Source organism: Notamacropus eugenii, chromosome 1 (genome assembly GCF_028372415.1).
Source record: "Notamacropus eugenii isolate mMacEug1 chromosome 1, mMacEug1.pri_v2, whole genome shotgun sequence".
In the NCBI taxonomy this organism is placed as follows: Eukaryota; Metazoa; Chordata; class Mammalia; order Diprotodontia; family Macropodidae; genus Notamacropus; species Notamacropus eugenii.
The window spans coordinates 701,111,321-701,183,409 of record NC_092872.1 but is presented as its reverse complement, the minus strand read 5'-3'; the positions used below and the strand labels follow the sequence as shown (position 1 = coordinate 701,183,409).

The 72,089-nt window shown below is 39.5% G+C and overlaps 1 long non-coding RNA gene across 2 annotated transcripts; it reads right to left on the bottom strand.

Annotated features, from left to right (window-relative positions):
• Window positions 1-29,273: 29,273 nt before the first annotated feature.
• On the bottom strand, window positions 29,274-70,770 carry LOC140521324 (uncharacterized). 2 transcript variants are annotated; one of them, XR_011972882.1, is made up of 3 exons: window positions 70,614-70,770; window positions 46,497-46,582; window positions 29,274-30,510 (listed from the first exon to the last, which is right to left on the bottom strand). It is a non-coding gene; the product is annotated as an uncharacterized lncRNA (long non-coding RNA). The 2 variants fall into 2 exon arrangements; XR_011972881.1 differs by lacking the exon at window positions 29,274-30,510 and adding an exon at window positions 43,203-45,842.
• Window positions 70,771-72,089: the final 1,319 nt, after the last annotated feature.

The window sequence follows — 72,089 nt, the reverse complement described above, 5'->3', positions numbered from 1 at the left end:
CCTCCATCTCTCCCCTCCCTCTCCCCTGCTCCTTTCCTCCTCTGTCTATCTCTGCTCTGTCTCTGTCTTTGTCTCTGTCTTTCTTTGTCTGTCTCTTTCTGTTTCTCTCTGTGTGTCTCTCTATCTCCCTTCCTACCCTCCCTCCTCTCTGCTTCCATCTCTCTTCTCCCTCCCCCTCTCTCTTTCCCTCTTCTCCCTCTGTCTCTGTCTCTCTGTTTCTGTCTCTCTTTTTGTCTCTGTCTCTGTCTCTCTACCTACCTCTTTCCTTCCCTCCTCTCTCTCTCCCTCCCTCCCTCCCCCTTCCTCCTCCCTCCTTTCACTCTCTCCCCCTCATCCTACTTCCCTTCTCTCTCTCTTTCTCTCTTTCTTTATCTCTCTGTCTCTGTCTCTCTCTTTATCTCTCTCCTGCCCCTCCACTCTCTCCGTCTCTAAGATATACATCTCCAAGACCTAGCTCAGTGCCTAGCATATGGTAGGTGCTTAATAATTGTTTATTGCTTAGTCACCTGCTTGTCAGACTGTAAGCACAACTGGTCATAGCCTTTGCTATTTGGGGAAGCATATACCACCCTGCCCTTCCACTCTGGTCCTCTTATCATAATTATTTTGCCCCAAAGATGATCTTTCACTCTCAAATCTTCCGCCATTGGAGAAATAGCTCTGGAAGGATCTGCCTGGCTCAAAGAGCTTTGATTGGGCACACAGTGTAGGGCTATGTCTATGTGGCCTGACAACTTTTCTACTTAGTGTGGAAAAGTTCAACACTAAACAGTTGGTCATAGGGTGATGGTTCTTAAGTCACAGAAATTCATGAATGAATGAAAAAATCATTTATTAAGCTCTTACTATATGCCAACACTATACTGCATTACAAAGGTGAAGTCTCTGGCCATAAAGCCCTTACATTCTAATAGGAGGAAAAATATTGATAAAAGATTGTGGTCAAATTGGGAAGCAACCCAAGGAGCTTGTAGAGTCTCTCAGAAGTCCAGTTGTAGATTAAGATAATTAACCTAGACAAGGAAGCTTTGTAGAACTGAATCAACTGGAAGTGTTCTCAACACAGAGCCTTATTGAATATCCTTCTCCTGCTAACACTGAATTAATCTCCTTTTGCAAACTATGGAATGACCTAGGAGGATCTCACCCAACCTGAAGTAGCAGGAGACTGGCTTGAATCCCACTTAGCCTAGAATATGATGATAGAGTACTCATCTGGTGGTAAGATGGAGGTTGAGAAGAGGGTCAGAGAGTAAGATGAAGCATGGCAGAAGCTGTTCTAGACTCAGTGGACCATAAGGGGAACTCTGTAAGGTCTTAGTGAGGGAGTTCCATACCTGAAAAGGTTAAGTCCTCTAGTCCTAAGCTGAGGGTTAGGATCTATGTTGGTGGAGAGTGTCACCAGACTCATGAAATCACAGATCCTTAAAGTTTTAAAGAAAGAAAACTATATACAGTAACAGCAGTAGTGTTCAAAGAACAACAGTGAATCACTAAGCTATTCTGAGTATTATAAATATTCAAATCAACTACACAGGACTTATGAAGGAAGATACTATCTACCTCCAGAGAAAGAACTGATAAAAAGAAGTATACACAGTGCAGTTTTACATATATATGTATATGTATGTATATATGTATGTGTGTACAGAGACATACTTATGTATGTATGGGTAGAAATATATAGAAATAAGATATAGATGTAGAAATAAAAATAGATATGTGTGTGTCAAGTGGTGGCCTTCTCTAGTATGAGTTGGGGAGGGTGGGAGACAGAAACTTAAAATGTAAAAAAATAAATTTAATTTAATTTAAAAAGAAAGGAAGGAAGAAAGGAAGGAAGAAAAGAAGGAAGAAAGGAAGGAAGAAGGAAGGATGAAAAAGAAAAGGAAAGAAAGAGAGAAAGAAAAAGAAGGAAAGAAAAAAGAAAGAAAGAAAAAGAAAGAAGGAAAGAAAGAAAGGAAGAAAGAAAGAAAGAAAGAAAGAAAGAAAGAAAGAAAGGAAGGAAGAAAGAAAGAAAAAGAAAGGAAGAAAAAGAAAGGAAGAAAGAATAGAATGTTGGGTTTGAAGTCAGGAAGATCTAAGTTCAAATTTAGCCTCGGTCACTTACTAACTAGATGACTCTTGGCCAGTCACTTAACCTCAGTTTCTCGATCCATAAAATGAATAGTACCCACCTCCCAAAGTTGTTGTGAAGACAAAATGAGACAACATTTGTAAAGCACTTTGCAAATATTAAAACATTTTATGAATGTCAGTTTTGATGGTGAGGATGATGATGATTAGATGACAAATGTACAAACAGAAAAGATTGAATGGAGTTTTGTTTTTTTTTTCTTTTTAACCTCGGTGAACTGAATGGGAGGGTGCAAAAACTTCTGGCTTGACTCCATGCACCAGATTGGTAAAAAGCCAAGAATTCTTCCTGTTGGATGGAAAAGGAAAAAGGTCATGGTCTCAAGTAAAGTCTCAACATTTCTTTTTTAAAAAAGTATGACTCCAATGACTATTCCTAATAATAACTACAACTACGACCCACATCACTGTGATGCTTTAAGGCTTATGAGTATCATTATCTCCATTTTACAGATAAGGAAACCAAGAACAAAAATAACAACTTGCTTGTGTGTAGAACAAATGTCCTGAAATAGCTGAGAATTCCTAGGATCTAGGACAGGGAGGGAGGGGAAGTCCAACCCCCTTGTTTTACAGATGAGGAAACTGAGACTCAGAGAAGTGGAGTCAGGCTCCAAGTTTCAAAGCCAGCAAATAGACACTCTGGAATTGGAATCTTGGTCTGCTAATCTCCAAACCAATGCTTTTTATACTAGACACTGTTTATGTTAGACAATGCCAATTTTAAAGCATTTTTACATATGCTATTTGAACTCATAAAAGCCACAGGAAGCAGGTAGAACACATCTTAGTATCCCCATTTTCCCAAGAAGAAAATTGAGCCTCATAGAAATGAATTGACTTTTCTGACACTGATAGATAGCGGTCAAGCCAGGGCTAGAACCTAGGTTATTCTGGCAGGAAGGTGGTGAAGTGTGTAGAGTCTGGAGGATCTGTCCTTCAGACATTTATTAGCTTTGTGATGCTGAGGAAATCATTAATTTCTCATCTGTGTTTACTTATGTGTAAAATGAAATAGTATTATCCCCTATGTCTCAAGGTTGCTATGAAGATTAAATAAGATAATTTATGTAAAGCCCTTTGCAAACCCCCAAGTGATAAATTTATATCTATTTATCTAAGTATGTATTGTGGCTACTTTTTCTGGCTCTCAGCAGAATAATATTCTTTTCATTAGATTTTTGTTTTTCTTTATCCTCTTGAGAGGAAGTGAACTGGTCTCTTAAGATATGATAGTGGAAAGAAAGTTGTTTTTGTTTTTTTAAAGTACACTGAAGCGTATTTAATGAATGTCTTTAGGATTCAAAGAAGAAAATAAAAACATCCCCCAATAATTGTGTTCTTTATTTCAGGTATTTGCTAAAGAAACTACTGTGTAGCTTCATCCTTGGTCTGCTACTAGCTGCCTTCTATATTAACTGTGTATATTTTTATGTGTACAGTTTAGGAAGCCATCCCCAGTTGCCAAACCAGTCCTAGAGCATCAGCTGGAATGGGTAAAGATTCAGTCAGTAACTCAAGTTCTGCACATACGATCCAGCAGAGCCATATCTAGGACTTTTTATGCCTACAATAAACAGCACTGAAATCACCACTTTGAGGGGAGGGAGAAAATGTGACTTTAACTCTTGGGAAAGAGACCGAGACCAGTATAACTGTAGGAGGCCACTAAGTGAGAAGGAAAAGGATGAAGAAGGGAAGGAGTTCACCCTTGCTAACTGGTACTTCCAATTTTATTTAATTATTCTTTTAATTGTAATTTATTCTTCTCAAACTGGATACCTAGTAGAAGTCTTCAGCTCAACATGTCCAAAACTGATTTTCCCCTTGACCCTAGACCATTCCTACCTTCCCTATTACTGAGCAGGGTAACATTATTCTCCCAATCCCTCAGGCTTGACATTTTAGGTATCCTCCTTGTCTTCTCACTCTCTCACCCCATATCCAAACTGTTGCCAAGGCCTGTCAGTCTCACCTTTGAAACATCTCTAGAATATGCCTCCTTTGGTTCTCTCACCCCCCCCCGCCACTCCCCCCTGGACCATGGCAGTAGTTGCTGGTGAGTAGCTGCATGGTAATTCTCCTATTCATCCCTTCTATTAAAGTCCCACTATAATTTCCTTTAGGAAGTTAGGTGGTGCCGTGGATAGTCTGCCATGCATGGAGTCAGGAAGACTCATTTCCCTTTGTGACCTTGGACAAGTCACTTAACTGTTTGCCTCAGTTTCCTCCTCTGTCATATGAGCTGGAGAAGGAAATGACAAACTACTCCAGTATCTTTGCCAAGAAAACCCCAAAGGGGCCACAGAGAGTTGGGCAATACTGAAAAATGACTAAATGATAATTTCCTTTATGTAGCCTTTGACATTGTTGGCTACCCCCTCTATCCTGGATTCTCTTTTCTCTCTTTGTTTATGGGATATTGCTCTATCTTGGTGCTCCTTCTTCTATCTATGTGACCCTTTATCAGTTTACTTTTTTAGTTCATCGTGCATCTCTTGCTCTCTAAATGTAGACATCCCTTAAGACTCTGTCCTAGGTCCCATTCCTGCAAGCGATCTACTCTGCTCCCATATGTTCAATTACTAGCTTGACACTGAGGACTCCAGTTTGTGAAGGACAATAAGGTGAAATAAGACTGGAAAAGTAAGTTCGAACCAGATTATGAAGGGTCTTAAATGTCAGCTCTCATCGATCTTACAAACTCTAATTCTTCTTCAATAACCTACCTGCTGGACATCTCTACCTGAACACGGGTGTCTAAGATGGTACAATTGATAGAACACCGGGTCTGTATTCAAGAAGACCTCAATCTAAATCCATCTTCTGACACCTACTAGCTATATGACCCTTAGTAAGTCACAAACTCTGTCTCAGTTTCCCCAACTGGAAAATAGGGATAATTATTGTCTCTACCTCCCAGGGTTGTTGTGAGGATCTAATGGGACAATATTTTCTATATTCTTCACTTATCACAGTGTTGGCTACATAATAGGGGCTTAATAAATCCTTCCTTTCTTCTTCCCTTCCTTCTTTCCTTTCTTCTACCTCTCTTTTCTCCGTTCCTCCCTCACTCCCTCCCTTTCCTTCTCTCCTTCCCTTCCTGTCTTCCTCTTCTTCCTTCCTTCTATGTCTACTCAACACCACATGCTCAAAAAATCCAAAATTTGAATTCATCACCCATGCCTCCTCTGAACTTCCTTATTTCCATTCATGATACCCCATTACTTTCCTTATCATCAGGATCCAAAAGATGAGAAACATTGGAATCATCTTTATTCTTCTATCAAATGAAAGAGTTGGACTATATGGCATCTGAGCCTTGTTCTAGCTCCAGATCTTTGATCCTATGATCATTCCTTTCACACCCCCAAATTCAATCAAATCCTATTGGTTTCTTCTCCCTTATATGGATGTGAGCATCCGTCTTATTATCTCTACTCACAAACCATCACCCAGTTGACCCTAACACTGTAAGTCACCTTGACTATTGCCATGTTCTCCTTGACTTCCATCTTTCCCTTTTTCAATCCATCCTTCATTCATCTGCAAAAATAATCTTTAGAAGACTATTCTCAGCAGACCATTTCCATATCCCAAGCCTTCATTGATGGCTCTCGTCTGCCTTGCAGAACAAAATACAATTCTGGTATTTAAGGCATTATACAATTTGATCATGGCCCTGTTACTCTCCTTCACACAATCAGCCAAACTAGATCACTATGACTACTAATAGCTATCCTTCACACAGTGCTTTAAGGTGTACAAGGCACTTTACATATATTCATTATTTCCCAGACTCAGCATTTCATTTTTCATATTTACTGAGGATATCTCCTATGACTGGGATGCAGTTATCAGCATCCTTCCCTTCAAGGCTCAGGAAGATCCCTCTGTGGAGCCTTCCCCAATTCCCATACCTCCTCAAATATTCCTCGACTTTTTTGTCTGGAATCTCTCCTTTGCCTCTCTCATTCCCTGCCTCATAACACCTTTATCAGTGCCTAAGCTGTATCCTCTGCTACTCATCTCCACCTCATTTCCCTCATCAGAATGTGAATTCCCTGGGGATAGAGATGATTTTGTTCTCGGGACTCTACTGCCTAGCATGGGTCCTTGGATATAGTGAGTTCTAGTTTATAGAGTGAAAATAGTGGACTCAATAATTTTTTTAAAAAGGGAAATGACTGCTTTTAGTGCTTGCCCAAGGTTGGAAATAGAGGAGCTAAATGTCAAAGTCAAGTCTTCTGATCAGTGCTCCATCCTCTTCACTTAGCTGGAAATTCCAAAGAATAAGATCTGACATAATATAAGTGCTGGTCCGTATTGAACACATGCTCAGGAAGAACCAGCTGAATGGGATGGCACTTTAGGAGCAGACATATGTATCCACTATTAAACCTGTCCCCACTAAGGGGATTGAGAAGCCAAGAAGTTAAATGATTTTCCTAAGGTCACGTAGGTGGTAAGCCTAGAGTCAAGGGTGAATCTTTCTTGGCAGACTTTTCTACCCTAGGGATTGTATCAGCTGAATGCCAAAAATCAAATTCAAGTCCAGGAAATATTGATTCCCTCTAGACTCTCCCCACCCTCCACCAAAAAAAATCATCCTATGGAAAGTTAACACTGGTGGCAAATTCTGCCTCTGAAGTAGGGGTTTGGGCTGGGTGCCCAAGTCATCCCAGTTTTGAAGGCAATGGGAGGGATTGGATACCCAACCAATAGAGTGACCCCAGGTTCTGTTGACCGTTTCCATCTGAGTCAGAGTCAGCTTTTCCATTTATCAACTCTTTCCCAGGTTCATTGGTTAATTGGGATTTCTCTGCTGTAAGTTGATGAGCCCCTTTGGGGGGAAATCCCCCAAAACTTCCGCTTTCTTCAGCTGATTCCTCTAACTTTAGAACTGCACAGGTTCATTCTTATCCATGGTAAACAAATAATTACTAATTAATAATAATAATAATAGCATTTGCATATCACTTAAAGTTTTGTAGAATTCTTTATAAATATTATCTCATTTAATCCTCCCCACAATCCTAGAAGGCAAGCGCTACTACAATCCCCATTTTACAGATGAGGGAACTGAAGCTGAGAGAAGTTAAGTGGTTTGTCCAGAGTTACATAGCATCTGAGGCCAGATTTGAACTGAAGTCTTCCCAATTTCAGGTCCATCATTTGACCCATACTCAGACTCCTAATTAGAGGGTATGTGTAGTGATTTGGGGTAAGGTATCCAAAATATCTGTACCTGTCTGTCAATGGATCAGTTCTGTGTGTTAAGATGGGAGGCTTTCTCCCTATTTTGGAAAGCAACAATTTCTCCAAATTCTGGTGTCAGAACACGTAGAGCCCAAAGAAGGCATGGAAGTGCAACGGCAAGCAGCTGAATTGGAAATTAGGGGGTCAGGGCTTGGATTTCATCTCTCCCACCTACTACCTGAGAAGCCTTGGCCAAATTATCTAACCCCTCTGGGTCTCAATGTCTTTATATGAAAAAGAAAGGGTTCCAATTAGCTGGAGTCAAAATTCCCTCCCTGCTTTTAATCTACGATTGATCTTAATCTAAGATATCACTGTCCAAAACATCCTGGGGATTTCAGAGAATTTGATAACAGGTTGCTGGCCTGAGATGAAGTTCTAAGCCTCCTTATCTCATCTCAGAGCTCCAACCTCTGATAAAAGATTAGGGGAGGACCCTTCCCCTTGATCCTGCACTCTACAGGGGCTGCCGGAGGGGCAGTTGTGCTCACACTCCTAGAAATGCTGGAAAACTGATTTGAAAGAGAACAGAATCTCAGTGAAAATGGACTGATTCCTATGGTTTCCCATTGCTGTTCCTGAAAGTGTTCATCCTTTCTTAACTCCCAAGGGAAGCTAGGGCATGCTTGAAGAAAGGAAAACACCCTAATGGGTGGGAGAAAAATATTATTTTTCCACTTACCAGTGTGAATCCAGAGCTAAGCACTAGGTTTGTGACTTTGAGCAAGTTTCTGGATTTGGTTCCTTATGCTAAAATATAATAGATATATGATAAATATAAATATATATAAAAATAATATAAATATATAAATATAATGTATAATATAGAAATATATTAATATTAATAAATAAATTTTATATATTTATATATATAAAAATAAACATAGATATAAAATAAAATCTAATAGACTTGCTCCCTTTAAGCTCAGGAAGAATTCTGCAGAGATAAGCAGGACACCTGGGTTCCCAATCCACCTCTGTCATTAACTAGCTGTATTACTTTTGGAAAGTCACTTCTATGGACTACAGCTCCTTCATTCGTTTATTCCTCCTTTATAAAGGGAGGCAAATGGACTGGATGCTCTCTGAAGTCTCTTGCAGCTCTAAGATCCTGCACACTAACCGTCTATATATGAAGGACTCTTCCAACTCAGGAAGAAGTATCCTAAAAATTAGTGTGGTAAGGGGAAAGGGGCAAAGAGCACTAGACTTGGGATCAGGAGAGGGCCAAAGGTCTAGATCTAGCTCTGCCCCTTTCAAGAGCCATGTGAATTTGGAAAAGGCCCCTCCCTGGTCTCAGTTTCCTCATTCATTCATTCACTCACCCACTCATTCATTCATTCATTCCTCATTTATAAAATCCAAAGGGTTGGACAAGATTATTTCTAAAGGTTCTTCTCTCTCTAGCAATCTTTTACTCTGGAGCTAGAGGTAGAGAGGCCACAGCTCTTTCCTTCTTGTCCTCAGTGAGTCAATAAGCATTTAAGGGCTCACTTAATGCCAGGCTCTATATTAAAAAGCTCCCTATAAAAAAAACAAAACAAAACCACAGATCCTGTTCTTAAGGCATATATATTCTAATAAAATTGCTATGAACATATTAAGTGTAAATAAAAAGTGATCTCTGAAGGAAGGCAAAATAAGCCTTAATTTCATATGGCTTCATAAAGCTCTCCTTCCCATACTAAGGCTCCCCAACCTTCCATGAACTCAGTACAGGAAAAAGGCAGACCCCAGAGCCAGGAGCCAGTGGGGGTAGGAAAGGGGGCTGAGTTAGTGGTCTGGCTTAGTCCAGTGTGAGCTTGAGGCCTCAAGCAGAGCCGCTCTTCACCTCCTCCCCTGGGCCTGAGTTCCTGCCCTGACTCTAGCCTTAGCCAAGCTATCCCCATCCCCCCCTTTCCCTGTGGGGGATGACTTACTGCTGCTTAAAAACAATTATAATAAAATAAAAATGAAAGGGAATACCACACAAAGATCCCCCAGCTTCCTTCCCCATGCTAAGCAATGCAGCTCTATGTCAATCTGGGCCTTTTTTTTTTTCTGAGCCCCTATGTTGACTTGAAATCTAGTTTAAATTTGCTGTTGTCTTTTCCACTGAGGAGGAACAGTGGTGAAGAGTTGCCTACTGGGATGGAGACTTCCAGCAAGACTTCCTTTGTGGGATAAAATTAGTTAAGCTCATGTGAGATGGCGGCTGAAAACCCAGTCTTCCCTTGGATGACCTCAATGGAATGGTTTGTTGCTCAAATGACAGACAAATGCAATAATTAGGTCTATTTAGCAGAGGGGAGGTGAAAGGTCAGGCTCCTGGGCAAACTGTCTCCAGTTACTGATTTTATGCCTAAATCAGAGATTTGCAAAAGTTAATGTTTTTACAATAAACTGACACTGGCCACTGCTGACCCATCAGGGCCCCCAAGCCTCCCCCCACTACCACTGCCCCATGCCTAGACATCTCCCCAAGGACTATTTGGATCCTGCCTTGAAAAGCATTAAAAAAAAAAAAAACAATCCTAGGTTTCTCTGGTCGCCCACGCCAAGGCGTGCATGGCCAGCTTCCAGCCCTCCCCATTAGAGATTATCCCTTGATAAGGAACTCAGAGCAAAAAAAAAAAAAAGCCTTTTTCATCCCCCAGCTTTGTTCTCATGCGATCACAGGTAGTCATGTTAACTAAGATGAGTGAGAAGTGAGACTGAGGTATCTCAAGCAAATGGACTGAGTTAATCCATTAGACAATGGGTTAGGCCTCATTGAAATTCCCTCCCTCTTACTCCTAGGCTTATTTTTTCTTTTTAGAAAAAAATCTAATTCTACTTTATTTAACCTAAAGCAGATGATAACATGCCCTGCTGACCCCCCCTCTCCCCAATCACCCTTTCTTGCAAAGATGAAGATATTAAGGTCTTCCTCTCTCTCATCACTTGGTTAGAGGACAGAGGGACCAAGGAACCACAAGCTCACACCATGGCCTTGTGGTTAGACTACTGATACCAGGAGCAGCCCTTCAATCAGCCAGGCTGTAGACTGGGGCCACAAGAACATACATGCCTGCACTCTTGTTCTGTGAGAACATGACAAGTACATTGGTTCAGTGGCTTTCCTCAGAGCAGTGATGAAGAAGGCTGGATGGATTCCCTCCCCAGAGAGGGAACAGGAAAGCAATGTCCCTTGAGAACCACTTTGACATGTGGTGCAGTCATAGTTGAGGGAATCTGGCCTTGAGTCCTGATTCAATCACTTACTAAGTGACCTTGAGCAAATAATTTCACCTGACCAAGCCTCAGTTTACCCATTTGCAAACCATGACTCCTCTAACTACCCACCATGTACTTAGTGTGAGGAAAACACTCTGAAACTTAAAGAATTGTAGAAATGTTACTTGCTTTTTTTTTGTCCATACTCATGATTTTATCCATACAGGGAACTCTTGGTAAGGAAACTCCTTCCACTGATGAACATAGGCAGAACTTGGAGTCACAGGGAGATCCCTGGGACACTGGGCAGTCATATAGGTAGTATAAGAGGCAAGATTTGAACCATGGGTCTTCCTGACTTACTAACCCCAATAACCCGCCATCTCTGAGGGGGGTAGACTAGATAACCTGTGTGTTTTTGATATGAGTTATTATTCCTCATCTTCCTCTTCCCCTTCTTCCTTCTCCTTGGTGACCAACATGGACTCTGTGGACCAAAGGGGCCTCAGGAAGCTAAGCTGACAAACCAAGACCCTTTAATTCTTTGCTCTGAAGTCCTTAATCTTGGACCTACTTTTTCTGAGTCACTTACTGTGGGGAAAATCCCAATAAACCTGTTTGTGCTACAAGGTGGAAAAGGATTCTTAAAAAACTGAAATCAGAAAATGACAGCATTAGCCCAACCCAACTGAGAGGAAGTCAACTCCTCAGGCAATGAAAAGGCTGGAAGGATGGAAAGCCTTGGCATAATTAGCAAAGTCTGCTAGCAAATTAGCTTCTGTCTGTCTGCTTCCCACTCTGTGGAGCTCTCTCTCCCTATGTTTATACAAGTAGAGTATTGTGACCCTCGAACAGGGGAGGGAGGGAAAGAAATAGACTCCATTTTCATCAAGTTCTGAGTCCCTTACCCAAAGGATGGCCACACATATCTCACAACCAGTGAGTACTTTGGGTTGTACAAAAAATTCAAGAGGAATTTTTCAGGTGATTTTCTTTACCAGCGGATTTTTAATTGAATGCAACGAGGGAAAATATCTGACTGCTAAGTTTTAAAAATTGTCTTCTTTTCCATTTATATTACCTTGTTTCTGAATGTCTCTCTCCCCCTTATCTATCCAATAAGCTGCTTCTTAAAGAAAAAAAGAGGAAGAAAAGGGGAAGGAAAAAAAAATTTAAGAAAATTAACCAACAAATCATCTGAGTCTGACAGGATAGTCAATGTTCCCCACCCCACATCCCTCATGTTTCCGATGAAAGGAGGGAGACCTATTTTCTAGTCTGTTCCTCAGAGGCAAGCTCTAACCCTGAAGCTTTTAAAAACAGAACATAGTTGGTGGGCTTCATAAACCTTTTCCCTCATGTGGTAACACACCTAAAATTGTATTGGGAGTTAATTACTGAAGTAAACATCGCGTGACAAAACTTTCTTGCCCTACATTAAACTTAACAACGTTATTTATCTGTTTGTTTGTTTATTTATTTTTGTGGCAGCTCCTTCCCTTAATTATCAAACCAGTAGTGCTGAACTGACATGAAGTAGAATAAAAATACACTGAATTTGGAAATAGGTCAGGATGGTACAGTAAAAAGCATACTGAATTTGGAGTTGAAAGCTCTGGTTTCAAATCTTGTCTCTGAAACTGCCATGTAGTCCAAGGTAATTTATTTCTCCTGTTTGGACCTTGGTCGACTTATCTGTAAAATGAGGGAAATGGACTATATTGCCCCTAAGGAAACTTCTAGCTCCTACGACCTGGCTTTAAATCATTGTTCTCTTACTTAGAAGTATATTTGTTGTTGTTCAATCATGTCTGACTCTTTATGACCCCATTTTGGGTTTTCTCAGCAAAGATACTGGAGTGGTTTGCCATTTCTTTCTCCAACTCATTTTACTGAGACAAACAGGGTTAAATGACTTGCCCAAGGCCACACAGCTATAAGTGTCTGAGGCCAGATTTGAACTCAGGTCTTCCTAAGTCCAGGCATGGTGTTCTATGAACTATGGTGCCACCTCGGTGCCCCATATAGAACTCATATGACCCTGAGTAAATCACTGCCTTAGTCTTTGGGCTTCAGTTTCCCCATCAATTGGACCTATAATCCCTATCATCCCTTTCAGCTAAGACCTCAGATCTTCAGACAGAAACCCAAATGGGTTTACGTGGAGAGGCCTTTAATTTCTAGCTTTGGAAGGAGTTAGGAGCCCCAGTGGTAGGGGATTTAGGGAGAAGCCCAAGACATCAGTCGGCTCAGTTTGGCTCTACAACCACATGTTTCCCTTAACATCATTAAGGAAGATGATCTGGCAATCATCCAGCAAATGTTGATTAAGTGCCTACTATGTGCTAGGCTTTAAACACAAAGACAAAATTGAAACTGTCCCTGCTCTTAAGGAACTAACATTCCATCTACCAGAGCTACTCAGACCTCTTATATTGTACCCCTGTAATTACACTACAGGCTATGAAAACCTTTATGGCTCCTCCTCCTCCTCCTCCTCCTCCTCCTCCTCCTCCTCCTCCTCCTCCTCCTCCTTCTTCTTCTTCTTCTTCTTCTTCTTCTTCTTCTTCTTCTTCTTCTTCTTCTTCTTCTTCTTCTTCTTATCCTTCTTCTCCTTCTTCCTCTTCCTCCTCCTCCTCTTCCTCCTCCTCCTGCTTAAACCCTTCTTTACTCTTAAAATTGTCCTAACGTACTTGTCTTCCTCTCCTTTTAAATGCTCACACCACACCTCCAATGATACTACCTTCCTTAGCTCCCCAGTACAGTAACTATAAACTCCCAGAGGGCAAAACCTTTCCTTTGTCATGTCCATCACTTGTCATACCCATCATTATTGTCCTCAGGGCCTAGCATAGGGCCTTGCACACACTTACTATTTGATAAATGTTTGCTAAATTGAATTGAATTCAAATTAATTTGCCTGAAGCCAAAAATTACTTCCTGGTTTGCAAGAAAGAATTATTATTATTTTTTTTTTTAGTTTAAAAATCCTTCCTGGACGTCAAATCACTCCTTGCAAAGCAGAGCTTGGGGTGAATTAAGTGTAAATGAATCGGAAATGAATGAACTCATTTTCCTTTCAAATGCCTATGGGGGTTGCCAGGGGAGAGGAAAAGCACTCAGGGAACGTCCTGTCTTGGATTTTGTTGAACCCAAAGTTCTGGAAAAATAGTGGAAGTACAAGTTGAAATGTCTTTCCTGGCCCTTGGTCTCCCCAGGTGTCCCCCTACCCTACACCAAGTTATGTTCACTCACTCTAAGTGTGGGTAAGAAAGTAAAGTTTGTGAGCATCCAAGAGATGGCCTCTAAACCAGAGGGAGCAGAGCTCTGGCCAGAGTGGAGGCTGAGGGGTGGGGTGGATTTATGTCCCTTTGTTTGAACAGGGGCAGGAAGGGGCGCCCCGTTGTTTGTTTGTTTGTCCAATGCTTTCACTGTGGAGTGGTCAAATACCAGATTAACTGGGCAGTCCTAAATCCACAGAGAGAAGTATGGTCCCTGGGTAGGATGGGGGATGGGGAGATCGTTTGTTTTATTGTACAAATTAGAACCCAAGTGTTAAACCCACCAAAATATATAGTCCTTAAGAATGAAAACATTGGAGATAAATGTGTTAAGGGAAAAGGGGTGGGGTGGGGGTGACTTTAATAAAATACTGTTAAATGTAAGAAGGGTTTATTTTGTATCTCCCTCCCTCTCCCACCCCATCCCCTTATTCCCACCCACCCCATCCCCTCAAATCCCTAAACATATCAGGGAAGACATTGACCTCCCCATAGACATCAAACTTTCTTGAGTAAATATTTCTGTCGTGTAAAGATACAAGATTATTTTTATGACTGGTAAGAAAATTAGCTTCTTGTTTCCAATGTCTCACCTTCTGATCCTTGGGTAAAACACAAGACTTAAATCATTTCTGGATGTACAAGAGAACAAAAACTATCTACTTTCACGAATCCAAAGTGCCTGAAAGAAACAGAGGGAGAAATTTTCTTTTGCTTTCCCGTTTCTTTGTTTTGTTTTATTCTTTGGCTAAACTGGTGTGGTTGGACCTCATAAATAGAACTTGATGCTCTGCTGATCAGAGGGTGTCTCTGGCATGGTATTGCCTGAAAGCAGAGAAGAGAGAGAGAGAGAGAGAGAGAGAGAGAGAGAGAGAGAGAGAGAGAGAGAGAGAGAGAGAGACACAGAGAGAAAGAGAGAGACAGAGACACAGAGAGAAAGAGAGGCAGAGACAGAGAGACAAAGAGAGAGAGAGAAGGAAGAAGCAGAAGCAGAAGCAGAAGCAGAAGCAGAAGAAGAAGAAGAAGAAGAAGAAGAAGAAGAAGAAGAAGAAGAAGATGATGATGATGATGATGATGAAGAAGAAGGAGGATGAGGAAGGAAAGGAGAGAGAGAAAAGATGGAAGGGAGATGGAAGGAGGGTGTAGGAAATGAAAGGGAAAGAGGAGAGGGGGAGAGAGTAAGGGAGAGAGAACCACTTTAGCTGGTAAATGGCATGCATTGTTGAAATGTGCACAAATAGCTCTAATAACCAAGGAATTGAGGTTGGTGATTTAGAAAAACACAGTTACACACACACGCACAAAAGTCTATCACATGTAGAAAAAATAAATTCAAGAAGAGGGAGAATTAAAAGCTTCTCCCTCCCCCTTTTCAGTTGAAAATTGAAAACAACAGCTCTAGATTTTGAAAATCTAAACATTCATAAATGCCGGGCTTAGAAAAAAACCAGATTATGCTCAAGAGGTTAGTAAATATTATTGCTGAGTCCTAGCTATTAGTGGTATCATTCATTGCTTCCCAAGATTTGACCTGAACATCTCAGGTGGAAAGGGCGCATTTTAAAGATTGTCTTTTATGACATAGTACTATAGTGAAAAGAGCTCTGGGAAGAATCGGGAGGACCTGGGTTTGCCACTGCTTGGCTCTGTGGTTTTGAAGAGATCATTACTCCTCCATGAGTCTCTGTTTCTTATTTGCAAAAGAAGAGCATTGAGAGAAGCTGAGCTTTCAGCTCTCACAATAGTGCCATGGAAAGTGTCAGATCTTGAATAAGAGGATCTGGGTTTTCTTATCTTTTAAATAAGGACCAGAACAGCTCTAAGATCCCTTACAGTTTTAACATCCACTTATGGTATTTCTGCTTGCAAACAACCATACAGATAAATTGAAAGGACTGTGCAGGCAGAAAGAGGGACATACTCTCTTCCTATCTGTAGGGATGTGTCAGCACCCTTCCAAAGACATAGTAATAAATAAGGTGCCATGTTTGCTACCACTCAGTGGTGAGGAGGGGAGGCCACTAAATATGGTATGACTCCTTTTTCTTCACTTGAATATGGTGACCAGGATGCTCTGCTCTGAATAGATACTCTGATTCTAGTTTTCATACAGAATTCCTATGCAGCTGACAATCTTCCACCTCATGTAGATTAAGCCAAATTGTTTAATGAAGGTTTTCCATCAAGGAGCACAAGACCAACAGTTGAAATATTGGTGATAATTCTTTTCATGTGTCCTTTATTATTCGGGAATTATATTTTCATCCAAAGAGTTTGTGGGTAGATTTTTCCACTGTCATTGTCAACGTAATTGTGGTTGCTGTCTTAGCAAATCATTGGGCAATGGCTAATATGAACAATACAAAGACGTATGATGAGACTTACGTGAAGTGATTCAGAGCAAAGAAAGCAGACAGACCATAAGAAAGTAACAGTAACAAGATATGATTTTATATGTGTGTATACACACACACACACACACACACACATATGGGAAAGAGATGGGAACAAGTTACAAGATTAAGTAAGGTGTTGTGTTGGCATTTTAGGAAAGTCTCTATTACACATTAATTTTGTTAACTACAAGGAGTGTGCACCTGTGGTTTCCGGCAGGAATTCTCAACTGATTTTGCATCCTAGACCCCTTTGGCAGTCTGGTGAAGCCTGTGAACCCCTTCTCAAAAACATGATTTTAAATGTATAAAATAAAATACATAGTATTATCAAGGAAACATTCTTTTGAACTTTGATTATCAAAATTTTTTTAAAGAAACCTCATTGATCCCAGCTTAACAATTTCTTTGTCTGTGGTTTGATTTTAGTTTTTGAATTTTATTTGCATATATGTTTTGGTTCACAATAAGTTTTTAATATTGTAAATTATTATCCTTATTTTAAAGATGAGGAAAGTGACACAGAACAAAGCAAGGATACATACCCCAAACCATAACCCAAGATAATAACCGGCCTAGAAATCACTCATCTCTCGGTTCTCTGTCCACATTCTAATCACTAGACCAGCTTCCTTCTCTGCTCCTCATGCCCTTTTTGTGTGGCTTTTCCCCCCTATAATGTTGTATGGTTTTAGCCCAAGGTCATTGAAACCTATTAAGACACTTAAGCTGATACCCCTCTCTTAACCTATTGCAAATCAGATTTCGTAATAATCAGATTTCCAATCTGCCATAGCTGGGTAAAAAAGAAAAATCTCTTTACTGTGAGATTTTGGTTTCAGTGCTTAATTAGGTTGGTTCCACTATTATTGGGTTTTAAAAGTAAAACATGATTTCATAATGAAGAGTGAAACCACAGACGAGATGGTGTTGTAATTGGAATCACTCAGATAAGCAAGAAAGCAATACCAGATGCTTAAGAAAAATCTTGTCTTAAATCAAATGGAACAGACATTCTGATGTCTGAATTGTCCCAAACATTCTGTATTTAAAATGATTGGTATAAGGAAGTTTGAACCCTGCCTATTTAAAGAAAACATTAAAAATGAAAACTTGGAGATAAAGCAAACTAATCAGAAGAGTTTCTAGAACCAAACCGTGATTTTCCTCTTTTCCCATCTTTCTCCCTGCCTCATGGCTTTCTTGCTTCACCTGAGCTCATCCCTACATTCCTACGACCGCTACTACCATTGCTACTGCTGGGCTACTGTGACATCAGAAGCTCTCTATCATTCATGAACTGACTGATCAAAATCCCCATACTACAAATATTTGTTGTTGTTCAGTTATGTCTGACTCTTCATGACCCCATTTGGGGTTCTCCTGTCAAATATACTGGAGTAGTTTACCATTTCCTTCTCTTTCTCATTTTACAGATGAAGAAACCAAGGCAAACAGGGCTAAAATTTGCCAAGGTTCACACAGTTTTAAGTGTCATGCTGGAGTTGAACTCAAGTCTTCCTGATCCAGGCTCTGTGTTCTAACCACTGTGCCACCTTGCTGCTTGCTACAAGTATAGACCTCAAAATACCCTGAAGAATTCAACAAGTAAATGATACTGTTGCTGGACCATTCTCACATCCAGGATTGTTACACACTCAGACTTAATATTAAGTCAGAAAAACTTGAGAATATTATTAACATATGCAGCCATACTAAATAGTTTTTATCTCCATGCTACATGGAACAAAAAACTCTCAAAACATAGAGATCTAGAAAAGGACATCAAAATCTCATGAAAATAAAATCATCCCTGTTGTCCTGTCTACTAGAGTTGGAAAGAAGATGATTTTAGCCTTTTTGTTCAACTATTAAAAGTTATTTTTCCATCTGTGCAATAGTCAACAGAGAATTAAACATGAAGGAATAATAATAGCAAAACGACAATTTCTCTCAGGTCAATTTCTATCTGAATTTCATTGAAAACTGTCAGAGAGATGAGATAATACTGGTAGTTCACATTTCTATAGCACTTTCAGGATTACAAGACACTTTCCTCACAGCCTTGCAAGTTGGATAATGACAGTATTGTCACCTCAATTTTATATATGAAAAGTTTGAGACTGAGATACAGGACATGATTTAGGATTATAGATGGGACCTACTACAACCTACTGTCTTTAAAGGAGAGAAAACAGAAGCCCGGAGGGTTAAGTGACCTATTCAAGGGCTTACATACAGTAACAGCTCCTAGGTTTAAACCCTTGTAGGTACTCTTAACTGCAAATCCAGAACTCATTCCTCTATATCATAGCCTCACAAATAAGGGAAGGAGAAGAACTGTCTTTGTAGTATATTGATGCCAGATGAAATTTTCACCCTCAAAGGCTGGCATGAAATGATGCTCTGGTGTGCTTCCCAGCCTGGATTTCAGATGGAGCAGCCTTTCTCAAGTCCTGGATTCCTGTCTGTCTGGAATTTCCGAAACTTGGGAGGCTCACCCATCACAAATATACATACCTTAAGTGCACATTTTACTTTGAAAGGAAAGAGCAGAATTTGACATCAGACTGTAATTATGGCTGAAATGTGGCAGCTTATAAGTGAATACCGTTTGTAAGCAAATGCTAGTCAAAGCAACAGGGAAGGAAAAGAGGGCAATTTGGGTGGAAAGACTGACATTTGGCTGACATACATAAATATTCACTTAAAAATACTTAGCATGTCAGCCAACCCCCCCATCCTACTTTTTTCTTACATCTGAAGACAGAACTTTATAATCTAAATGTAAAACTTTAAGAAGGATTTTGGTGCCAACTTTGAAAAATTGGGCATTTTTTAAGCTTTGTAAAATGTACCACATGTAATAAATTGAAGATATTTGTCAAATTTTCATTTTTTTTCTTTGAATTATATCTTTGTAACACATGGTATCCTTGTCATTAAAGAAGCATCTGAATGAAAAAGGAAATAGGCTGGGCCCACAGAAGAGCAAGGAATAAGTAGTAGACAACCTGTGACCTCCATTGCCATCCTAGCAATATCAAAAGGTGAGAAAGGTCCCCAAAATCTTGAGAATGTCCTGTGTGGAGAGGCCATAGACCAGAGAAGGATGAGCAGACACTGATGGGTTATGATATGCTTCACTGGAGGGAATATGTACATGAAGGGGACTGCAGATTCATCAGACTGTTTGAGTCTTTATCAGAAGTTCTAATGGTTATGTCAGTGGACAAAGACTGGAAAAACTTTGTTGCATGGGCCCAGTAACCATTAAGTCAGTCATCCAAAGACCATCATAGCCAAGGTTGAAAGTCTCATCCTAATGTGAGGTGATACATTTTTCCACTATGATGATTTATAAAGATTTACAACAAGGTTATGGGGGGCAGCTAGGTGATACAGTGGATAGAGCACCAAGCCTGAAATCAGGCTGATCTGAATTTCAATTAGGCTACAGCTGCTTAGTTGTGTGACCTAGGCAAGTCACTTAAACCCTATTTGCCTCAGGTCCTCACCTGGTAAAATGGGGATAAACTGGAGAATGAAATGGCAAACCAAGATAGTATCTTTGCCAAGAAAACCCCAAGGGGTTACCTAGAGTCAGACATGATTGAATAAACAATAAGGTTATGTGATGGAAGAGTATCCTGGAGCAAAAAAATCACTGCCTATGGAGTCAGAGGACCTGAATTCAGTCCTGATTCTACCATTTATTGTCTATTATCAGTAGAGAAAAGACAGTACAAATGACATCACAGATCCTTAAAGTTTTCTCCTAGTAATTCTCTCAGGGAATTAGGGCAGATTCACAAATGGTGAAACTGAGACCCAGAGAAATGAAGTGACTTCCAAGCCCCATAGCAGGGTGGCATCAGAAATTAGTGTCTGACTCCTGAGTTTTCTGACTCTGAGTCAATCTCTCTTTGCAGTAAAACATATTGTATCCATTAGAATCCTCTAATATATAAGGCTAAGTTTAAGCTCTGTGCCAAGAACTTTAAAAAGTGACAACGAGGGGCCCTCTTAAGTGATTATATCTGAAAAACTCCAGAATTAGCAGGAATTTACACAGGAGGCCATAAAGCTGATAAAGTGCAGATTTGGGTAGAGATTGGAAAACAAGAGAAGGGGATTTATCGCAGTAAAATGTTTTGATTGTCATTAACTGCAACCTCTACAGACCTCCATTCCTCCAGCTGTAGCCCTCGATTTGGACATCAGATACTTGAAGCTTATAGGAGCCTGAATATAGAAGATGAAAGTTGAATTAAAGATATGGAGGGGAGTTAATGACTTGGTCAGTCTGTTGTCACAAGAGCCATCAGAGAGTTGTGACCATGAAGCAGCTTCACATTTCATCAGAGAGAAGCAGTGCCCAAGAAACTGATGGGACAGAAAAGGATATACAGTCCACTGTTGTCCAAAGTGGTCTTTATGCAACTGCACAGCCTATTCGAGGTCTCAAGTGCCCTAGGAGATAGCAAGGACAGTATGAATAAAACACAGCAAGGATGTTCTGACTTGGCTGGATGACTGGCATGGTAACAACCAATGCCTTGGGAATACAGCATTTATATGTCTTCTCACTGTTTTAAATTAATCATCAGCATCACCTTTATAAAGAAGAATCTGTCTTCTTTCTGAACTTTTCCATCTTATGCTCCAATACTTTAAGAATCTGTGATTTTATTTTTTAATATTCATTTTATTTATTTTAGTTTTCAACATTAATTTCCACAAGATTTTCAGTTCCAAATTTTCTCCTCATCTCTCTCCTCCCCCCAGCCAAGATACCCCCCATTCTGATTACCCTTCCCCCAATATGCCCTCCCTTCTATTACACCCCCTCAATTTCCTTATGCCCATCTTCACTCTTTTCTTGTAGGGCAAGATAGATTTCTATACCCCATTACCTGTATTTCTTATTTCCCAGTTGCATGCAAAAACAATTCTCAACATTTGTTCCTAAAACTTTGAGTTCAAAAGTCTCTCCCTTCCTCCCTCCCCACCCATCCCCACTGAGAAGGCAAGCAATTCATTATATATGTGTAGTTATGCAAAAGACTTCCATAATAGTCATGCTGTGAAAGACTAACTATGTTCCCTCCTATCCTGACCCCCATTTACTATATTCTCTTTTTTGACCTTGACCTTTCCCAAAAGTGTTTACTTCTAATTACTCCTTCCTCCCATTTGTCCTCCCTTCTATCATCCCCCCACCCCACTTATCCCCTTCTCCCCTACTATCCTGTAGTGTAAGACAGATTTTCATATCAAATTGAGTGTGCATGCTATTCCCTCCTTAAGTCAAATGTGATGAGAGTAAGCTTCACTTTTTCCCTCTCACCTCCCTCCTTTTTCCCCTCCATTGAAAAAATCTTGCCTCTTTTATGAAAGATAATTTGACCCATTCAATTTCTCCCTTTCTCCTCCCAATGTATTACTCTCTCATCCCTTAATTTTATATGTGTGTGTGTGTGTGTGTGTGTGTGTGTGTATAATACCTCCAACTACCCAAATACTGAGAATGGTCCCAAGAGTTACAAGTATTATCTTTCCACGTAGGAATGTAAACAGTTCAACTTTAGTAAGTTCCTTATGATTTTTCTTTCTTGTTTACCTTTTCATGTTTCTCTTGATTCTTGTGTTTGAAAGTCAAATTTTCTATTCAACTCTGGTCTTTTGGTCAAAAATGCTTGAAAGTCCTCTATTTCATTCAATGATTGTTTTTTTTTCCCCCTGAAGTATTATACTCAGTTTTACTGGGTAGGTGATTCTTGGTTTTAATCCTAGTTCTTTTGACTTCTGGAATATCATATTCCAAGCCCTTCAATCCCTTAATGTAGAAGCTGCCAGATCTTGTGTTACCCTGATTGTATTTCCACAATACTGGAATTGTTTCTTTCTGGCTGCTTATAATATTTTCTCCTTGATCTGGGAACTCTGGAATTTGGCTACCATATTTCTAAGAGTTTTTCTTTTCAGATCTCTTCCAAAGAGGTGATCAATGGATTCTTTCAATATTTATTTTAACCTCTGGTTCTAGAATATCAGGACAGTGTTCCTTGATAATTCCGTGAAAGATGATGTCTAGGCTCTTTTTTCGATCATGGCTTTCAGGTATTCCCTTAATTTTTAAATTGTCTCTCTTGAATCAATTTTCCAGTTGAGTTGTTTTTCCAATAAGATATTTCACATTGTCTTCCAGTTTTTCATTCTTTTGGTTTTGTTTTGTAATTTCTTGGTTTCTCACAGAGTCATTAGTTTCCATCTACTCCATTCTAATTTTTTTTAAATTTTACTTTTAATTTTTAACACAGTTTATAACAGATAAGACAATTCAAACTTTTGGTCAGGTGATACTTCTTTTTAAAGCATTTACAATATGGACCACAAAAGATTTTTTTTAAACATTAACCAATTGAGACACAAATAATATTTATGTTGCTAACTTCACAAGCTGTTGACCTAATTGTCTCCACAGTATTACTAAGAATTAAAGGACCTTAACTTGTTGTTTGTCTAAAGTCCTATGCCTAATAGCTTAATTTTAGACTTAACCTCGGATGTTCCCCTACCAATAATCTATAATTTAATAGATCTGGTATTAAGCTTACAAACCTTTTGACTATAGGAAATTGCTGCCAGGAATAGGGACATTGCAGGGAAACAATATCTCCTCAACTTCATGTCACTTCCAGGCAGGAGTAGATTGTCAACTTGCATTCAGTCAGGCTTAAAGTCTGCCAGGTGTCAGTGGGGAAATTGAGTTAGGAGAATCCTACCTCAGCCCAGGCTGAACAGCCACTCTCCCACCCTTCCCATGAGATCATCTTTTACAATTCATACCAGTATCTCACTGGCTTACTAGCATCATGGATTGGAGGCTCAGATCACCTTTCTTGCTATCCATATCTGGAGTTAGATTCAGAAAAACAGTCACTTAATAGTCCCATAGCATCTAAAAATGGCAAGTTCCAATAACCGTGTTTCAAATTCTTCAGTGATCTTTTGAACCTCCTTTTCCATTTGGCTAATTCTGCTTTTTAAAGCGTTCATCTCCACATTGGCTTTTTGGACCTCTTTTGCCATTTGGGTTAGTCTATTTTTAAAGTTTTTATTTTCTTCAGCATTTTTTTGGATCTCCTCTAGCAAGCTGTTGACTCGCTTTTCATGATTTTCTTGCATCTCTCTCATTTCTCTTCCCAATTTTTCCTCCACCTCTCTTACTTGATTTTCAAAATCCTTTTTGAGCTCTTCCATGGCCTGAGACCATTTCATATTTATTTTGGAGGTTTTGGATGTAGAAGCCTTGACTTTTATGTCTTCCTCTGGTGGTGTGCCTTGTTCTTCCTCATCTGAAAGGATGGAGGAAAATACCTGTTCACCAAGAAAGTAACCCTCTATAGTCTTATTTTTTTCCCTTTTGGGGGGGTGGTATTTTCCCAGCCAGTTACTTGACTTTTAAGTGCTTTGTCAAGTGGAAGTTATACTCTAGGGACCTGTAAGTTCTCAGTTCCTCCAAAGTGGCACAATCAAGGAGAGGAATTTACTCCTCTCCTGTCCTGTACTCTTGTCTGGGAGCAACCACAAGCACTCCTCTGTCCAGGATCTTTGAGTAGGATTTGCTCTCCGAGCTTTCATAATCTCCACCACACCATCGCTCTTCCTCACCCCAGGGCCATCACTCAGGCCTGAGACCCAAATCAGCTGTGTGATTTCTGGAGACTGTGCTGCAGTGACTTCTGCCCCTGGGGGCTGGGGCTAGGGCCTGACCCTGCTCCCTTCTCACCAAGGTGAAAGAGTTTTCTCACTGACCTTTGAAGCTGTCTTTGGCATTTGTGGGGTGAGAAATCTTAGAACCACAGCTGCTGCCTGGGGCTCTGCCTGCTCCATGTCTGTCCCTGCTGCTCCACATGGCTGAGCCTAGGTTGAGTTCTGCTCTGAGCCCAGTGAGATAGACCTTTCCTGTCGGCCTTTCATGCTGTCTTGGGCTGGAAGCCTCTTTCACTTTGTTGTTTTGTGGCTTCTGCTGCTCTAGAATTTGTTTAGAGTCATTTTTTACAGGTATTTTATGGGCTTTGGAGGTAGAGCTAGAGCAGATCCATTCTTCTACTCCATCATCTTGGCTCCACCCCTCAAACTCTCCATAATCTGTGATATTAAAGAGAGCTGTCCCTCCTCAATTTTTGAAGCTAGTCCTTGGATGATAGCCACCCAACCCATTTGGGGATCCATATTCAAAACTTCATTATCAATAAGTTAACTAATAAACATTTATGAAGCACTTATTATCTGTCAAGCATCCTAGCTGGTACTGGGGAGACAGAGATAAAAATGGAAACAGTCCCTGTCCTCCAGGAGCTTACATATGTGTGTATGTGTATGTGTATATGTGTACATGTATAGGTATGTATGTATGTGTATATATGTATTGTGTATATATACATACATGTATATGTAAATATATAAACAGAGATATGTGCATATGCATATATGTGTAACTATACACATATGCATACGACACACATGTATATACACATATACATACACATTATATGTACATATATGTGAATTTTGAAGGTAACATGTAACATAGATACAAGGTAAGCTCAGAATGGAAGGTACTAGCAACTGAAGGCAGTGGGACAAGCCTCCTGTTGAAGGTGGTGCTTCAGAGATGAGGAGGGAGAGGAGTTCAGGGATGGGGGACAGCCAGGGCAAAGACATAGAGTTGGGAAATGGAACTTTGCATGTTAGAAACTATGAGGGGGGAAGTCTACATGGATTGTATAGTACACGAGGAAGGGTGATTTGTAAGAAGATGGAAAGGTAGGCTGGGGCCCAGTTGTGAAAAGCTTTAAATGCTGAACAGAGATGTCTCTACTTAATACCACAGGAGGACCTAGAATCAGTTCCGCACCACAGAGAGGCATCAGAGGAGGATGCTAGTCAGTCAATAAGCATTTATTAAGCACCTACTATATGCTACACACTGTTCTAAATGATACCAAAAAAAAAAAAAAGGTCCTGCCAGTCCTAACCAAATGTGTAAATATAAGATAATAATGCTACTCAAAACTCTCAGAATGGTCAACCTGATAGCCCTGGGTGGATAAATGTCAATGATTCTAACTTCCCATGTGTTTATTACAAAGGCAAGTGAAAAAGGTCCTTAAATTCTATTTTATCTCCTGGACTTTACAATTCTGTTTTGTAAAAAAAAAAACAAAAACAAAAAACAAAGGAGAAATGAGAAGAAAGCACTAAAGCACAGCTTCCATCCTTTGGAAGAAAATATGCCAACCAAGCCATGATTCCTAGAGCTCCTTAAGGTTTTGACTAAGAGTTTCCCTCAAAATATGTCTGCAAAAGTGTTATGATGGCTACGTTACAGATGAGGAAAACTGAGGCTCAGAGCAATTAAAAAACAACTCAGTTATCCAGCTACTAAAGGTCAGAGCTACATTTTGAGCCCTGCTTTTAGTGATTCCAAATATAGCACTCTCCTCATATATCAGGCAACACTAGAAAGCTTCAAATTTAATTTAAAAAGGGGAAATTGCCCCTCATATATATATATATGTGTGTGTATATATATATATATATCCTCATATATTTTACTCCTCTAATAGATAAGGAAAAGCTTCTGCTCTATATTAAATTTTTTTAAAAATGACAATGAGGGACTTTCTCAAGTGATTACACCTGAAAAAATAATCCAGAATTATTTCTGAAAACCAGCCCGCTCCCCTCACTGCTCTCCTTCCCCTTCCCATTCATCCCCAGTAATTTGTTTCATTTTTTTTTGTTTTTTTTATTTGTTTCATTTTTATAGAAGCACAATATAAGACTTCTATTGGCTTTGGATAATGTGATTGGGAGTACCTCGTCTGATCTAGGTTTAAAGCTTGTAGAAACGGAGGAGCCAAGTCTGATGATGGTCTCCAGCAGTTCCTACTCTTGGGGAGGGGAAGGCTGGTAGATGGCTGGAGATCAGGAGTTCTGGGCAGTAGTAGGGTTAAAACTGACCCAGCAAACAACACCGAGTCTAGAGCCACAATGAGGAGTGCTTCACCAGGTGCTCTGGACAGAAAAACAATAGGTTAAAGCTTCTATGCTTATCACTCTTGGGATCAGGCCCATTAGTGGACACTGTCCTTTAGTCTGGATAAAATAGGGAGAGCCAGTTTTGAAAAAGAAAAAAAAACCAAGCCCCAGAGAGGTTAGGTAATTCCCATTATAAGATTACAGTGTTACAGAGAGGCAAGTATGACTTTGACTACACTTCTTATGCAGCCTAAGATGGGGTCATGCAGCCCAATCCCTTAGACTCACTCTTATTCTAATAGCATTGGGGCAGCAGTGGATAAAGCCCTGGATCTGGAGTCACAAAGAGCTGGGTTCAAATCTGGCCACAGATATTTACTAGCTGGGTAACCCTGGGCATGTCACTTAACTTCTATCTGCTTCAGATTTTTATCTGTAAAATAGAGATAATAATAGCATTTACCACCCAGGTTGTAACAAGGATCAAATGAGCTAATGACTGCAAAGTATTTAGAACGGTGCCTGATCAATAGTGTGTTCATCCTTTGTTGCCGAAGACCACGCCATCAGAGAAATAATGACACGACTTGCACTTGACTTTTGTTTTTGAATGAGAAGGCTGTGCAGGTCACCAGCCTCACTTCTCCTCCAGAGCCATCTCAATCCAGTGACCAGATATTCATCAGGATGACTGAAGGTGACCCAGGATGAGGCAATTGGGGTTAAGTGACTTGCCCAAGATCACACAGCTAGTGAGTGTCAAGTGTCTGAGGTGAGATTTGAACTTACGTCCTCCTGACTCCTCCACTGGTGCTCTATCCACTGCACCACCTAGCTGCCCCAGCTGATCTATAGTAGGTGCTATAAAAATGTTAGCTATTATTGCTATTACTAATATTTAAATATTAGCTAGTAGTAGTAGAAGAAGTGGTTACAAAAGTAGTGGTAGTAGTAGAAGTAGTGGTAGTATTAGTGGTGTTGGTGGGGTGGTGGTAGTAGTAGTAGTAATAGTAGTAGCAGTAGTAATAGTAGTAGTGGCAATAGTAGTAGTAGTAGTAGTACTAGTAGTACTAGTAGTAGGAGTAGGAGTAGGAGTAGTATTAAGTAGTGGTATTCTAGAATGTGAGAGCTGAAAGGAACCTTAGAGACAACCTAGTCCAAACCCCTCATTTAAGGAAGAAACTGAAGTGGAAGAGAGGGGAGGGAATAAGTATTTATATAACACCTACTATGCATCATGACTGTGCTACATGCTTCACAAATATTATCTCCTTTGATCTAATCAAGAGAAAAGATTTATCCAAGGACCCAAGGATAGTAAAAAGCAGAACTGGTATTGGAATCCAAGTTTTTTTTATTCGAAATCTAGCATTCTTTCCGCTAGAAAATTATCTGGCAAAAATGAATTCCTTGGCTCAGAGCCTCTTTGACCAACTACAGCAATCCCCAAACTGCTCCTCAGCAAGGTTCTTGGTGGCCGGGAGCTCCCCCAGTTTTAATGACACAAATGCCATGTTCCTACCACTTCCCAGGAGACACTATTTCATAGTGTGCATAGTGGTTTGAACAAGCGTTCCCTTGCTGTGCCGTTTCTAATTATCTTTAGTCTGTTCCATTTCATTCCTCTTCATTCTCCCCTACGGCAGCACCCCCAAGCAATCCTGTTGTTTGGTATTTAGACCCTTCACATACTTGTAGACAGTTGTCATTAAGCCAAGCTCTCCATGTTTAACTCTCTTAAATCCTTCCCTATAAATCAGCCCAACTAGCTCCTTAATCATTTTTGTTATGATTCTCTAAACAACCTCCCATTTGTTGACATCTCTCAGTACTGAGAAGCCAAGGACTGTACACAGAACTCCAGGTGCCATTTCAACAGCCCTGATAGAGGAGAGCTGATGAAACCAAACCCTCTCTGGTCTGCATATGAGGTCTCAGCCGTATCTCCATAGATAAAGTGAAGTGGACAACTCGGCAAAGATCTGCTACATGACCTCTGGGAACTGACTAGGTCTGGATCACTGAGGCACTGCCTTTTCCTCCCTAGTAGCAACATTTTGAGTTTTTCATAGGATCTGAACCAACCTGAACCGTTTCCCTCCTAAAATATTATTTAGTTGATTTCACCGATATCTTCTGCTTTTGCTTCACCTTCATTTCCAAATATATCCCTCTCCCCTTCCCTGTACAGAGACTGGCTTGTGATAAAGAGTAAAAAAAATGAAAAATGAGAGAGAGGGGAAGGGAAGCATTTCAGTAAAACCAACACAGAATCTGGATCTGGCGGCACATGCGGTTTTCCAAACCTATAGTCACCCAAGTCTACAAAGACGGGAGATTTTATTTTTATATACACACACATACACACACACATATGTTTGTGTATATATCACACATATAAATATATATACACAGACACACATACATACATATACATACATTTATAAATACACACACACATATATATTTTTTTTCTTCAGGTAGACTCTTGGTTATTATAAATAAATCCACTATATCTGATTTCATTTTGTAGCTTCTGCTCATTCTGTTTAACTTGTTGAGTCACTGCATAATTCAGCAAGTCAAGAAACACTTATTAAATGCCTACTATGTGTCAGGCACTATGCTAAGCCCTGAGGATACAAATAAAGACAAATACAGTCTCTTGTCCCAAAGGGCTTGCAGTCTAATGGAGGGGGAGGGGGACAGCAATATGCAAATAAATACGTATACACGGGATATAAACAAGATAAATTGGAGATTGTCTCAGGAGGAAGGTACTGGTACAGAGCGGGGTTGTAAGAAATTCCTTGATTATTTCATTTTGTATCAGTTCATGTAAGTCTTTCCATGCTTCTTCTATTCATCATGCTTAGGATTTATTATAGCACAATAATACCATTGCATGTATTTACCAAAACTTATTTACAAAGTTGTTTTTGATATTTTTGCATGCCATAGAAATGCCTATTCAATTGAATCCCTAATTAGTGTGATACCGCAGAACAATAAAGCTATGTAACACAAAACAAGGGACTGGAATAGATAGGCGATATACATTATACTATCACTCACATTATCCATTTTTGAAAGAAAGGGCAGATGCATATCATGTAAGTGAACACCAATGTTGTACAATGCTTTTGTTCTGAGATTTGTTGTTATTTAAAGCTGTCTTTATTTACATGGTTGTAATAATTATATATATATATATATGTATATTGTTTTTCTGGTTATTCTTTCTTCAATCTGCATTGCTGCATACATCTTTCTATATGTATTTTAAAAATTTTTTCATATTAATCTTTCCTTATGGGATAGTAATATCCCATTGAGTAATATGCTTGTTTAGTCATTCCTCATTCACTGAGCACACAGTTTGTTTCCAATTTTTGAATCTTAAAATGGTGCTTCCTATATTTTATAGCATATCTATTTTTATAGAAATGTAGAGAAAAATTCTTAATTTTGTGAATTTGTTTTGCATCCTGCTTTGTTGAAGCAACTAATTGCTGATTGATCTCTACTCACTTCTTTAGAGATTTCTGTCATCATCTAATAACAAATCTCTCTGCAAATAGTCTTGAATACTCAATAAATACTCAACTCGTAAACTGAATTAGACCAATAAATCATGAGCAATCCTGATTTTGGAGAAGGAGCAATTCTGACCCTAAACAAACAGACTTCAATCCTAAAGTCTGAAGAATGAACAATTACTTTTAATGGCTTAAGTTCACAAAAAATGGACAACTCAGCATTTGCCTTTTGTTGTTATTGTCTAGTTGAGCATGGTTCTTCATGGCCTTGCAGACCATGTGACTGTTCTGTGGGGTTTTCTTAGCAAAGATACTGTAACAGACTGTCATTTCCTTCAAGAAAGCAGATAAAGGTTAAGTGACTTCCCCAGGGTCACATAGTAAGTGTCTGAGGCTGATTTTGAACTCAGGTCTTCCTGTCCCAAGCCAAGTGTGCTCTATCCTTTGAGCCACCTCACTGCTTTCAATTCATCTTTGCAATGATCATTTGTGTCTTCTCTGATCTTCCACCTGCGGGTGTGTGGTTTGAAGCAAATGGTTGAAAGAGCCATGAAGTAAAATCAGCATCTGAACTTATAATTTGGCCCTTTCCCAAAGAAATGTTCTTTAGAAAAAGATAACGTCCTTTTGATGTGACAGGTAATACATGATGTCCTGGAAAACAAGAATTTCAAGAGTTTATAGGTCATTGTCTTTCTCTTTTACTCACTGCAAACTCTCATAACATATCCTTTTGAAACAGCCCTGAATCAAACACCCTCTAGCCACCCACATAACCACTTGGTCACATAGGTGCTTTTGTAGGTGAGCCATCCACACAATGAGATGCTTTTCCTGCAGAAACATTAATTTTTCTTCTCTCACCTCTAAAAAAACATCTTCTGGAAATGAAATAACCTGCTCAGGGCTTCTCCAATTTGACTAATTCAAATGTGTGGGTGGGGTATAATAGCCATGAAATCTACTTTGAAATGGAGGTTTTACAGAATCAGGAAAATAATATCCACCACAGCTACAATAGTGCAAATGGAAAGGACAACCACAAAAAAAGGAAGTGAATGCTGTGTAATTATGGGGACCAAACTTGACCATTAAGAAGAAAACAAAAAAGTCATCTTCGTTCTTCGCAGAGGAGAGGGACGATGAATGTGGAACACAGCACATACTGTCAAACTCAGTTGATGTGCCGCTAGTTTTACTCAACTGCTATTTTTTTCTTCCTCTTCGAAACAAAAACTTTATAAGAGATGCCTTGATGGGATAACTAAAGTGATGTAAGAAATTTTTTAATGAAAGCTTTTAGTTATTTAGGCAGCAAAATTATTAGTGCTTAGGTAAAAGAGAAATCTGTTCACCACTCTGGACTGCTATGATTAAAAAAAAATGGTCCTTTTCTCCTCTGTCACATTCTCCTCTCAAATGAAGGGAATGGATTTACTAATCACTGAGGTCCCTTTCAGCTCAGGTCAAGGTATATACATATGTGTGTGTGTGTGTGTGTGTGTGTGTGTGTGTGTGTGTATGATAGGAGAGAGAGGAGAAAGGGAGAGGAGAGATAGACAGAGAGAGAGAGAGAGAAAGAGAGAGAGAGAGAGAGAGAGAGAGAGAGAGAGAGAGAGAGAGAGAGAGAGAAAGAGAGAGGATGAATAGACAGGATAAATTGGAAATAGTTTTAAAGAGAAGACAGTAGCCTTAAGGAAGACCCTGAAAAGACTTCTTGACAAAGCTAGGGTTTGTCTGAGACGTGCAGGAAGCCAGAGAAACCCATCTCCTAGTCCAGAGTGCTTTCCCTTAGGTCACACTACCCCTGTAATAAATGTAAACACACCCTAAAAAAATTAAAAACACTATAAAAATGTCAGCTGGTAGAAATCTACCATTCTAATCCCGAGTCGTCAGCATGAAAAATTCGTCATACTAAACAGGTCTTTTTTTCCTTTGAAAATCACTCTACCATATTGTAATGGGAATAATTATAAGACTTGGAAGCAAAAGACATTGGTTGACATTCCAGCTCTGAAAGTTACTAGCCAAGTGACTAACTGGTATCTTTAATGTCTGTGAGTTTCAGTTTCCTCATTTGCAACATGGACATGATAATATTCACATATAAGTTTGTAGTGAGGAAAGCATTTTATAGACCTTTGAACACTGTGGAGATACAGTTATATATCACTTTCTGTAAGTCAATTCAATTTAGTCCAGATTTATCCAGCTTTTATTATATGCATAGCATTTGTACACAGATACTCCTAAAGATTTGTGAACTTGTTGATGTGGCTGTCCTTTCCAATGATGTACAACCCAGTCACATGTGCTTGTCCTCCCCTATCTTTGCTACAAAGGTATTAACCAAACACTTGCCATATTGGATACCTTTATTGCATTTTCTTAACATTGCATGGATACCAATGGACATGCAGGCTTTCCATGGAATCCAAAGATTCCATTGATTATCCTTTTCTCTTCTCACACGAGGCACCAAGGATACAAAATAAAAAATAGCACTGTCTTCACCCTCGAAGAGGTTACTGACTACTCATGACCAAGATATAAGTCATTCCTAAGTGGTAAATAGGATCAGGAAGAAGGAACATCAATAAATATTCTCAGGTTAGAATTTGTCCTGGAATCCACCTATCCAATCCATCCTCCAGACCGTAAAGTCTTCCCAGGATTATTTTTGGTTACAATGCCAAAGAGCTTCTTCAGTATCTACAAGTGATTTGATGGTGGCTTAACTGTCTTGTTAGCAAACTATACCATGGTTTGGGACATTTTGACTTTGAAATGACTGACATCTAAGTAGAAGTGTCCACAAGGCAGCTGGAAGAAAACATGGGGAGTGGAGACTGGACTTGGGCAAGGGAATAGAATTGAAGGCATGTATCTGACCATTCCCTACCTTCTACATCTCCCTGTGGCTCCCATTCATAAATAGCAAATACCAAATGAGCCTGGAGTTGCAGTGGCTGAAATCTTGTGTGCAATGTACCAAGAGAAGTGTTTTATAGTGGGCAGTAAACATATGGACAGATATTTTATAGCTTTTAAAGAATGTCAATTACATAATTAAAGTACTTTCATTAACTCACTAGGGACAGAACCTATAAACCACTGCCAATTTATTTGAATGAAATACACTTTTCCCTAAGGCTTAAGCTTAACCAAGTAGAAAGTTGTTGTTTATTTCAGTTCATAATCCATGCTTCTAAATTCTACATTCTCACATCTAGAGTCAACCCTAAGGAAATTTGAGAAATTTTTTTTGAAGGAGTGGGAGTGATGGGGAAGGATGGAGGGAGAAAAAAAAGCCAATGAAATTGAAAAGAAACTCTTAAGGTTTGAATGTCAGAACTGTAGGGATTCTCAGAGATCCCTGAATCCAATTCATCCCTGAACAAGAACTCAGATTTGTTATCAGTCTCAAATCCCTGCTCTTTTAATTGTGTCTTGGTCAAGACACTGGACATCTTCCTGCCTCAGTTTCTTCATTTGTAAAATGAAGGAATTAGGCTAGAAAAGGGTTTCTTAACTTGGGATCCATGACCTTTTAAAAATTATTATTTTGATAACTATTTCCATATAAATTTCCTTTGTAATATGATTTATCTTATGTTTTTAAAAAATCTGAATCTGAAAAGGGGGCCCTAGGCTTCACTAGATTGTTAGAGGGATCTGTGACACAAAAGGGTTAAGAACCTCTGGACTAGATGAAGTCTAAGTGTCTTTATAGTTCTAGCTCTGAATCCTAGAAAGCTATGTACTTCCACCCCAGGTGATAATTCATCTTCTGTTCAGTCATGGGAAGCTCACTAGCTTCTAAGGCATCCAATTCCACTTTGTAATTGTTAGGAAGCTTTTCTTTACATTAATAAAAGTTTGTTGAGTTGGACTGAATCTAATTAAATCAAATGATCTGAAGCTAAGATATGCCTCCCTGAAAATTCCACCCATCCCTACTGATTCTGCCCTCTGGCGCCAAATAGAAGATGTCTAATCCTTCAACTGGAGGGTGCTTCAAATACTTGAAAACTTTAGCATTCTCCCCCTCCCCCACCAAGTCTTTTTTCCTCCAGACTAAACATCCCCAGTTCTTTAACAGAACCTTGTATGGAATGTTCTTCAGTCTCTTTACCACCTTGGTTGTCCTTTGTATTCACTCTTTCCTGATGATGTCATATCAAGACATGGGACTGCCGGGAAACGACCAATGAAAGCCTCAGATTCAAACACAGTGGGAAAGGGTAGCTAGGTGATGAAGTGGATAGAGCACTACCCCTGGAGGAAGGAGGACCTGAGTTCAAAGCCAGCATCAGATACTTACTAGTTGTGTGACCTAGGGCAAGTCACTTAACCCTCCTCCCCCCCCAAAAAACCCACAATGGGAATAAAATTGGACATAGGTTGTAACAAGAGAGCAAACTCACTTACGGGGGTGGGGCAGGACAGAACCAAGTCAAGATGAGCTAGGAAACTGTTGGAATAATCTGATCATGAGGTGAGGAACTAGAAAAATAAGGTTGTATGTTACTAGAGATGCGAGAGTTTATATCCCCCCCTTTAAAATTCATTAATCTTCTATGAATGGTTTGTAAAATTTTGGAATGTAAGGGTCTGGACTAAGCCAAGGAAAGTTCTGTCCAAATTTCACTACTTTCCAGATGATGTTTCATTTATTAGTGTAGGCAGCTGTGGGGCTCCGGGGAGTAACATGTTGGAAATCTAGAAAGAACATACTGAGGAAGAAGAAGAATCCTGGGGTCTGAGGTTTGTTTGATGTGTTTTGTTAGTGAAAAAGCAAGAGTAGAGCCATACTGATCAAATCTTCAATCCACGTACCAAGTATTGTTTTCTTCCCCTTCTATGATGCCAAGGATAATTAATTACAATCCTAGGAGAAGCCAATATTGCAATTGCTTTAGTGTTTACTTAGAATGTAAAAAAAGGCAGGATGTTGTGATAGGGAGAGGATGAGGGTTCCAGGGTCCTGGGTTCAAATTTTAGTTATGCTTCTTACCATCTGTGTGATTTTCAGCATTTCATTTAACTTCAACCTCAAGCTCAGAGGCAGCTATTTGGCATAATGGGTGATGTGATGGATAGAACATTGGGCCTTGAGTCTGCAAGACCTGAGTTTAAATCTAGCCTCAGATACTTTCTAGCTGCGTGAGCTTCAGCAAGTCACTTAATCTCAGTTTCCTTAAATGTAAAATGGGGATAATAACAGTATTTACCTTGCAAGACTTTATGAGAAAAGAAGGAGATCATGTTTGTGAAACACTTGGCATAGCGCTGGGCACATAGTAAGTACTTAATAAATGTTTATCTCTTTCTTTTCCCTTCCCTCAATTTATTTTGTTAATGGATTTATTTTGTTAAATATTTCCCAATTACATTTCAATCTGATTCAGACCCTGCTCAAGAGTTGCAACTGCCAAGCCAAGAGTTAACATTTTATTCCATCTCTTATCTCTACACAATTGCAGTCTCTTCCTTTATACCCCAAATACCTTCCTTATTTCCACTTCATAAAATCCTTCACATTCAAAATTCAATTCAAGGGCCATGTCCTACAGACACTTCCTTTGGTTCTTCCAGTTGTGATTGCCTTCTTCCTTGGAAATAAGCTTCTGCATATTTGGTACTTAAGTTTCTATGAATATGTTAGTTCCACTTAGTAGAATATAAGCTCATTGAGGGTAAGAACTGTTCTCCTCCTTCTCTACTTCTTCTCCTCCTTCTTTTTCTCCTTCTCCTTCTTCTCCTTTTCCTTCTCCTTTTCCTCTTTGTCCTCCTCCTCCTTCTTCTCCTTTTTCTCCTTCTCTTCCTCCTCCTCCTTCTTCTTCCTCTTCTTCTCCTTCTTTCTCCTCCTCTTTCTTCTTCCCTTTCTTCTTCTTCATCTTCTCCTTCTGCTGCTCTCTATCCTTCTTCTTCTTCTCCTTCTTCTTCTCTTTCTCCTTCTCCTCCTTCTTCTTCTTCCCCTTCTTCTCCTTATTCCCCTTCTTCTCCTTCTTCTCCTTTTTGTCCTTCTCCTCCTCATCATCCTCCTTCTTCTCCATCTTCTTCTCCTTCTTCTACTCCTCTTCTTCTTTCTTCATCTTCTCCTCCTCCTCCTTCTCTTCCTCCTCCTCCTTCTGAATGTTTCCTCATTTACTTAAAGGAACAGTAGTAGTAACTAGCATTTATATAGAGCTTTAAGGTTTACAAAACACTTTACAAATACTATTTCATTTTATATTTACAATAAACATGAGGTAAATGTTATAATTACCTCCATTTTACAAATAAGGAAACTGAGGCAAGCAGATGTTAAGTGACTCTCCCACCTTATAGGAATGTTGTGAAGATCAAGTGATATAATATGTGTAAAGTGCTATGCAAACCTTAAATACCATATAAATGTTAGCTGTTGTTATTATATTAATGTAGCCTATTATAATAGAGAGACAGTGTGGTACAGTGGATATAGAACTCGTTTTGGTATCTAGCAGACTTGAATTCCAGTTCTGACTCTACATAATAGGCTATAATCCAGAGCACATCATTGAATCTGTCAGAGCACTCAGGAAACTCTCTTTGACTGTAAGTACAGAGGAGATGCCAGTAATCATCCCTGTCATCACTATCGCATCATTGTCAACATATCATTATCATATCACAATCACCACCATCATCATAGCTAACATTTAAATGGTACCTACTATGTACTAGTCACTCTGCTAAGTGCTTTAAAAATATTATGTCATTGAGTCCTCACAATTTAGCTAAATTCCACAAGAATCTACTATTAAGCGCCAGTTATGTACATGACATTATGGTAATCCCTGGACTTAAGACTCACTCACTCTGAAAAAAAAGAATAGATTCTAAGGGGTGGGGAACCTGTGGCCTTGAGGTCACATGTGGCCTTCTAGGTTCTTGGGTGCAGCCTTTTGACTGAGTTCAAGTTTTAAAGAACAAATTCTTTTATCAAGGGAATTTGTTCTATGAAGTTTGGATTCGGTTAAAAGGCCACACTTGAGGACCTAGAGGGCCATATGTGACCTCAAGGCCACAGATTCCCCATGCCTGAAAGATGTCCATCCTCCCTCATGCTTACTTCCCAGAATTCCATTGTTGGAGCTTTTCCCTTACCAACTCCCAAAGTCCTGGAATCACCTGGTGGGTATTGGCATTGTAAACCGGAGCCACACAACAAAGGATCACCTGCCTTTCTCCTTAGAGCTTGAACTCACTCCTCCCATGTTCCCGATGGGTTTCCTTCTGATGTCATTGGTCCTCTTCAAAAACAAAAACAGGAAGGAGGGAGAGAAGGAGGGAAAGAAGGAAGGAGAGTAAGGAAGAGAAAGATGGAAGAAGGGGGAAGAAGGGAAAGAGGTAGAGGAGAGAAAGAAGGAAAGAAGTAAGAAAAGAAGGAAAGAAAAAGGAAGGAAGGGATGAAGGAAATATTCATTAATTACCTATTATGTGCCAGGCACTGTGTTAATCACTTTACAAATATTATCTCATTTAATCCTCACAACAACCCTGTGAGGTAAATACTATTATGACCCCATTTTACAACTGAGGAAACTGAGGCAGAAAGAGATTAAGTGGCTTGCCCAGGGCCACACAGCTAGTAATTGTTTAAGGGTAGTTTTTTCAAGTTTATTTTAATACAATAAAAAGACAATTTTTGATACAATAAAAAGATGATTGCAAATTTCAAATCTACTATATACAACTTATTTCCCCCAAATATACCACAATATTATATAAATTTCTTTTTTTTTCTTTTTTCTTCTTCCTCCTCCTGTCCTGCCTAAAGATGGCTACCATTAGGCACCTTGGTGTGTGTGTGTGTGTGTGTGTGTGTGTGTGTGTGTGTGTGTGTGTGTGTAAAATTATTCTGTATATACTTCTATTTTTCAGTTATTTCTCTGGATGCAGGTAGCATCTTCCTTCATATGTTCTTTATTTTTAATTTGTATATTTATAATAGTCAAAATAACATGTAGTCGCCCAACATTGTTCTTAAAACAATATTGCTATTGAAGTCAAGTATTCTTGCTTCCAGGTCCAGCATTCTATCCCCTGTGCCATCTAACTGTCTTTAAGCAGAACCTGGGATTGGAGATGGAGAGCTGTAAAGGACTTTACAGGTCACTTTATAGAAATCCTTCAGTTTATAGATGAAGAGACTGAAGTACATTGAGATGAAATGACTAGCCAAAGGTCACACAGGTGGTAAAATGAAGAAATGGGTTGTAAACTCAGATGCCATGACTCCATTTCACAGATAAGGAAATGAAGTCTCAGAGCCTGACCTGCAACCCAACATATCTTGGCTCGAATCCCAGAGTAGCTTCAACTAAGCCAACCACCAGAGCTTGGGTCCTTTGACGTCAACATTTTTTCCAAGAGAGAAACATGAAGTGGAAATTCAGCAGTGACTGTGTGAACCCAGGCATCCTGCTCCTCCAGATTCCTCCATCAACCTTTACAACACACCCAATCTGGTCACTGCCTAACTTCATGGGAGCTTAGAATTTAGGATAAATGCTTGTTGTATTGAATTCAATTCAAACTAGAAGATTCCACAGACTACAGGGTGGAGATTTTGAATGTTAGTCTTTAGAGGAACAGTCCAACCACATCATTTTACAGATGGGTAAATGGAGGCTCAAAGAGAATGGGATGACTAGCCAAACAATACATAGGCAGTAAGAAGAGGAACCAGGATATGAGTCTACCTCCTCTGATTATGAATCCAACACTCTACTTTTGTATCACATCAGAGCTCTTGGAGGCTACCTTCCTCATTACATAGAGGAAATGGAGGCCCTAGACAGCTGAAATGATTTGTCTATGGTCCATTGTTGTTTTTCAGTCATTTTTCAGTCATGGGCTTTTCTTGGCAAAGACACCAAAATGCTTTGCCATTTTCTTCTCCAGCTCATTTTACAGAGAAAGAAACTGAGGCAAAAAGGGGAAAATGAATTGCCCAGGATCACACAGCTAAGTGTCTGAGGGCAGATTTGAACTCAGATCCTACTGACTCCAGTACTGGTGCTCTATCCACTGCATCATCCAGCTGCCCCTGTCCAAGGTGAGAGAGCTACTAAGTGGCAGTATCTGAACCAAGATCTTTGGACTCCAAATTCAGAGCTACTTTTGCCATATTAAGTGACTTCTAGTTTGGAATGATGTATTTTCAGCTGGTGGTGAGGTCTACAAAGCATAAGACAGCGTCATGAGTAGGTCACAGTTCAGTGACTTTATTCATCTAAGCAGTGTAAAGGAATTTCTCCTCTCTAATACTTCCAATTAAGGTTAATAATGATAATAATAATGAATAATAATAATATTACTACCTTACTACTGACTTCACATGGCTGTGTGAGGACAAAATGAAAGAATGCATGCAAAGTTCTTTGCAAAGCTATGAATGTCACCTAATAATAATTAATAATGCTAAAGCTGGAAAGGACCTGAAAAATCTAAAACCCCTCATGTCAAGACCATTTTCGTAAAGGTTATTAAAGGTCTATTCTGGGTTCAAGAGGAAAAAGAGACTTTATTTGGCAAGGAAATGCCTCATTGGAAGGCTCATCCCCGGCAAGACCCGTGTAGGAAAGCTGTGACTCAGTGCATTTTACATTTGGCATTTAGCAACTTTGAAAAATGACTACGGTTTCCTTTGGCCGCTGAGGCAGGAGCCTGAAGTAGTGACCTTTAAGGAGACGCTGTTTACTCCAGCTCCAGACAGAGAAGCTTTGCGTGATCTACACAAATCTCTGCTCTCTGCCTTGGCTCTGACCCCTCTCCTTGCAGGCCAGGCTTGCCACAGTTTGTGAAACAATGGAGGACCAGTCAGAGCTGGAGCCTTGGAGCTCCTGGGGGACACTCTACCAGAGGACACTGGCCAGGGGGGCCTCTCTCCGTACTGTGGAAGGGTAGTTGATCTCTGGGCAAGGTTTGATGCATAGAAGCAGCTCATATTTTGGTAATCATTCGTTCTGTTATTAATCAGCAGAATCATTATAATTTGCATAGAAGAGGTTTCTTCTGCTTCTGGCATTTCATTGCAGACTGAGGATACTTAACTATTGCTTTATTGAAATGTCTGTTATTACAAGGTGTTTTATTATTATGTATTTATTTATCATAGCAGTAATAAATTATTGATTACTTGAGCATAGGTTATTTCAGAAGATCCTTGAAGGCAGAGCTGGTCTCTCTCTCTGTCTCTCTCTGTCTCTGTCTCTCTGTCTCTGTCTCTCTGTCTCTGTCTCTGTCTCTCTCTGTCTCTCTCTCTCTCTCTGTCTCTCTCTCTCTCTGTCTCTCTCTCTCTCTGTCTCTCTGTCTCTGTCTCTCTGTCTCTGTCTCTGTCTCTCTCTCTCTCTCCCTCTCTCTCTTGTGGAGGGGGAAGGCAATCAGGGTTAAGCGACTTGCTCAAGGTCTGACAGCTAGTCAGTGTCAAGTGTCTGAACTCAGATTTGAATTCAGGTCATCCTGACTCGAGGGCTGGTGTTCTTTTCACTGCCGCCCCACTTGATGTCTTTTCATTTTTACCTTTGTAACTCCAACACCTAGTACAGAGCTTTGATTATTTTTGTTGTTCAGTCGTGTCCAACTCTTCATGATCCCATTTGGAGTTTTCTTGGCAAAGTTAATGGAGTGGTTTGCCATTTTCTTCTTTAGATCATTTTACAGATGAGGAAACTGAGGCAAGCAGAGTGAAGTGACTTGCCCAGAGTCACACAACTAGTAAGTGTCTGAAGTCAGATTTGAACTCCGGTCTTCTTGATTCCAGGTCCAGCACTCTATGCACTATGGCGCCACCTAGCTGCACCCATTATCATTAATAATAATAATAATAAATTGCCTGTTTGCATAGAAGTTGTTTCATAAGGTCACTGAAGGTAGGGTTAGTCTCTTTTCATTTATAAGACCAGACCCTAGTAGAGTACCTAGCAGGTGCTTAATAAATGCTTACCGGATCAGTTACAGTGTGTTAATAATCAGTTACTATTTTCTGGAGATTATTTTACAAACCCAGTTCACCATTTTGCTTTCAGGTCAAAATAAATGCTAATCCATTTTAACTGCAAGACTATTTTCCTCCTGAAACGTAATACAGTGGAAAGAGTGCTGGATTTGGAGAGAGGGGTCTGGGGTCATATCTCACTTTTGCTATTTACTGCCTTTGTGACTTTGGACAAATCACTTCCCATTTTTGACTAAGGCCATTACACACACACACACACACACACACACACACACACACTCATCTATAAGATAGGGACGAGACTAATCTGGACACTAGCCTCCTCACACTTTGTCAATCTTGAAGCACTATAAAAATGTGAATTGTTATGTCTGCCTCTGCCCAAGGTTCTACAACTAGGAAGTAACAGTCATTTTCGAAGTCAGGGTCTTTGATTCCAGTTCCAGAATGTTCTATTTCCCCAGAATGCCAGATGTTTTCTAAGGTCCCTTCCTGCTCTCAGAGTCAATGAAACTATATTCTGCATCCCAACCCCAACCTCTGGCCCCCTATTAAAATAGTCAATATGATATTTGCTATTTTGAAAGGTAGATAAATTATTTCAGGGTACGTGGACTTCCTTTCCCTGATGGAAAAAAAAAGAAAAGAAAGGAATAGTTACACTCTAGTAGTCATTTGTAATTTCCTGAAATTAGCACAAAAATGTTAGACATTTGTTCACCCAAGTACCTGCTTCCTGGTGGATTCTGAATATTGACTATCCTGCAGGCAAAGTCTTGGGACACTTTTGGAATTACCAACTATTTATGCTTTCTGGGGGAAAGGGTTGAAGCAGAAAGTAGGAAATTAGAGACATCCTGGTGCAAATTTTGAATACAAAAGAGTCAAAAATATTACTCAAAAAAAGGAGCTTTTTAATTATTTTCAAGTTGTAGACAATTATTAACATATACAAACATCTGTGAAATTTATACAACTTATGAAAAGTTATGCTGTCTTTCATTCATCATCATTCTTTATTATTATAATATTTAAATAAAATGAAACGAGAGTTGGTAATAATAATACATTTGTGTTGCATAACTCTTTATGTTTTAAAAAGCACCTTTTTTTTAAAATCCAGCTCTCTTAAGTATTAGAGCAATGATGAATAACCCCAGGGGTGTGCTAGAAAATGTTTAATAATCAGGTCTTTGAAGAAAAAGATTTCTTGAAAGATACCTTTTAAGTTTAATCTGAATTTTAACATTTCTTCCATTACTTTCTTAAGTCTAGACAATCAATAAACAATAAATCAAACTTTAATTTTAGTGTTTGCTGATTTCTAAGGTGTATATGCTCACCCTGTAAATTTTACAACTGCTTCTTGCAGTCAGAACTGGTTGTAGGATACCCCTGGACTTATTCCTACTTTTTATACATAAAGAAACTGATATTTCTAGAATTCCCTTCCCCTTCTCCCCCAACTAGTAATTTTGTATGCATTATTTCATATATATTTTTTCCCCTTAGTAGAATGTAAACTCTTTGAAAGCAGGAACTGTTGTCTTTGTCTTTTTGTACCCACCACTAAGTTAAATCCCTAATGCGTATTTAATAAATGCTTACTGAATTTAAGTGAATCAAAGGGAGGTGACTTATCAAAAGTCACAGTGATGCACCAAGTGGCAGAGCCAGGTCTTGAACCTAGCTCTTTCAAATCCAGGGCTCTTTCTATGATACCATAACTGCCTCCCCTCACTTGAAGGAATTTATATACTTTCCACTTTTAGGTAATCCTCAGGAATTTTATTCCATAGAAGAACTGACCTCTTAAAAACATTGCCCCCACCAATGCTGCTGATCTCACTCCCATTCAGCAGTGTGACATGACATAAGAAAGAGGAAGGGAAGAGTCAATCTAATCTTTGTTCATACAGCTGTAGCAGCACATAGGGACAAGAAGCAAGTGCATTTAATTCAAGTTGGGTAACCAAAGAGGAAAAGCTTTTCTCCAATCTAGTAGGTTACAGCTAACATAAACTTTGGAAAAGAGTGCAGAAGTCAAAGGTATCACTTTAAACTAAACATCTGAAGTAGGCATGCATTTTAAAGGTGATAAGGCTGCTATGGTCCATCCATTAAGTAAATACCAAGTGGTAATTTTAAATGGGAAAAGGTTTCTCTGGTCTTAAGAGTTCTGGAAAAGGTAAAGTCTTTTTCATCACATGGTAGAATGTCTTAGAACCCTAACAGCATCATAGAACCAATGAAAATTAGAGATAGAAAAGAACTTAGAGATCAGACAGTCTGCCCCCCAATCCCTGTACCCATCCTCACCCCCACCTCCTATTCCTATCTCCCATCCCCCATTCCTCTGCCACACATACTTAGCCGTGCTGTATAGTAATCCAGTTCATGTTGTGCAGTAAAGTGCTAAACATGAGAACCTGAAGTCTAGAGAGGGGTAATGAATCTCCTCTCCCCAAGGGTCACATAGAGAGAAACACAGTTGGGATTCAAACCAGGTCACAAGATCATAAGATTTAGAGCAAAAAAGAATTTCTGCAAGTATCTAGTTCAATAGCCTCATTTTACTTCTAAGACAACTAAGGCAAAGAGAGATTGTCACTTGCTCCTAATTATACAATTAGCAAATCAGAGAGGGAGAATTTAAATTCTTCTGATAACAAAGAAGAGGAAGAAGAAGAAGAAAGAAGAAGGAGAAGAAGGAGAAGAAGAAGAGGGATGAGGAGGAGGAGAAGGAGGAAGAAGAGGAGAAAGAGGAAGAAAGAAGAGGAAGAAGGAAGACAAGGAGAAAGAGAAAAAGAAGATGATGATTTATTGAAAGTACAAAGTACTTTATATTTATTATCTCAATTGTTTCATCAAACTCTGTGAGGTAGGTGCTATTATTATTCTTATTATAAAGATGAAGACTTAAGGGACAGAAAGGTTAAATAACTAGCCCAGGGTCACACAGATAAGAAATGTCTGGGATAGAATTTGAACTCAGGTCTTCATGACTTCGAGTAAAACACTCCAGCCACTGTGCCACCCATCTGCCTCAGGGTGTTCTTCAGGACATGTGGTTTTAAAAAACAGTGAGTTATCCTTAGATATACAGATGCTTATAGAATGCTTATATAATAATATATTAATGAAATGAAATCATAACAATTTCATAAAAGCATGTGCCTCCGAAGTGATGTAGTATTGGGGATTCTCTCCTTGAAAAAAAGAATATGGCTGATTGGACTAAGGGGCTGGTTGGTGGGGATATACTCTCCTGTGCAGGGTTGAAACCATTCAGAGTTCTTCTAGACAGTCCTGGAAAGGACAAGTGTCTCCCCCCACTATGAGTGTATCAGGCTTATAGGTGTTCTATATGTGATAATATTCTCCGGGCACAGAATCCCAGGTCAAAGTTATATATCACTGATCTAGAATGGGGAATTCAGAGTCTGCCTCCAGGATCACCACACTTTTCCCCTGCTCCACAAGACATTTTGGACCAAATATCATCATCACCATCATCATCATCATCGTCATTGGTGGGGTTGTGGTGGTGGTGTTATAGAGACCTATGACTTCATAGTGCCGATAGAGAACTTCCAGTGAGGAAATTCCCTACCACAATGTAGACTGCTAACGAGTAATTTACAATATAATAGAGTTGCCAGGGTCATTTAGAGTCACTTTAATATTATGAGGAAACCAAGACTCAAAGAGGTCTCCCGGTAAGTACCTCTTACCAGTGAGTGAGGTGTCTCTGTGGCTGGCATAAGGGCACTATCTGCCTGGTGAAATGTTTTAGGAAGCCCCAGAAAGCACGCAGAAGAAGGTGAGAGCGGGGGGAAGCTGAACTTTCTACTGAAGACCAGCCTAGTACTAAAGTCTTAACCATGACTCCTGACCCCAATCTGTTATTGAGGGAAAAGTAAAATGAATGCTTTGGCTCAGCTCATCAAGAGGGGTTGTTTACACAGATGCGTTTCACCAGATCATTTCTCAACTATTCACTTTATGTAGAGGCAGTTTGATAGAACACAAGACCTGGAATCAGGAAGACCCAAGTTGAAATTTGCCCTCAGATGCTTTCTAGTTGTGTGACCCTAAACAAGTCACTTAATCTCTTTCTGTCTGAGTTTCTCCTTTTATAAACTGGGGATAATAATAGCACCAAGGGTAGTGAGAATTAAATGAGATATCTGCAAAGTATTTTGCAAACCTTAAAGCCTATGTAAATACTAGTTGTTCTTTACATAGCCAGGTCAACATAGGTTGGCTAATGGGTACCCACATAGATAGTAACTATAAGCTACTTGAAAGGAAAAGAGTAAGTCTTACACTTTGTTATACTTCCCACCCACTCCCTTCTTTAGAACCTAGAAAAGTGTCCTGAAAACAGTAAGTGCTTAATAATTAATGATAGGTCATATTTATTGAGTGCTTTCAGAGATAGGTAGGGGAAAGAGGCAAGGCAATTTTAACTTGGGTCTTATTTATTTACCTAATATTTTATTTATTTAATATTTTACTATTTATTTTATTTATAAATTATATTATTTATTATATAATTTATAAATATTTATAAATATTTAATATTTTAAGGAGCTCCTGGTATGGAAGTTTCTTTCATCAATACAGATCAGCAACTCATGTGTCACTCAGTCTTGCAGAACTGTCGAGGCCATTGGTAAGTGACTCCACCACGATCCTATGTATCAGAGTTTTCCTCGTTTCCAAATTCAACCTCTATCCTTTTCCTTTTGGTTACAAAATATTGTTTATGGCTATGAAATGCTATTGTTGTGAGATAATATAATTTCATGGCAGTAACACTGTGAAACAGGTACGCGGTAAATAGAATTCTACACACTGTGCAGGGTATAACGAGGAAACTAAGGTTCAGAAGGGTTAACTGACTTGTCCAAGGTTACACAGATCATTAGTGACACACAGTCAGGAGTGGGACCCAGTTGTTAGAAGTCTGGATTCAGGACCACGTCCACTGAGGAGAAAGGATAAGAATAAAGGTTTAAATGGTGGTTTATGTCATCTCTCCGTTCTCTTCTAGCTTAATTTGCTATAATATAAAAGACACAAATACTGCAAAGCCATCTTTAGGACTTGGTTTGTGTGCTCTTGCGGGATGGGGCGCTTGGTAAGGGTATAATTGCAAACCTTAGGCCTCTCTTCCCAATATGTCATATAATGACCAATTGTTTTTAGTTCTGATTTCTACAACTCCCGCCCTGAGAGAAAACTTGGGGTCATAGGGGCTTTGAAGTCAGGAAGATTTGCATTTGAGACCTGCTTCCAGTAGAGACTAGCTGCATGACCTTGAGGCAGTCATTTCACAACTCCCTACATCAGGACAACCCTTGAAAATGATATGTAGTGGATCGGCACCAGTGAAGGGAGTTTCCATGCCAGAAGTTCCCTATGCTGATGAAATCAGGGGTCTGGAATGTAGAATAAAACAAACAAACAACCAAGTTTAAGCCCTAAATGGACATTTGGTTGAGCAGATGGATCCCTGGAGGCAGGGCCAACAGGCCACCATGCTTAGAGTCCGCTGAACTAACAATATGAATAGATTCCAAAGGAGAGATGTTTAATTGCACCAAATGACAGACAGACAATAGGAAAAACCCTCACATACCTCAGTTGATGGAAGGATAATTCCTTAGGCATCCAGGATACAGACCACAGAACTCCTTACAGATCCCACTGAACTCCTGATGTTTCCTAAGAAGTAAACAGGAAGCAGGCTGAGTCTAAGAAGCATTGGCATGTGGGACATGCACAACTTGGTTACAACGCAGTGAGCTGGGCTCCCTCCTTTGACAGACCCAACTTCCTGGGAAAGAAAGAGAATCTGAGAGAGACAAAGAATGCTAGTGCTGGAGAAAGTCTTAGGAGGTACCTTAGGATACAGGCTGTCAGAACCAGTAAAGACTTTTGCAGCAGAGAATGCCAGAGTAGGAAGGAACCTTATAAGTTAGAATGTCAGAACTGGAGTGGACCTTAAAATAGAGACCTTCACAACTAGCAAAGACTCTTAGACCAGGAAATGACAAAGCCAGGAGTGGCCTTAGAACATAAAATGTCATATCTTGGAAGGACCCTAGAACATAAAATGACAAAACTGAAAGAGATCTTGGAATGGAGGCTATCATAATCAGGAAAGACTCTTAGAACAGAGTATGCCCGATCTAGAAGGGACTCTAGAAAATAGAAGGTCAGATCTGGATGAGATGTTTAAAACAGAGACTACCATAAGTGTGAAGACTCAAAAATAGAGAACGCCAGAGAGGGGATGGTGCCTTGGAGCACAGAATGTCAGGTCTGGAAAGGACCTTATTAGGGAATTTAGAATAACAGACTTTTTACAAGTGGGGAAGAAACTTGGAATAGTGTTAAAAACTGGATGAGACCTTAGAATCATAAAATGTCAGAGACAGAAGCAAGTCTTAGAATATTCAGTGTCATAGCTGAAAGGAACCTTAGAACATCGAATGTCAAGGATCCAAAGGACTTTAAATCAGTATGTAGAATAGGTGAGCTGGAAGGCACCTTAGAACATAGACTGTCAGATCTGAAAAGGTCCTTAAAACAGATGTTATCATAACTGGGACAGGCCCTTAGAATAGAGAATTCCAGGGCTAAGATGGACCTTAGAACATAAAATGTAATAGCTGAGAGGGATCCTCAGAACACAGAATGTCAGAACTAGAGGGACCTTAGACTATAGAATGTCAGAGCTTAAGAAGGTTTTTTTTTTTATTAGAACATAGAATATTAGAGCTGCAAGGAACCTTTAAGGATTATCTAATCCAATCTTCTCATCTTTCAGGAAAGGAGACTGAGGCAAAGAGTTTAAAGAAGTAGCTTGTCCAAAGTCATACAACTAGTTAGAGCCAAGATTGGGACCCAGTTCCCCTGACTCCCAGTTTGGGCCTCTCTTCAAAAATATTTCTAGGCATGCCTTGTTTTATTACACTATGCTTTATTGTGCTTCACAGATATTGAGTTTTTGTTTCTGTTTTGTTTTGTTTTGTGTTACAAATTGAAGGTTAATGGCAACCCCATGTCAATCAATCAGCACCATTTTTCCAAGAGTATTTGCTCATATCATTTCTCTGTGTCACATTTTGACAATCCTTGTAACATTTCACATTTTTTTCATCATTATTATGTCTGCTATGGTGATTTATGATCAGTGAACTTTTACGTATCTATTATAATCCTTTTGGGAAGCCATGAACCATGCCCATAGAAGACAATGAACTTAATTGATAAATTTTGTGTGTCTTCTGACTGCTCTACCAACTCATTTCTCTCCCTCTCCTTGGGTCTCCCTATTCCCCAAGACACAACAATATTGAAACTAGGCCAGTTAATAACCCTACAATGGCCTCTAAGTGTCCAAGTGAAAGGAAGAGTCAATTGATGTGGCAAACTTCGTTGTTGTCTCATTTTATTTTAAGAAATTGTCACAGTTGCCCCAGCCTTCAGCAACCACTACCCTGATCCAGCCATCAGCATCGAGGCAAGACGCTCCACCAGCAAAAAGATTATTGTGACTCATTGAAGGCTCAGATGATGGTTAACATTTTTGGCAATAAAGAAATTTTAATTAAGGTATGTACATTTTTAAAAGGCATAATACTACTACACACTTAATAGACTATGGTATAGTGTAAACAACTTTTATATGCACTGGGAAACCAAAAAATTTATGTGACTTGCCTTATTGTAATATTCACTTTATTGTGGTGGTGGTGGTGATCTGGAACTGAGCCTGCAATATCTGAGGTATACCTCTATTGAGATTTCACCATGTTTGAGGTAATACTGAAGGTTGTGAAAATATGCCTGGAACACAGTAGGTGTGTAAGAAATGCTTGTTGATGTGACTGAGTCCATCTCGTCCTCCCAGTCAGGCAGCCATAGTTTTCCCTGGTATGACAGACAGGAGGAATATTCAATATTATGTGACGAGACCTACCTTCTATACTCCTTTATTTAGATGTCACACTCAAAACATAAGCTGTGAAGCTGGTTTCTTTGGAACAGCCCCTTTCTTCCTCCCCACCCCCAACCCCCACTACACTACGTGGCGATAACCTCTGGATTGCATTAAGCAGCATAAATAAGAAGTCTGTTGTCAGATTTCCCCATGGTGTGGAAAGGGCAGCTCTGGAAACCCAAAGGTTATGACCTCCGTGTTTCTCAGCAGGAATGGAACCGCTGGGGCAATGGGAAAGTGAGGATCTGTGTTATGCTTAAATACTGACAGGGCGGTGTAACTTCTCTTTCCCTCCTGGAGTGAATGCTGGGATCTGTTTAATGGCCTGGTACATTTCACCATCGAGGACTGGGTCTACACGACACCGAACATCTGGATGACTGGTGGAAGAATTCCATTCCGAACCTGTCACTTTTCGGAGGCTGCCCTAGCCAGAGGAGCCCCAGTTTAAAATGGATCTCGTAGATTGTCTGCAATGTTTGAATGATGATTCAGACTTTTCTAGGATACCAAAAGTAATTAATTCTCTTTTTTAAAATACCAACTGAGAAAAGAGAGACCTAAAGCTGAACCAATTACTGACAAAGTATGCAAGTACTTTTGCTAATATATTTGGAGTCAGAAGAAATGTTAGAGATCACCTAGCCCAACAATACCATTTGAGTTATTCAAAAATGGAATCCAAACAAATGAGAAAAAAAAAAAGGAAAGAAAAAAATATGGTCACTGATAGAGGGACTATAACAAAACAGCCCAATACCATGCTGCTGGTGGAGTTGTGAACTGGTCCAGCTATTCTGGAAAGCAATTAGAATTTTCCAGTTTATCTTCTATTTAGTCGCATTTTGTTTTTGTAAATAATTATGGATACGTTGTTTGCACAATCAGACTGTGAATTCAAGGGCTAGTCTTTTACCTTTTTCTGTATCCCCAGCTTCATGCTGATACATAGTAGGTGCTTAATGAAAATTTATTAACCATATGACTGACTAAACTATTCATACCATTTTACTAACATTAGGTTTATTCTTCCAAAGAGATCAGAGAAAGAAGAAAACGTACAAAAATATGTGCAAAAAAATTTATACCAGCTTTTTTTATAATGGCAAAGAATTAGAAATCAATAAAGTTACCATCTATTAGGGACTGGTTGAATAAATTATGGTGTATAAATATTATGGAATAGTGAAACTTGGGGAGAATAGTATGAACCAGTGCAGTGTGAAATTAATACGATAAGGGAAACAATTTATAATATTAACAACAGTATTGTAAATCACATGTGGCACGCTCCCACCTGGCACAAGCTAATGGCAGAACTCCACAATGTGCCCCTCCCAACCAGATTAGAATATAATTGGGAAATATTTTAAAAATAAATAAAAATAGATAAAGTTTGGGGGTTTATTAGGTCAATATGTATAGACACAGATCCATTTCCAGGGATCTACTTGAGTTTGACATTACTGATGTAAAACAAAATAACTAAGAAAGACTAATCAGTTCGGTAACCAATCATGATGTCAGAAGAATATTGGTGAGTCACGTTACCCACCTCTTAACTAAGAGAGGATGTATGAATTCGATGTGCAGACGTGGATGACATGGGGATTTGTTTTATCTGACTATGAATGTTTGATATGAAAGTTTTGGTTTTTCTTAGCTTTCAGTCTTAGTTCCCAAAATGAAACACTTCCCCACCCAAAAAGAAAGAAAAGGAAAGAAAAGTTATTAAAGTTTTATTTTTTTGATGCACAGATGGAAACAGAAGGTCAGAAGAAGACACAAATAGGCCACCCAGCTCTGAAGACAATATGATGAATTTGTTATATATTCATAAAAAGAAAAGTGAGTTGTATGAAATGGAAAATTATTGCCTCATAGCCATCCCTCCTTGCTGTTCTAGTTTATAAGTGGAAATACTCATCTTAGCCAGTGTCTGTTAAGTTCTGAAGAAGAAAATCAAAGAGACAGAGACCAAGAAAAGTCAAGAGACTTGTTCAAGATCAGGTAACTAGTAAACGTCAGAGCCAGCCCCTCTGACTCCAAATCCAGCCTTCCTTCTGCTTTGTTCAGCTCTACCATGATGTGGGTTATGGGGCCCTTGTCCAGGTCACTGGTCCCTCACTAGGCATCATTTTCCTCCTATGTAAAACAAGAGTGTTGACTGAGTGAACCCAAAGGTCTCTTTTATCGTATATGACTGAAGTAATTCTAGTGTCCCTCATCAGATGTGGTAGTAGCAGAAAAATCTCTAGTTCTGGAGTCAAAAGACTTGGGTGCAAATTTTGCATCTGATGCTTTCTTACTTGGGTGATAACCTTGGCAAAATCATCAAACCTCTATGGGCCTCAGTTTCCTTGTTTGCAAAATGTTCACTTTGGAATAGATGGTCCCTGAGGTCCCACTGTGATATAGATCCATGGTTTTATGTCTTAACTGTCTTTGTTTCTAATATTAAAAAAAAATCCTTTTAAGCTGTTGCTACATTGTTACTCTGCTCTGTCGCTTGGCATTAGTTTAGTCTTTATTGCCCCTTCTCAACGAAACTAACTCTTCAGGTTTCACAACTGCAGAAGGAAGATAACTTACTGTCTCCCTGTCCCCTTGCCAGAATGGGGAAGTTAAGTTCTTTCACTCATAAAGGTGTCTTCTCCCTTCCTTCCTTACCCTTTCAGCCTTGGGAGATTCCCTCTCAGGGGCTTGGCTCCACCTCTCCAAATGGAATCTTCCAAAATGGGTCTCTCCCATCTTTTCTGAACTAGACATAGTGTTCATAATATCACTGTACTCATGACAACAGAGCAGAAATCTGCCTACTTTAAGGGAACAAATCTTCAACAGCCAGAGACATACCTGATTCAGCCAATCACAAGGTGTTTCCTGTGTGGCATCATTTGCCTTTATCCAATGGCTCAAGTACAGTAATCCCCTTATTATTCAAGTCCTGTGCAGATCTAGTTTTATACTTTGGATTGATTGATTCAATAGAGGTGTCTGGGCCTTCGGTAACTACATTAATTGAGCAGGAATGGACTCTCATTTTATACGTGTAAAACTGTGGAGTTTCTCTTCACAAGTTTATGACACCCAGGGGACAATCAGAGCTGAATGACCTCCAAGAATAAGTGAAGTTTGTACACAGAAATGTAAGGGTTAAGGGACAGGTATAGGGAAATCAAATATGAAAATGAATGAACCTTTTAGTAAATATTAGTATACGAGCAGGGCTCTACTGGGCACTCCAGGGATATAGAGACACATCAGACATGGTCTTTGTCCTCCAAGAACTCATGATACAATTGGAGAGAGAGGATTTTTGTGTTTAAAACCTCTGCAGTAGGTAACTCGGGGATAAATCATGTAATGTGCTACTGGCAAACACTGTAGAAATACAGAGAAAAGGAGACCCAAATAATGGCTGGCATGTCTGTGATGGCTTGCTGGAGAAGATAGGTATTGAAATGAACCTTGAAGAATGGAAAAGACCCGGATGGAAGGAGGGGAGATGGAATCACATTGCTTTGAGATATTAGACATAAGACTTCTCATTCAATGCTATTTTCAAAGAAATTTAAGCAGCGAAGAATCAATGCCACTAACTAAGGGTAAATAATATTGGTTCTCTAAGTCAGAGAGTCAGAAAGGGGTATCAAGAAGAGTGCTGGATTCATAGTCAAGAAAGATGAGTTTAAATCCTAACTCTACCCCTTCCTAATTGTGTGATCACTTACAATTCCCTAAATACTCTGAACTTCAGTCTCCCTATCTGCAAAATGAAAGTGCCAATAATATCTACAGTAGGTCAGAGGTTTATTGGGAAGACCAAATAAGATAAGGTATATATAATACATTTTAAACCTGAAAGTACTATGTTAGTATCACTAGTTATTATCAGCAAATTAGGGTAGAAATTCTTAAATTACTACCACACAGGATTATGAAAGTACTATGTTAGTATCACTAATTATTATAAGTAAATTAGAATAATAATTTTTAAAGTACTACCATAAGAAAGAGTTATTGAAGATCATAGAGATAGCCTTTTTATTATTAAATATTATGTAATTATATTATTACATTAGGTTAATTTATTACCTTATATAATATATTGTATAATAATTATATAATATAATCCTATGTACTATATAATAATATACTATATTAATTCTATAGTTATATTATGTAATGATAATAAGATGAGCTCCTACCCTAGTGCTTTTATTCAAACACAAAAGCAGTTGCTTTATTCACCTGCGTAATAGTTTACAGGTATTAAACACAAAAGCATAACAGCAAGAAGGGATCTTTTCCCAGGACTGTTTTTATCTGTGTCTCATCAAAAAAGATGAGGAGAATGAAATAATAATATTAACAATGAAATAAAAGACGATGTTATTCCTTTGTATCACATAGCTCATATGACATGAAAGTAAAAATGATCTCCCTTTAAAGGAACAAAGTTGTTTAAGCAGCCAGGATGGCCATTTAGCCTTCTCTAGATCAGGGTAAACGTAACTGTAAGGAGGTTTTCAAAGAAAACCTCCTAATAGATCAACCCTTCTCTCAACCGTGACAGCCCCCCATTGCTCACCTCCCCAAATAAACCAGCCTAATGAAGATGTATGGCCCCGAGTCAGCCACACGCCCTGCTGTGAGCTGAGCCCCTGCAGCTGGTGAGGGGCTAGCGGAGGGAGGCCGACTCCCAGTCTGAGCAGTAGTCTGGGGGCGTCACAGTGATTGAGAGTTGCCTCCTCAACCTGACCTCCTGTCACCCAGGAGACAACTTCTTTATATGATAAGAGCATCAGCCTGTAGGAGTTGGAGAAGGGGGAGCTGAGGTGTGGGCTTGATTTCCCAGTCTTGGGCCCCCAGCCAAAACCAGCCCCCCCCCAACCTTGGTCAGGAGGAAAGGATGCTATCTGATCAACCCCTCATTAACAAGGCTAGGAGGAAAAAGGAGAAAGCATGTCAGGCCCCCTTAAAATCATTTATGAGGCTCTCAGGCTGTTTGGGGGAGGCAAGGGGTGGTAACCATTGAAGCCCCTTATTTCAAAACCATGCCTCCCTTGTGGTGGGTGATTCCACCTTGGCACACACTTGAAAAGGGACATGGAGCCGTGGCTGAGGAGCAATGGTTAACTAAATATTTCCAACCAGATGACAAGCCCGCTGTGCTGTCCAGTTGAAGGAAAGGGGGGAGGATGGAAAGAGCTTTCTTATGGGAGTGTAACCATTGGAGTGCATTAAAAGGCCTTTCTGGACCCTTTTCCCTTTGGGCTGACATTTGCTCCCAGGGAATGTGAGCACATCAAAATACGGCAGACTCTTGGATGCTGGGCTCTGTGCCTTATGAAAGATCTGAAGCCAGGTTCAGGCTGAAAGGTCTGGGTTTGCTTTGAACAGAGTGGAAGTGATCACTTCATTAGCTGTGGGGCAAACAGTGGCACTTTTCACGATGGGCTGTCTCCAGAGGAATGTGCAGCTCAACCCAACACACTGTTTTCCGTGGGCCTGGCACTGGAGCTCAACTAGTTGGGGCACAGAGGAGAGTCATGGAGTAGCAGTGGGCTAGAAGTATTTGTGACAGGCAGGAAATATCTCCAGAGGTGGGGCTGAGAAGGAGGCTGCTCCCAGAGCCCTCTGGCCCAGAGGCATCTGGGCCCCCTGGTAACGGGAGGAGGAGGAGGAGGAGCATCATATGTAGGTATGTGCTCATGTGTGCGAATGCAGAATTAGGGCAGTCTGGTCCCTGTGTGGTCTGGAGGGTCTTTGTGTGTGTGGTCCTCCACCAGCTCTGCTCATCTGTCCAAAGGCTGCTAACTGCCGGCTCAATGACCACGTCTGTTTACTTTTGTTCTGTCTGCACCAACTGAACTCTGATCGCTGTCTCCTTCCAGCTGGGCTAACTCAGGACCAGAGAGACAGAGACAGAGACGGTGACAGAGAGGAGAGAAACAGAGACAGACGTGAAGAAAAAGAGAAGAGGAAGAAGATGTATAGATAGAAATAAGGAAAGACACAGAAAAAAAGTAGAGAAAGACAGAGAAGCAATTATAGAGAGAAATCAAGGGAGAAGAGGAGAGATGTATGGAAAAAAATAGAAAGATGAAGAGAAGCAGAGAGGAGACAGAGAGGGAAGTAGGTGAGAAAAGACAGATGGAGAGACAGAGACAAAGATGGAGAAAATGCATAGGGATAGGGACACAGAGGAGAGAAAAGATGGAGAAAGAGAAAGGAACATAGAGAGAGATGAAGATGAGAGAGGCAAAGACAGAAAGCCCAAGAGATGGAAAGTAGCAGAGGGATTGAGAGAGGTATGAAGACAGACAGAAAGAAATAGACAAAGATGGAAAGCAGGAAAATAGAGAAAATGACAGAGAGAGGAAGAGAAAGAAAGGGAAAGAGGGGGAGAAGAGAAAGAGCCAGAGAGGAGGAAAAGAGAAGGGAAGAGAAGGGAGAGAGGGGGAAGATGGGAGAAAGAGAGAGATCTAATGAGTGAGTGAAGCTCTCAAACAAATGGATTGTAAATGGAGTCCTGTATAAATCAAGGCAAACAATTTATAGGCCATTTTCTCTCCCATCCTTTCTCCAGCACCTTCTAACCTCTTCCCTCCTCAAGCTCCAACCCCCCGTACTCCCCTTTTGCTGAAACAGACCAGGTTCATAAATCGCCAGCGTTGAGTGCTAGTCGAAACGTTGTTCATGTTCCTAACCACTGCAATAAAAATATGCACGCATGTCTGGATGTGTGTGTGTGTGTGTGTGTGTGTGTGTGTGTGTGTGTGGGCTCCCATGTGCATTCAATGGTGTGTGTATAATGGGATGGTTGCTTCTTAGGGTGTGTGTTTGTGTCTGCTCTGTGATATGGGGTGAAGGAAAGGCTGATGACTATGGGATGGATTGATGGGTAGTGGGTAGAGGTGGGAGTGAAGGTAGGAAGCTGCTTAGGCTGCTGCTCTGTAAAGGACTCTATGCACTGAAGCATGGAACCCTGGGCAAAGGGCTATACGTTTGAAGGAAGAAAATCTGGGTTTACATGTTACCTCCCTATCTATGGCATAGGAAACCCTGGGAAAGTAACTTCCCCTTTTGTAAGGTCCTCAGTTTACTCTTCTGTAACATGAAGTATTTGAACTTGACAATTTCTTGTACCTCTTCATTCAGCTTTATCTGTTGCGAGTACTTCATTTTTGTTTTCTGCCCACCCACTGAAGAAGAATCAAGATTATGGATAATTTATTCAGTGTTAAGAGGAACCTTAGAGGTCATCTACTCCAGCTCCCCTCATTTTATAGATGAGGAAACTGAGGTTGAAAGATGTTAAGTGATTTTCCCTAGATCACATGGGTAATAAGTGACAGGACTGGGATTTGAACTCAGATCTTTTGCTTCCAAATCTACATACTACCATGAGACCATTTTAAATGACAGGGAGAATTAGAACTTGGGTCTTTCCTAATAGCAAATTTAGTGGTCATTTCACTACATCATGAGTGAATCCTGTGAAGGTTTAAAAAAACACTTTGGAATTGAATACACTCTATACATTATCCTAATGACATGCCCAGTGACTCCGTGTCAAAACATGGAACTCTGGTCTGTATCTGGGTAAGGGAAAGTTAAGAACTGAGTGTTGTATAAAAGATCATGCTTGTACATTGTAAAATAGAGGTGATTTTCAGGAGAGTTACTTCATTTAAAAACTCATAGAAAGTCAGAACTGAAAGAGACTTTAATTTCCTCATTGATAAAAGGAGAGGGTAGTGACCTCCTGCAAGTCACTTGTCCTCCTGTCTAAGCGGCAGTTTCTTCTTCTGCAAAATTAAGGGATTGGATTAGATTAGTAAAGCCCCTTCCTATTTTAAATCCTAAAACTAAATGACTTCTGAGGTTCAGAGAGGAGGAAGTGATTCACACAAGGCCATGGAGCTAATTACTGTCAGAGACATGACTTGAATCTGTGTTTCCTGATTGTGAGGTCAACGTTCTTTCCATTACTATTACTATTCTTGATAATCATGTTTGTCCAAATGCTTAACAATTACAGTAACAAAATACTTGTATCTACAGTGCTTTAAAGCTTACAGAAAAAAATATATTATATATATATATATATATGTGTTAAAGTGGTTTAATGTTCTTTCCTCTTTTCAAAATCACTGTCGTTTTCCAATAACTCTCCTAAAACATCCCATTTCGAATCCTACTTTGTCAAGTAAAACAAGTCAACACATTGAACGATATCTGAAAACATGTCTCGTTCTATACTTGTGGTTCATATACACCTTTGTGCTGGAAGGTGGGAGGCATGCTTTGTCATCAGTCATCAGGAGTCCTTGTTGTTCGGGGCATTGACAAAAACTCTCAAGTCTTTCAGTCTTTTTCTTTCCCGTTATCATAGACATCATGTAAATTGTTCTCAGGTTATGCTCACTTCCTTCCCAATCAGTACAAATCATCCCAAGTACCTCTACATTTTTTATATCCATCACTTCTTAAGGCATGATCTTTCATCACATCCATAGACCACAATCTGTTCAGTCATTCCAAATCATGGACATTCATTTTGTTACAAATGTACAAACTATATCAAACTGTTTACCATCTCAGGGAGAAGGGAAGGAGAGAATTTGGAACTCACAATTTAAAAAAAAAATGTTAAAAATTATCGTTACATGTAATTGGAAAAAAATAAAATATTACTATAATGTAAATAAAAACCACTCATTTTGTTTCTAGTATTTTTTACCACTAAGAAGTGCTTATATATATATATATATGTATATATACACATACATATAATTACATATGCCTACAACTATATATGTATATGTGTGTATGCATACACATATAGAGATATATCTAGATAGATGTTAGATAGATAGGTAGACAGACAGACAGACAGAGAGATAGATAGAAAAACAGATAGATAAATGGATGACTTTTCCTTTTGTCTTTGACCTCCAAGGCAGTATATGACTAGCAGAGATACTGCTGGGACAGCAGGCAGGTTTGTTTTAGTGATTCTTTGTAGTATTTCTAAATTGCTTTCCTGAATGGTTACATGAAATCTTAGGATAACCAACAGTGTGTGAATGGATCCTGTTTTCCCTTTGCCCCCAAATATTTATTTACAACAAAACGCCTTTCTCACGACTCTGTGGATCACACTTGAGTATAAAAAGAGGATGAATTATTTTTCAATTATATTTTTATGATTTAAAAAAATATCTGTTGATATCTTTTGGTTTCTGCACTACTTAAATTTCCCTTGCATCTTTCTCCTTCCCATGCAAGAAACCATTTCAGGTACTCTTTAGAATCAGAGATCTGAGCTTCATTTACAAAGCGAGAATGCTTTTAAAAAGCAAATTGAATGCAGGTGGACATGGGGAATCTCCATCTCCAGGGCTGTGTCAGGTGACTCCAGGAGTCAGGTTAGCATCATGTACAGGGAGATTTTGGTAGTAATCAAAACTAAGAAGAGTTCACATTTGTATTGTTTGCAAAAGTTACATGATTTCATTTGAATCTCACAATAACTCTGTGAAGAAAGTGTTTTTATTTCCTCCATTTTACGGCTGAGGAAACTGAACCTCGGAGACGTTCAGTTATTCGACCAGGAAAGGAAGGAAGCAAACATTGATTAAACTCCTACTAAATGCCACGCTCCGTGTTAAACATTTTCCAATTATTATCTCATTTTATCCCGGGAGAATTTGGGTACCATTATTATCCCCATTTTACAATTGAGGAAACTGAAGCAAGCAAGTGACTTGCTCAGGTTTGCCAGATTTAAACTCAGGTCTTCCTGACTCCTTGCTGAATACTCTACCACTAAACCGCACTGCCTCTTATACCAACAGTGTTAGCATATACCTTTGTACAATTTGCAATATTTTCACATAAATTATTTTATTTAATCTTCATAGAAGCCATATGAAGTAGGTAAGGCAGGGATTACTAACATAGTTAAGCAGAGAGATGTAGAGTCAGTGGACCTGGTTTCCAATCTTGATTCTACCACTTAGATGTTGTTGTCCAGTAATGTCCAACTCTTTGTGACCCCATGGACTATACTGTCCATGGGGCTTTCTGGGTAAAAATACTGGGGTCCTATTTTTTAAGGTAAAATGACTTGTCCAAGTTTCCACAGCTAGGAAGACTCTGAGGCTGGATCTGAACTCATATCTATGCTCACTCTGGGTCCAGTGTTCTATCCACTGAGCCACCTACCCATCTCCGTTACCACTTAGTACCTATGTGATTTGGGGCATGCCACTGGAACTCTTGGAATCTCAGTGTCCTTATTTTAAAAATGATAGAATAGACCTCTGAGATGTTCCAATTCTAAATCTATGATCCCCTGTTTGAAGACAATTTAGAAGTTTAGGTTCAGGGAAGCAATGGACCTTGAAGCTATCTGAGCTAAGATTAAAAAAAAAAAAAATAGGTCCGCTACCATTTGTTTTTTTCACATGGCCTCAACAACACCGTGTTGCTGTTGCAATGCAAAAAAAAAAAAAAAAAAAAAAGATTGATGAGGGATTTGAGGACCACATGGGCAAGAATCAAGGGAGATAAGATGTCTCAGCCCCACAGACCAGGTCTGCCAATCTGCATGGACTGGTTAGAAACAGACAAGGCTAAACATCCTGGTTAAATAGAATCGACTTCATGTTGTCCTGTGAGCCAGGTGTTAGAAAGAGCCAGGACTGTGCCCACAGGCGGGTGAGAGCTGTGTGCGTTTGCACGTGACCACGGACCACCTTAGGAGAAGCAGAGCTGGCCGTGTGTGGCCCAGTGCCTAAGGAAGAGCTGTCTGTGGGATGTCACGCTCCTGGGGAAGGGGGGAGGGCTTCGTAGGCCATTTCTGACAGGAGGGGAAGGAATGGAATGAAGTTTGCTTCCCTGTGTGCAAGCTCAGAGAGGCTGAGATTGTGTGAGATCCTTGATCTGTGGCACAAACTTAAAAAGGGGCCAATTCCACCCATTATTTATCAATCTCTATATTTCAATAAACATTGATTAGATAGCTATGTTAGTCACCAGGGAAGCTCCGGAATCATAGGGTTTCGAACTGGAAAGAACCTAATCCAACCCCTTCATTTTTAGAAGGAAGGAATAGATGAATTTGTAGGCACAAGATCTGAGTTCAAATCTTTACTGACAATGCAACTCTGGGCAAGTCAATTAACCTTTCTGAGTCTGTTTCTTTGATAAAAGATGAAAATTGAACTCAATAACCTCTAAGACCCTTTCTAAGTCTAGAAGTCTGATTGTATGAAGTGACTGAGGCCCAGGATGGGAAAGTGGTTCTCTCCAAGTTATACAAGAAGAAAGGAATGGAACTCAGGACCTCTTCCTCCAAAAATGGCCCTCTCTACCCTACATAAATAAGGGCATGGTCAATGCTTTCAAGGAATCTTCAATCTAGCAGGGTGAGATGGACCATGTTTAAGAGAATGCTTTGTCCTCCTTCCATTTTAAAGTTCTATTTTGGGAGATTTTAAAACTCATCTCTAATCTTGGATCTAGACCAGGTGTTCTTAAGCATTTTTTGTGACATGGATTCCTTTGGAAATCTGGCAAAGCTTACAGACACCTCAGAATTATATTTTTAAATGCATAAAGTAAAATACATAGGGAAAGGAGAGGAGGAGAGTAAGGGAGGGAGAAATTTAGACAAAGATATCGATAAAATTTATTTAAAACAAAATATGTAGAACTACAAAGGAAGTCAATTATATTAGACATAGTTCTCAAAATATATTTTAAAAAGCAAAGTTGTGGATCCCAAATTCAGAATCTCTGGCTAGGCATATATAATCTCACACCTGAAAATTTAAATTAAATCAAAAATATTTTCAAAGCGGTCTCAAATGTAATGATGTGGGATAAGCTTTCTCTGCCCAAATCTCTCCTTTCCATCTATTTAAATTCTATAGTGCGGTATCATGGAAAGACCCTGGGTTCACATCCCAGCTTTACTATTTTCTGTGTGACTCTAAACAAATCCCTTGCATTCTTTGAACCTTAATTTACTCATCTATAAAATGGGAGTCTCATTGCTTGAGCCCTGCCTACCTCACAGGTGAGTTGTGAAGAAAATGTCCATAAACATAGAAATGTTGCTGATGAGCATGACCATACCTCTTAAAACAAACAAACAAAAGAGCTAAAGAAGGATTGAATGAATGAACAAATACCTTCCACTTGATCTTACCAGTACTTTAATTATTATACTAGACTACCAAGTTCCTAGAAAAGGGACTTTGCATTCGATTTCTGCTTCCTTGCTGCTCACTCACTTCTGAGCTCCGTACAACCAAGCTTCTGATCCCAACACTGAAGCAAGCCTGCTTTCTCCAAAATAACCAATAAGGGCAAAGCTGCTCTCAGACCAGTGGCCTTTGCTTAGGCCTTATTCTCCTAGACCCATTAGAAACTTTTGAAATTATTGATCATATCTTCAAAGTAAAAGCTCACTCTTCCATCAGCTTCTGAGATGCCTCTCTCCACATTCTCCTCCTGTTTGGCCATTCCTTTTCCGTCTCTTTTACTCAGATTACAGAATCATAGATTTGGGACTAGAAGGGACCTTAAAGCCCTTGGGTTCCAGTTCTCCAATTTTACAGATATGGAAACTGAGATCCAAAATGGTTAAATGACTTGCCCAGGGTCAAACATCTGGTAAATAGCTGAGTCAAGATTCAAAGCCAGCCCTTCCGACTCAGATCAAATGTTCTGTATTTGATTATTATTTTTCCCAGTCAATTCATTATCCATTTCCTACCCTAGAAATGTGGGTGTCCTTCAGGACACTGTTTTGGTCTTCCTTTTTGTCTTCCTTGGTGATCTCATTAGCCTCTAGAGTTTCGGTTATGAAAGTGACTTCCAGATTTATATATTGAAATCTAATTTGCAGTGATTGGGATAAATTCCAAACTGAGAATTCCTTACTTTGTTTAAATCATAGATCTGGACCACCCCCTCACCAGGGAAATACCTCCATCAAGTAGGATAGCTCTTTGCACTTTTTAGATACTTAGTACATTGATTCAATTGAACTGAGTTGTAGACGCAGCTCAAGCTTCTCCTGCCCATCACCTCCAGCCTCTCCAACCCACTGCTTCAGCACTTAATCCATATTATTTTTCTATCTTGTGTAGTTATTGAAATTTTCAGGGGTGTGTGTATCTCTTGCTCCACCTAGACTTCAGCATCCTGGAGAGTAGGATATTGGTCTTAGGCCATGGGATCTAGTGGAGACAGGACCACAATTGAAATCTAGGGACTCAAGTTTAAATATTAACTCTGCTACTTACTATATGCATAACCTTGGACATAACACTTTCTTCTCTGGATCTTAGTCCTTTTCTTTGTAAAACAAAGCATTTGGATGATGTTATCTCTACACTTCCTCCTAGCTCTCACATTTTAGGACTGCTGATTCTAGGATCCTATGACTTATCAGAGAACAAAGTGGGAAGGAGGGAAGGGAAGGAGGGAGGAAGGAAATAGAGAGAAAGAAAGAGGGAAGGATGGAAGGAGGGAAGGATAGAAGGGAGGAAAGGAAGGAAGGAAAAACGATGAAAGAAAGGAAGGAAAGGAGAGAGTTTAGTTTAGTTTGGCTGTAACAGAAGGTGCCTGGAAGGGAATCATGAAATAAATCCCATGAGAGTAAAGGTCAGAAGGTTTTCAATTCTTACCCAGTCCCTTGCCAGGAACATGATTTTGGGCAAGTTAATCATCCAGTCAACTACTATTTATCAAGTGCCTACTATGTGTCAGGCACTGTGCAAAGCTCTTGGCACTTGGCTCCTATAAACTTCATTTTCCAGAAACACAAAATAAAAGTAACACTGCTTGCCCTGCCCTGCTCTGCCCCACATTTTTCTCAAAATTGTTGTACATATTGACAGACAGAACCTTACCAAATGTATAGCATAGTGCAAGTATAATCCATGATGATGATGATGATGATGATGATTTGCATATTGAAGTGTGAATGAATGAGAGATCATTTTTAAAGACCATACAACGTGAAGCTCTGGGGCTATAATACAAACAAGCAAGACATTTCTTGGCTTCAAGGAACTTACATTCCATTCTAGAATTAAAAAAGAGAAGTGTGTGCAGCATGGTTTGGTGATGGTCAGGAAAATGAGGCCAAACCAAAAGATTTATCATGACAGAAAACCACAGAATTCTCTGTTGTAGGAAGAGGAGATTTAATAGAAAGTACCCTGGTTGGGGACTGAGACCTGGTATCTATTGATACACAGATACATGGATGGATGGAGATAGATAGGTAGATAGATGGTAGACAGACAGACAGACAGATCTATAGATCGATAGATAGATAGATAGATAGATAGATAGATAGATAGATAGATAGATAGATAGATAGATAGATAAGTGGGTAGGTAGGTAGGTAGGTAGGTAGGTAGGTAGACAGACAGATAGATGATAGCTGGTGATGCAGCAGAGATGTGATTTGCATCCGAGGAGGAGAGAGTCAAACCAATGAAATCCCAGATCCTGGAAATATCAAAGCATGTGTGTTTATCACAATCTATACTTTCAGCACACTATGGAAAATATGCAAGTTCTGCTATGTACTTAATTTATAATTGTTTTTTAAAAAATTAAATGTCTAAATATAGACTTTTGTGGAAGTGTAGAGATAGGCTGGACTTCTAGGATAAATAACATCTTTTTTCAGCAAGTTGTGTTTATAAACAAATAACATTTTCCTCTGTGTGTTTAAATAAACGAAACAAAATTAAGTTTTCAAGTGAGATGATGGAAGCAACATCTGTACCACATGTTAAATTATGACCCATAGCTGATTGGTTTGTGTGAGATGGGCACAAACTCAATCTGTTAAGTTCTTTCCCTGCAAGTCTGGTTATTAAGCTTGTCGTATTCAACTCACTCAGCCACTGGTTGGGGGAAATTTGACTTGCTGAACTGACCTGTGTGGATGTGAATGTGAATGTGTGTGTGTGTGTGTGTGTGTTTGTCTGTGTATGTGTGACCAGTCAATGATAAGTCAAAATAGTCACTTTAATAACCCACAAATATTTCTTTTTAATTAGAGCCATAACCAGAGTAAAGGTGATAAGGGCTTTGTCTCAAGGCACCAAACTGTAGATGGTTCTAACAGAACTTTATAAATCCTTTAGTAGCATAGAAAACAACTTAGTTTAGTACCTTATTAGCAAGAATAATTAGTTAAAATAAGAAGCTACCAGATGGTCTCCTTCTTTCCCTTGAAATCCTTTCCATTGGCTGATGTAAGGTGAGCTCACCCCCTGACCAGTGAGCCAAACTACAAGCTCCATATCTTCTCAGAAGCATCTGAAAATCATTTTTTCCCTGTTTGCTGTAATAGAGTTTTTGTTATTCATCCTGGGCACAAAACAACTAGCTGTAACTCATTCTCAAATATAGTTTGTCCTCCTTTGTTGTTGTGGTTGTTCAGTCTTATCAGACTCTTCATGACCCCATTTGGGTTTTCTTGGTAAAGATACTGGAGTGGCTTGTCATTTCCTACTCCAGCTCATTTTACAGGGAAGCTGAGGCAAATGGTTAAGTGACTTGCATGACAGGGTTACACACCCAGTAAGTATCTAAAGCCAGATTTGAACTCAGGAAGATGAGTCTTCCTGGTCCCAAGCCTTGAGCTCTATCCACTATACCACCTAGTTTTGTTTTTGTTTTCCTACTTGAGGGAGTTTAGCCAATGTGGATATGGAAGTGAGATGGGATCTTGTGCTGAAAAATTCTCAGTAACTCTCTAGGGTGATTTAATTTATCCTGTTGAAAATTCAACTTTGTTTCTTTTAGTTCAGCACCGACATTCCCAAAGAGTTGGAGATGTAATCCTTGTGTCTGCACAAAGTGAAATAAAGAGAGCAAATAATTATGTGGATAATTCAGGACTTCAAAAGCCAGCTATGAAGAGAAAAATAATTTTGTAGCAGAGAGGCAGATTATCTGAATAGATTGCATGGATTAAAATAATGGAAATTGTGAACTTTTCCCTTGATTTTTCCTCTACAGATACACACCCTGAGAGAAGGAAATTAGGATGTAGAATTACTATTTTTTGGGGGTTTTTTTTTTTTATAGATACTGTTCAAAGAAAAAAATAGAATATAAAATGTTTGGGAGTCTCCATCTCCCCCTTACTCTCTCAATGAACATTATAATTGGGAAATGGAATAACTGTACAGATATTGGCAATACAGGGGACCTTAGAAACCAGTCCAACCCTCTTATTTTACAGGTGAAGAAACTGAGGCCCCCAGAGAGAAGGAGTAACTTTCCAAAATAACCTAGTCAATGTCAGTGTTAGGGATTTTTTCTGAATCCATTGACTGCAGTTTTTCCACTAACCCACACCGGTTAAAACCTCCCCAAAGTGATCTTTTTCTACTGTAACTGGTATGTTCCAAGTCTGAGCTTGGCTACTTATTATAGGAAAGAAGATTCCTGCTTCAACTGGAGGACAGGGTGGTATTGAAGAAAGGACATTGGATTCTGAATTAGAAGAACTGTTATTATGTTAGCTCTGAGACATGCCACAGGATAGTTGAGTGTGTTTCTCCTTCACATGAAAGGTTTGGACTAAGTTATCAATACTTATTAGTTATGTGACCTTGGCCAAGTCACTTAACCCTATCTGCTTCTGTTTCTTCATCTGTAAAATGAGCTGACACACCCCTCCAGTATCTTTGCCAAGAAAACCCCAAATAGAGTCACAAAGAGTTGGATACACCTGAACAACATCTATAAAATTCCTCCTAGTTTTAACATTTAACTTATCACTATTAAAGGAGATCAAAATACCTTTTGTAGTAGGATATTTTTAAAAATCTAGTCAAAAGGAACAGTAAAAATCAGTAGACAGAGCATAGGACCTGATGCCAGAGGACCTAGGTCCAAATATGGGAATTCCAGCTCTGCCATTGGCTGCTTATATGACCTTGGGTCCATTATTCTAACCTCTCTGAGGTAAGTTTCTTCATCTGTACAACATAGGAGTTGGATTAAATTAACTCTAAGGTTCTTTTGAGCTCTTTCTATGATCCTAAGGTACAGTTTATATTAAGATAGAAAAGTTCCCTTTGAGGGTCATCTCAGCCTCTGGAATCAAAGTGGTGACTCGTAAAAGTGTTCAGATGTCAAACATTTTTAATGTAATTTAAATATCAAAGAAATACAATAAAGTAAGTGAAGATTACAGAGATACATTGATAGCATTTTGAATGAAAGATCCAATTTGTCCAGTCACACTCCGCTTGAAACTTTCTTTTAGAATCTGTATCGTAGATACTTAGTCTCCTTGCATATCAATTAATTATTTCACTTGAGAAGAGTGAATAGAGAGAAATTGAGTGAGAGAAATAGAGGTGTCTAAGGCCTACCTTTCAGCCCCATCAACTGATAATTTGAACACAGGCTGAAAAAGTTGCTCATCTAAGAAGAAATTGTTTCATTGAAATTTGCTTTTAAAATGTTAACAATATCTTTGCTTTCACATCATTTTCATTTATGAATATACCCTTTCCTTCTTCCGCTATGCAATAAACATTCGCTTGTAACAAAGACGATAAAAGAAAAATATTCCTGCAAGACTAACTCATATATCAAGCACATGCAATATGTCCTTTACCTTCTACCTACTATTTTTACCTCATAATCCTTTACCTTCCATCTACTATATTTATCTAGCTCTTCAGTTATCTACCCATCTATCCACACACACATACATACACATACACTCATTTAAGAAAGTTCATTTAATTTAAAATTTTCAATTAATAAAAATCTTTCCCTTCTTCATCCATACCCAGGGAGAAAAAAAAAACAGAAACTTTTAACAAATGTACTTAGCCTAGCAAAATAAAGTCCCATATTGGCCACAAGTATATACATATATACATATATATATAATATGTATGTATACATATGTTATATATATATATACTTATATAAGTATGTACATGCACACAAATACATGCACATCTATATTTATACTCTCTCACCTTTCTATCAGGGGATGAGTAGTATCTTTCATCTTTAGTCCTCTAGAATCATGGCCAATCCTTGCGATCAGAGTTCATAAGTTTTTCAACATTGTTTATATTTATAATGTTAGGATTATGTAGGCTGTTCTCCTGGGTCTACTCATTTTTAACCCTGAATAATTTCATACAGGTTTTTCCACGTTTCTCGGAAACCATCGTTTTTTATTATTTTTTTATAACGTGAGTATTCCATTACATCCACATATCATAGTAGGTTTTTTTAGCCAACCAACCAATTGATGAGTGCCCCCTTAATTTCCAGTTATTTGCCAACACAAAAGGAACTGCTGTGAATATTTTTGTATATGTGAGTGCCTTTATTCTGATTATATCTTGCATGTGTCTGGTTACTTACATGTTCTCTCTCCCATTACATTTTTCCAGTTAAGATAAGGACTGCCTTTCTTTCCTTCTCTCTCTCTCTCTCTCTCTCTCTCTCTCTCTCTCTCTCTCTGTCTCTGTCTCTCTGTCTCTCTCTGTCTCTCTGTCTCTCTCTCTCTCTCTCTCTCTCTCTCTCTCTCTCTCTCTCTCTCTCTCTCTCTCTCTCTCTCTGTCTCTCTCTCTCTCTCTCTCTCTGTCTCAGTCTCTGTCTCTCTGTCTCTGTCTCTTTCTCTTTCTCTCTCTTCTCTCTCCTGTGCCTGAGACACACTAAGGGCTTAACAACTGCCTGTTGACTGACTAAAGAAGGTGAATTTCCTCAACTCTCCTTGGACAAGTTTGGGCATTAGAATTCCAAAATGTTCAGTTTCTCTTAATTGTACTTTTGAAGGCCTTGTTAATTTAATTTTAGTGAATTCCAGTTCCTAGAGGAAAGGAGTATGATTTTTCACTTTTGTACCTTGAGAACCCAGAATAATATCTTAACGAAAGAGGAGATTTAACAAATGTTTGTTGAATTTAACTGGATTCCTAATAATTGAACTGAATTTCTAAACGAAAACTTTCTGAATTCTCTTCCTGTTAAATTTTTATTTTATCTGTTGTATTGACCTCAAGTGATTGCTTTTTTGTCTTCCAGGGCATTATTAAATTTCAGTATAAAAGGGAAAGAGATAATGAAACTATATGAAAATGGCTGGCTGAGAAAGGATGGTAACAGTATTTGCACCATTAGCTTTGGTTTATCCAGAATGCCAGAGGAAAGGGAAGGGAGGCCAGGGCTACTCCCATGGCTCTTCCCAAATTGAGCAGTGATCTCTGGGCTCCCACAATCTTCATGCCTCCAAATGCAGGCCTGACCTTTTACTTTAACCTTTCCTGACACTGGAGAGCTTCGGGTTTAACTAGACCACAGTGCCATAAAAAATAAAACCTCTGAATTCTAGATCTGAACTTGGGTGTTTATAAGAGTGCTCTAGCTTCCTAGTGTAGACTGGAAACACTGTTGGTATAAAAGTAGCATTTTGAAAGAAAAAGAAAGATGGAGAGAGGAGAAAATGGGGGCAAGGGGAGATGGGTGGGAGAATGGGGAGGGGGAGAGAGGAACAAGGGAAGGGAAGAAAGAGACAGAAAAAGAGAGACCAAGAAACAGAAGGATGGAGGAAAAATGAGAGACAGAGACAGAGAGAGAGGATGATAAAAACAGAGACAGAGTGAGAAAGAAGTTGGGGAAACAGAAAGATGGGACCTGGGAATGGAGGTGTAATGGAACAGTAACTTGGAAAAAAGATTTTAGGAATGAAATTTTAGAGATTGGTAAAACTGAACATTTCTCATCATGAGATCTGAATGGCCCCAGTGAGATCTAGTTCCACCTTCAGTGTCTGAGTGAAAATATATTATTTTACATCTTCTTGTTGATTAGTATCTCCTTTGGTTACTGCCCCAGAGATATTTGGTTGCCATCTTGTGAATCTTCTATTAGACTCTCCCCTTACCAGTAAATGAACTGGTACCCAAATCCCCAGCACCACCATTCATCCCCCACCCCCTACCCCAGCGCCCCTATCTTGTACCCAGGAAGAATTCAGAACTATCCTTCCTTTCCTAGGGCAAAATCCAGCTCTTTCTCTCAAGTCTGCTCATACTTCGGGGTTGTAGACAAGAGAAAGCCAATCCAGTATTTCACCCTTCAGAGGGAACTTGTTTTAGTTGCTCTAGGTAAGATGCTTCAAAAGACTGCAGAACATGTGAATGTCCCTGTTTATATAGATAGGCAAAAGAGGATTAGACATGTTATGCAGAACATCCTCTTAGATATTCCATTTGAATTTAGAATAAATATTTTACTATTATATGACATATTTATTAGTAGATGATATTAATATTAGTAATGAATTACTGATTTATACAGTATATATGAATAAGTTTGTGTTTATATATTTAATAATATAAATAATTAAATTTAAACATTTAATGATATATATTTAATAGTGTATATGAATAGGCATTCATATAGCCTAGATACACATTCATATCTATATTCCAGAAACACATGGACTGTAAGGGGATAGAACCCTGGATCTGGAATCTGGAAAATCTGAGTTTAAATCCAGCCTCACACATTTCTTAGCTCTGGGACCATGTTGAAGTTACTTAACCTCTTTCAATCTCCTCATCTGTAAAATGGGGTAATAATGCCACCTACCTCCCAGGGTCGTTGTAAGGATAAAATGTAGTAACATTTATAAAGAGTTTTGCAAACTTTTAAGGTTTATATAAACGCTGCTCATTATTTTTATTATCGTTATATACTCTAAATAGAGCAGCAATGGCTGTATTCTAGATATGCATTTCTTTCATTGTTGCAGATATTTATCTAGAATATGTAAAAATAGTGCAATACACTTAAACTTAAAAACATTTTTCTGTATTTCTATGTAATGTATTATGCATATCTCCCAGAAGACATCTTAAGCATTAATATGTCCTGAATGCATGTGTTTTATGAGTTGTAGATGGACGTTGAATACAGAAAGGTATATGCTTAGAAGCAGATATATGTGTGTATATATATATACATATATAGTATATATACATATACATGCATATATACACACATATTCTAGAATACATGGCATGTGTCTCCAGATGTAATATATGTATATACACACGCGTAGACATGTGTATGTGTATGCTGGTAGTGCTACATACATACTATAACATGGCAAGTAGAACATTTTCCCTTTGCCCTTTGCTTCCACTTGATAAAATGTCTATTTTTTTTTTCTGATCGCCAGAGAGATTATAGAGCTTTAAAAATATATCCTTAAGCATGGATGAATCTGTTTCTGGTTCTTGTTTAAAAACAAAAATCCCATGGTAATGCTCGGGAGACCAACTGAATGACTGGGGTGGGGTGGGGGTTAGGGATCGGTGGGCACTTTTCTTGTTCGTTTTCTAGAACTGCCTCCGGGGGCCAATGAGCTGGTGTTGGGCAAGCCCTCCAGACTTCTAGATACTTGCTCAGCTGTGAGGAAGAAGGTGACAGTGATTTCTGTGGCAGAACCTAATGGATTCAAGTGCTCATCCCCTCCTCTCTGACATCAAAGAAACTCGAGTTTTGACCGTTAACAGCCGACTTGGCCCCTCAGCTTGAATCCTTGAAAAAAAAAAAGCTTCAGAAGAGAAGAGGAGGTTCTGGCGGACGTTCCTAAACGCTGGATTGCCCCCCTTGTCCCACCCCCAACCCCCATCCGCGTACCTGGCCCAATTTTCTGCTTCCTGCAAGTGGAGAAAAGAGAGAAGAAGCGCCCCGGGGTGCCTTCTGCGTCCCATATCACGCCCAGAGCGAGGTCAAGTGCGGCAGAACCCCACAGAGACCAACAAATAAAAAACAATAGAAACGAAATCCCCTACTGTCTCTGGAACGACGTCAGCCAACTCAGGGCCAAGTTCATTATCACATCTCGGAAAATTTAAAGGATTTCGCTTCCCACGGTCTTTTGCTTAAACTGGTTATGCCAAGGGACTGTGATTTTATTTGCGAGTGTTCCCTAAACTGATACAGATCACAACCCTCTCCCAACTCTCCAACTCCTCACCTTTTTAAAGTGCATAAATTTACTGCAGCCGAAAAACAAAATGGATAACATGGTCGTTTCCCAATTTATATAGATTAGTCTTGGGACAAAATTCACAAGAGTGTGTCGATGGACAAGCGCATATTTGCATAGTTTAAACAGACGTTTAGGAGGATAGATAGATGGATAGAAAGCTAACTGGAGAGGTAAGATAAGTTGGTAGGTGGGTAGCAATTCCCAGATTTACCATAAAAAAGAAGTGAAGACTGAGGTAGCAGAGGAGAAATGTCTTTTAACTTTCTTTGTATTTCCAGTACTAGCACAGTACCTGTACATAACAGGCAATCACTAGATTTTTTCTTCCCCGCTGACAGACTGTTGGGACACAGGAAAGGGAAAATGGAGAGTGGAGGAGGGAGAAGAGAAGGGAAGAGAGTGAGACGGAGATTATAAGGAAGGAAGAGGGAAGAAATGAGAGAGGAGGGAAAAGAGAGAAAAAAACTTTGCATTGGCCTCCAAGGCTGCAGTGACTAGAGGAAAAGGAGTGGAACTTGTTGTGCAAACAGAAATAAATGAAACGCAAACACAAAGCAGAGACCGCCGTTGATGGAGACTGATTTTTTACCCTACAAGAATTCAAAAGTAAAAAAGTCCAGGCTGAAAGGTGGTAAAGGGGGAGTCCCCTGAGCCCCTGCTAAGAAGGAATTGGGGATGAAGGAGCCCTCAGGGTCCTCAGCAGTTTCCTTGTCCAATCACAAAGGCAGTTCCCCTCCTCCCTCCACGCTAGCTGACCCAGTCTCTCTCCAGAGCCACAGATCAACCGGGGGAATTAGGCGTCGCGACTCCTACCTCCTCTCTTCCCTTGAGCCCTGGAAGAGAGTAGAGGAGGGAAAGACTGGGGGAAGGGGAGGGTAAGTCGATCCCGAAGTTTCCATCATGTGAAATTGAAGCGCATGTGTCTATAATGAAATATTTCCTCTCCGTTCGTGGCGGCTCAGTAATTCCTGATGGCATGGAGCCTGGGAAAATAGATCCCCCAGCTCCCACCCACGGCGCTTAACCACACGATGCGGAGGAACAAGGCCTTCGTTTTCCACGGCGATGTCAGATTTCCACCCCCTGTGGGTGGCTGAACACCTTATATCACTCTCCAAACA